Raw genomic sequence first — 71,712 nt, forward strand, 5'->3', positions numbered from 1 at the left:
CTGAAGGTCTCTCACGAGGTTCTGGATCTGGTCCGGCAGGTCCAGGACTCTGTGGACCGGACCCCACTGGGACAGGACCTGGGACAGGACCTGGGACAGGACCTGAGCCCGGGCCCGGATCTGCAGCAGGACGTCCTGTCTCAGACCCTCAGCCTGAGACAACAGCGCCACCAGCAGGCTCTGGAGGGACTGCAGCAAGTCTCCAACCAGGCCAAGGACTCGGCCAAGACCAACCTGAAGAGAGGACAGAACCAGGTCTAAACCAGGTCTAAACCAGGACTAGACCAGGTCTAAACCAGGTCTAAACCAGGTCTAAACCAGGTCTAAACCAGGTTTAAACCAGGTCTAAACCAGGACTAAACCAGGTCTAAACCAGGACTAAACCAGGTCTAAACCAGGTTTAAACCAGGTCTAAACCAGGACTAAACCAGGTCTAAACCAGGACTAAACCAGGTCTAAACCAGGTCTAAACCAGGTCTAAACCAGGTCTAAACCAGGTTTAAACCAGGTCTAAACCAGGACTAAACCAGGTCTAAACCAGGACTAAACCAGGTCTAAACCAGGTCTAAACCAGGTTTAAACCAGGTCTAAACCAGGACTAAACCAGGTCTAAACCAGGACTAAACCAGGTCTAAACCAGGTCTAAACCAGGTTTAAACCAGGTCTAAACCAGGACTAAACCAGGTCTAAACCAGGTCTAAACCAGGTCTAAACCAGGTCTAAACCAGGTCTAAACCAGGTCTAAACCAGGACTAAACCAGGTCTAAACCAGGTCTAAACCAGGACTAAACCAGGTCTAAACCAGGTTTAAACCAGGTCTAAACCAGGACTAAACCAGGTCTAAACCAGGTCTAAACCAGGTTTAAACCAGGTCTAAACCAGGACTAAACCAGGTCTAAACCAGGTCTAAACCAGGTCTAAACCAGGTCTAAACCAGGTCTAAACCAGGACTAGATCAGGTCTAAACCAGGTCTAAACCAGGTCTAAACCAGGTCTAAACCAGGTTTAAACCAGGTCTAAACCAGGACTAAACCAGGTTTAAACCAGGTCTAAACCAGGACTAAACCAGGTCTAAACCAGGTCTAGACCAGGTCTAAACCAGGTCTAAACCAGGTCTAAACCAGGTCTAAACCTCTCTCCGGTCTCTCTCTGGTCTCACTCTGGTCTCTCTCTGGTCTCTCTCTTGTCTCTCTCTAGTTAGGCCCGAGCCCCAGCAGGGGGAGGGCCTATTGCTCCCGCAACGCTGCCGAAGGCAGCGTTGCAACTGTCTGACCAAACATGCGGGCGCAGCCCGCATGTTTGGTACCCCGTCGCCCCTGGCAAGTACAGTGAACTAGCCCATGCCGAAGGCATGGATCATGCATACTTACTCCTGCTATGACAGAAATAGTCAACAATTAGTGAATGGGCGTAGCCCATTCACTAATTGTTGACAACAGCAGCGCGAAGCGCTGCATTCCTCCAAAAACCCTCCTGGCATCGTCCCGTATGCGAGAATCCATGCCGCAGGCATGGGCCATGCTTGTATCTGCTCAAATCAATGGAAGTCTATGGGGAGTGGGCGGGGCATCCCGACGGAATAGGGAGTGACGAGCGCGTAAGCGCTCGTAATGATGATTCCACCCCATGGCGGCATCGGGAAGGCTTAGAGCTTTCAAACGATGTATCATTTGTTGTTATAGTAAAAACGGCTATATTGTTTTTGCTAAAAATATTATTATTATTTTTCTTGTTCTTCTTCAGCGCTTTGATCTCTAATTTGACCCCCTGAACATGCTCAAAAACTCACCAAACTTTGCCCAAAATTCAGAATCGGCGAAAAATTTTATTTTTTCTGGGCCATTTTTTTTTTCGTTAAAAAATGGCGCGACAGCGCCACCGACAAAAGTCAAAATACATTGCGCCTATGGGAGACGCCCCGAGGTCAACTTTGGCGTAAAGCTACGAAATTCGGGACACGCATTCCTCTCGTGAGGATAAACAAAAAAAATCATTGTGGCCACGCCCCCAAACTTACCCTATGGCCGCCATCTTCCTTTGAAAATGAAAACAAGCTGAGTTAGCCATTTTGTTTACGTCAAACTTTGACGAACTCCTCCTAGGGCGTTTTGCCCACCGACTTCAAAATCTGCGTACGTCCTCTGGACAAGTGGGGCATCTAAAGTTATTCAATTTTTTGATATACCTTTTACGGTCTGTGTGCGGCGCAGCCGCAAAGTTGGACAACTTATTTTGGAATATTGCAGGTCTAAAAATTGCTCCCATTTGATCAAAACCAGTCCGATTAGGACCAAATTTGAATCAGTTGTTAAACTTTCTAGTTTGGACCAGTTTAAGATGACAAAATTGAAATGGCAGTGATAGCGCCCCCTACAGAGTGACCTTTAAATTAACATTGAAGGTCAAAAATTAGTTTTACCAAAATTGTCTAAACTTTACCCAAAATTCTATTTTGCCGTCCCGATCACAAAAGCCAATCACAAAAATGCCTAATTTTTTACGCCGTAGTCGTAGCGATGACAGAAACCTCCCATGTTATCCCTATGGGAAAACCACAAAATCTCTCAAATTACCACATTTTTATGTTTTACACTTTAACGAACTCCTCCTAGTGCGTTTTGCCCACCAACCTCAAAATCGGTGTACGTCCTCTAGACAAGTGGTGCATCTAAAGTTATCCAAATTTTAAGGATAACTTTTACGGTCTTTGTGCGACGGAGCCGCAAACGTTTCCCAGAATTCTGACTATTTGGCCTTCAGAGTGGCCTATAAACAATAGAGTTTTTCCAAATGACATGATATTTTGAACAAAATTCTAATTTGCCATCCTGATCATAAAAGTATGAGAGCCAAAGTCATATTTTGTACGGCGTAACCGTAGCGTTGACAAAAACATCCCATGTTATCCTTATGGGAAAATCGTAGAATCGCTCAAATCACCACATTTTTACGCTTCACACTTTAACAAACTCCTCCTAGGGCGATTGTCCGATCAAGCTCATATTTGGGGAAATCATCTACACAAATGGGGCATCAAAAGTTATCCATATTTTGATTTTAAGTGGTACGGTCTCTGTGCCGTGGAGCTGCAAATATATTGTCACAAATGGGAAAAACACCAAATCCTTGAAATGTTCACATTTACGCTTCACACTTTAATGAAGTCCTCTGTGGGCAATAGCTCGATCAAGCTCATATTTGGGGAAATCATCTACACAAATGGGGCATCAAAAGTTATCCATATTTTGATTTTAAGTGCTACGGTCTCTGTGTGGCGGACCCGCAAATATATGTCACAAATGGGAAAAACGCCAAATCCTTGAAATGTTCACATTTATGCTTCACACTTTAATGAAGTCCTCTGTGGGCAATAGCTCGATCAAGCTCATATTTGGGGAAAATAATCTACACAAGCGGAGCATCAAAAGTTATCCATATTTTTATTCCAAGTGTCACGGTCTCTGTGCGCTGGAGCTGCACATTTGACCGACATTTGTGTTCATTTGCACTGGTTAAGCACAGCATTGAACATGTCCAATGTGTCGCTGTCTTAGTTCTTAGACAATTGCGTTAGCGCCATCTCTGTAAAATGCAGAGAGCAGAGTCGGAAGGCCGGCGGCCCGCGAGGGCCGTTGGATGCCGCTTGCGGCTTTAATCTCTCTCTGGTCTCTCTCTGGTCTCTCTCTGGTCTCTCTCTTGTCTCTCTCTGGTCTCTCTCTGGTCTCTCTCCGGTCTCTCTCTGGTCTCTCTCTTGTCTCTCTCTTGTCTCTCTCTTGTCTCTCTCTTGTCTCTCTCTGGTCTCTCTCTTGTCTCTCTCTAGTCTCTCTCTGGTCTCTCTCTGGTCTCTCTCTTGTCTCTCTCTGGTCTCTCTCTTGTCTCTCTCTTGTCTCTCTCTTGTCTCTCTCTGGTCTCTCTCTTGTCTCTCTCTAGTCTCTCTCTGGTCTCTCTCTGGTCTCTCTCTTGTCTCTCTCTAGTCTCTCTCTGGTCTCTCTCTTGTCTCTCTCTGGTCTCTCTCTGGTCTCTCTCTGGTCTCTCTCTTGTCTCTCTCTGGTCTCTCTCTCTGATCTCTCTCTGGTCTCTCTCTCTTGTCTCTCTCTGGTCTCTCTCTAGTCTTTCTCTGGTCTCTCTCTCTTGTCTCTCTCTTATATCTCTCTGGTCTCTCTCTGGTCTCTCTCTGGTCTCTCTCTGGTCTCTCTCTTGTCTCTCTCTGGTCTTTTTCTTGTCTCTCTCTGGTCTCTCTCTCTGGTCTCTCTCTGGTCTCTCTCTTGTCTCTCTCTGGTCTTTTTCTTGTCTCTCTCTGGTCTCTCTCTCTGGTCTCTCTCTGGTCTCTCTCTTGTCTCTCTCTGGTCTCTCTCTTGTCTCTCTCTTGTCTCTCTCTCTGGTCTCTCTCTCTGGTCTCTCTGGTCTCTCTCTAGTCTCTCTCTGGTCTCTCTCTGGTCTCTCTCTGGTCTCTCTCTTGGCTCTCTCTGGTCTCTCTCTTGTCTCTCTCTTGTCTCTCTCTCTGGTCTCTCTCTCTGGTCTCTCTCTGGTCTCTCTCTCTGGTCTCTCTCTAGTGTCTCTCTCTTGTCTCTCTCTGGTCTCTCTCTCTTGTCTCTCTCTTGTCTCTCTCTCTGGTCTCTCTCTCTGGTCTCTCTCTGGTCTCTCTCTCTGGTCTCTCTCTGGTCTCTCTCTCTGGTCTCTCTCTCTGGTCTCTCTCTTGTCTCTCTCTGGTCTCTCTCTGGTCTCTCTCTCTGGTCTCTCTCTCTGGTCTCTCTCTTGTCTCTCTCTGGTCTCTCTCTGGTCTCTCTCTGGTCTCTCTCTTGTCTCTCTCTGGTCTCTCTCTCTGGTCTCTCTCTGGTCTCTCTCTCTGGTCTCTCTCTGGTCTCTCTCTGGTCTCTCTCTTGTCTCTCTCTGTTCTCTCTCTTGTTTCTCTCTGGTCTCTCTCTGGTCTCTCTCTAGTCTCTCTCTGGTCTCTCTCTGGTCTCTCTCTGGTCTCTCTCTGGTCTCTCTCTCTGGTCTCTCTCTGGTCTCTCTCTCTGGTCTCTCTCTGGTCTCTCTCTTGTCTCTCTCTGGTCTCTCTCTGGTCTCTCTCTGGTATCTCTCTGGTCTCTCTCTTGTCTCTCTCTTGTCTCTCTCTGGTCTTTTTCTTGTCTCTCTCTTGTCTCTCTCTCTGGTCTCTCTCTCTGGTCTCTCTAGTTTCTCTCTAGTCTCTCTCTTGTCTCTCTCTGGTCTCTCTCTTGTCTCTCTCTGGTCTCTCTCTGGTCTCTCTCTTGTCTCTCTCTGGTCTCTCTCTGGTCTCTCTCTGGTCTCTCTCTGGTCTCTCTGGTCTCTCTGGTCTCTCTCTAGTCTCTCTCTGGTCTCTCTCTGGTCTCTCTCTGGTCTCTCTCTTGTCTCTCTCTGATCTCTCTCTTGTCTCTCTCTTGTCTCTCTCTCTGGTCTCTCTCTCTGGTCTCTCTCTAGTGTCTCTCTCTGGTCTCTCTCTCTGGTCTCTCTCTCTGGTCTCTCTCTTGTCTCTCTCTCTGGTCTCTCTCTCTGGTCTCTCTCTGGTCTCTCTCTTGTCTCTCTCTGGTCTCTCTCTTGTCTCTCTCTGGTCCCTCTCTTGTCTCTCTCTGGTCTCTCTCTTGTCTCTCTCTGGTCTCTCTCTGGTCTCTCTCTGGTCACTCTCTTGTCTCTCTCTGGTCTCTCTCTTGTCTTTCTCTGGTCTCTCTCTGGTCTCTCTCTCTCTAGTCTCTCTCTCTGGTCTCTCTCTTGTCTCTCTCTTGTCTCTCTCTCTGGTCTCTCTGGTCTCTCTCTAGTCTCTCTCTGGTCTCTCTCTGGTCCCTCTCTGGTCTCTCTCTTGGCTCTCTCTGGTCTCTCTCTTGTCTCTCTCTTGTCTCTCTCTCTGGTCTCTCTCTCTGGTCTCTCTCTGGTCTCTCTCTCTGGTCTCTCTCTAGTGTCTCTCTCTGGTCTCTCTCTGGTCTCTCTCTCTCGTCTCTCTCTTGTCTCTCTCTCTGGTCTCTCTCTCTGGTCTCTCTCTGGTCTCTCTCTTGTCTCTCTCTGTTCTCTCTCTTGTTTCTCTCTGGTCTCTCTCTGGTCTCTCTCTAGTCTCTCTCTGGTCTCTCTCTGGTCTCTCTCTGGTCTCTCTCTGGTCTCTCTCTCTGGTCTCTCTCTGGTCTCTCTCTCTGGTCTCTCTCTGGTCTCTCTCTTGTCTCTCTCTGGTCTCTCTCTGGTCTCTCTCTGGTATCTCTCTGGTCTCTCTCTTGTCTCTCTCTTGTCTCTCTCTGGTCTTTTTCTTGTCTCTCTCTTGTCTCTCTCTCTGGTCTCTCTCTCTGGTCTCTCTAGTTTCTCTCTAGTCTCTCTCTTGTCTCTCTCTGGTCTCTCTCTTGTCTCTCTCTGGTCTCTCTCTGGTCTCTCTCTTGTCTCTCTCTGGTCTCTCTCTGGTCTCTCTCTGGTCTCTCTCTGGTCTCTCTGGTCTCTCTGGTCTCTCTCTAGTCTCTCTCTGGTCTCTCTCTGGTCTCTCTCTGGTCTCTCTCTTGTCTCTCTCTGATCTCTCTCTTGTCTCTCTCTTGTCTCTCTCTCTGGTCTCTCTCTCTGGTCTCTCTCTAGTGTCTCTCTCTGGTCTCTCTCTCTGGTCTCTCTCTCTGGTCTCTCTCTTGTCTCTCTCTCTGGTCTCTCTCTCTGGTCTCTCTCTGGTCTCTCTCTTGTCTCTCTCTGGTCTCTCTCTTGTCTCTCTCTGGTCCCTCTCTTGTCTCTCTCTGGTCTCTCTCTTGTCTCTCTCTGGTCTCTCTCTGGTCTCTCTCTGGTCACTCTCTTGTCTCTCTCTGGTCTCTCTCTTGTCTTTCTCTGGTCTCTCTCTGGTCTCTCTCTCTCTAGTCTCTCTCTCTGGTCTCTCTCTTGTCTCTCTCTTGTCTCTCTCTCTGGTCTCTCTGGTCTCTCTCTAGTCTCTCTCTGGTCTCTCTCTGGTCCCTCTCTGGTCTCTCTCTTGGCTCTCTCTGGTCTCTCTCTTGTCTCTCTCTTGTCTCTCTCTCTGGTCTCTCTCTCTGGTCTCTCTCTGGTCTCTCTCTCTGGTCTCTCTCTAGTGTCTCTCTCTGGTCTCTCTCTGGTCTCTCTCTCTCGTCTCTCTCTTGTCTCTCTCTCTGGTCTCTCTCTCTGGTCTCTCTCTGGTCTCTCTCTCTGGTCTCTCTCTGGTCTCTCTCTGGTCCCTCTCTGGTCTCTCTCTTGTCTCTCTCTGGTCTCTCGCTCTGGTCTCTCTCTGGTCTCTCTCTGGTCTCTCTCTTGTCTCTCTCTGTTCTCTCTCTTGTTTCTCTCTAGTCTCTCTCTGGTCTCTCTCTGGTCTCTCTCTGGTCTCTCTCTGGTCTCTCTCTCTGGTCTCTCTCTGGTCTCTCTCTCTGGTCTCTCTCTGGTCTCTCTCTTGTCTCTCTCTGGTCTCTCTCTGGTCTCTCTCTGGTATCTCTCTGGTCTCTCTCTTGTCTCTCTCTTGTCTCTCTCTGGTCTTTTTCTTGTCTCTCTCTTGTCTCTCTCTCTGGTCTCTCTCTCTGGTCTCTCTGGTTTCTCTCTAGTCTCTCTGGTTTCTCTCTAGTCTCTCTCTTGTCTCTCTCTTGTCTCTCTCTGGTCTCTCTCTGGTCTCTCTCTGGTCTCTCTCTGGTCTCTCTCTTCTTTCTCTCTTGTCTCTCTCTCTGGTCTCTCTCTCTGGTCTCTCTGGTCTCTCTGGTCTCTCTCTAGTCTCTCTCTGGTCTCTCTCTGGTCTCTCTCTGGTCTCTCTCTTGTCTCTCTCTGATCTCTCTCTTGTCTCTCTCTTGTCTCTCTCTCTGGTCTCTCTCTCTGGTCTCTCTCTAGTGTCTCTCTCTGGTCTCTCTCTGGTCTCTCTCTCTGGTCTCTCTCTTGTCTCTCTCTCTGGTCTCTCTCTCTGGTCTCTTTCTGGTCTCTCTCTTGTCTCTCTCTGGTCTCTCTCTTGTCTCTCTCTGGTCCCTCTCTTGTCTCTCTCTGGTTTCTCTCTTGTCTCTCTCTGGCCTCTCTCTGGTCCCTCTCTGGTCTCTCTCTTGTCTCTCTCTGGTCTTTTTCTTGTCTCTCTCTTGTCTCTCTCTCTGGTCTCTCTCTCTGGTCTCTCTGGTTTCTCTCTAGTCTCTCTCTTGTCTCTCTCTTGTCTCTCTCTGGTCTCTCTCTTGTCTCTCTCTGGTCTCTCTCTGGTCTCTCTCTTCTTTCTCTCTTGTCTCTCTCTCTGGTCTCTCTCTCTGGTCTCTCTGGTCTCTCTGGTCTCTCTCTAGTCTCTCTCTGGTCTCTCTCTGGTCTCTCTCTGGTCTCTCTCTTGTCTCTCTCTGATCTCTCTCTTGTCTCTCTCTTGTCTTTCTCTCTGGTCTCTCTCTCTGGTCTCTCTCTAGTGTCTCTCTCTGGTCTCTCTCTGGTCTCTCTCTCTGGTCTCTCTCTTGTCTCTCTCTCTGGTCTCTCTCTCTGGTCTCTCTCTGGTCCCTCTCTGGTCTCTCTCTGGTCTCTCTCTGGTCTCTCTCTCTGGTCTCTCTCTCTTGTCTCTCTCTGGTCTCTCTCTGGTCTCTCTCTGGTCTCTCTCTTGTCTCTCTCTGGTCTCTCTCTGCTCTCTCTCTTGTCTCTCTCTGGTCTCTCTCTCTGGTCTCTCTCTGGTCACTCTCTTGTCTCTCTCTGGTCTCTCTCTTGTCTCTCTCTGGTCTCTCTCTGGTCTCTCTCTCTCTGGTCTCTCACTCTGGTCTTTCTCTGGTCTCTCTCTGGTCTCTCTCTCTCTGGTCTCTCTCTCTGGTCTCTCTCTTGTCTCTCTCTGGTCTCTCTCTGGTCTCTCTCTGGTCTCTCTCTGGTCTCCCTCTGGTCTCTCTCTTGTCTCTCTCTGGTCTCTCTCTGGTCTCTCTCTGGTCTCTCTCTTGTCTCTCTCTTGTCTCTCTCTGGTCTCTCTCTCTTGTTTCTCTCTCTGGTCTCTCTCTGGTCTCTCTCTTGTCTCTCTCTGGTCTCTCTCTGGTCTCTCTCTTGTCTCTCTCTTGTCTCTCTCTCTGGTCTCTCTCTCTGGTCTCTCTGGTTTCTCTCTAGTCTCTCTCTTGTCTCTCTCTTGTCTCTCTCTGGTTTCTCTCTTGTCTCTCTCTGGTCTCTCTCTCTGGTCTCTCTCTGGTCTCTCTCTGGTCTCTCTCTGGTCTCTCTCTTGTCTCTCTGGTTTCTCTCTAGTCTCTCTCTTGTCTCTCTCGTGTCTCTCTCTGGTCTCTCTCTTGTCTCTCTCTGGTCTCTCTCTGGTCTCTCTCTTGTCTCTCTCTGGTCTCTCTCTTGTCTCTCTCTTGTCTCTCTCTCTGGTCTCTCTCTAGTCTCTCTCTGGTCTCTCTCTGGTCTCTCTCTGGTCTCTCTCTGGTCTCTCTCTCTGGTCTCTCTCTGGTCTCTCTCTCTGGTCTCTCTCTGGTCTCTCTCTTGTCTCTCTCTGGTCTCTCTCTGGTCTCTCTCTTGTCTCTCTTGTCTCTCTCTCTGGTCTCTCTCTCTGGTCTCTCTGGTTTCTCTCTAGTCTCTCTCTTGTCTCTCTCTTGTCTCTCTCTGGTCTCTCTCTTGTCTCTCTCTGGTCTCTCTCTGGTCTCTCTCTTGTCTCTCTCTGGTCTCTCTCTTGTCTCTCTCTTGTCTCTCTCTCTGGTCTCTCTGGTCTCTCTCTTGTCTCTCTCTGGTCTCTCTCTGGTCTCTCTCTCTGGTCTCTCTCTGGTCTCTCTCTGGTCTCTCTCTTGTCTCTCTCTAGTCTCTCTCTGGTCTCTTTCTGGTCTCTCTCTTGTCTCTCTCTGGTCTCTCTCTTGTCTCTCTCTTGTCTGTCTCTCTGGTCTCTCTCTCTGGTCTCTCTGGTCTCTCTCTTGTCTCTCTCTGGTCTCTCTCTGGTCTCTCTCTCTGGTCTCTCTCTGGTCTCTCTCTGGTCTCTCTCTGGTCTCTCTCTTGTCTCTCTCTGGTCTCTCTCTGGTCTCTCTCTTGTCTCTCTCTGGTCTCTCTCTTGTCTCTCTCTGGTCTCTCTCTGGTCTCTCTCTCTGGTCTCTCTCTGGTCTCTCTGGTCTCTCTCTTGTCTCTCTCTGGTCTCTCTCTGGTCTCTCTCTCTGGTCTCTCTCTGGTCTCTCTCTGGTCTCTCTCTGGTCTCTCTCTTGTCTCTCTCTGGTCTCTCTCTGGTCTCTCTCTTGTCTCTCTCTGGTCTCTCTCTTGTCTCTCTCTGGTCTCTCTCTGGTCTCTCTCTCTGGTCTCTCTCTGGTCTCTCTCTGGTCTCTCTCTGGTCTCTCTCTTGTCTCTCTCTGGTCTCTCTCTGGTCTCTCTCTTGTCTCTCTCTGGTCTCTCTCTTGTCTCTCTCTGGTCTCTCTCTTGTCTCTCTCTTGTCTCTCTCTCTGGTCTCTCTCTCTGGTCTCTCTCTGGTCTCTCTCTCTTGTCTCTCTCTGGTCTCTCTCTAGTCTTTCTCTGGTCTCTCTCTCTGGTCTCTCTCTTATATCTCTCTGGTCTCTCTCTCTGGTCTCTCTCTGGTCTCTCTCTGGTCTCTCTCTCTGGTCTCTCTCTGGTCTCTATCTCTGGTCTCTCTGTGGTCTCTCTCTCTGGTCTCTCTCTGGTCTCTCTCTTGTCTCTCTCTGGTCTTTTTCTTGTCTCTCTATGGTCTCTCTCTCTGGTCTCTCTCTGGTCTCTCTCTTGTCTCTCTCTGGTCTCTCTCTGGTCTCTCTCTGGTCTCTCTCTTGTCTCTCTCTGGTCTCTCTCTTGTCTCTCTCTTGTCTCTCTCTCTGGTCTCTCTCTCTGGTCTCTCTGGTCTCTCTCTAGTCTCTCTCTGGTCTCTCTCTGGTCTCTCTCTGGTCTCTCTCTTGGCTCTCTCTGGTCTCTCTCTTGTCTCTCTCTTGTCTCTCTCTCTGGTCACTCTCTCTGGTCTCTCTCTGGTCTCTCTCTGGTCTCTCTCTCTTGTCTCTCTCTTGTCTCTCTCTCTGGTCTCTCTCTCTGGTCTCTCTCTGGTCTCTCTCTCTGGTCTCTCTCTGGTCTCTCTCTCTGGTCTCTCTCTCTGGTCTCTCTCTTGTCTCTCTCTGGTCTCTCTCTGGTCTCTCTCTCTGGTCTCTCTCTCTGGTCTCTCTCTAGTCTCTCTCTGGTCCCTCTCTTGTCCCTCTCTGGTCTCTCTCTGGTCTCTCTCTGGTCTCTCTCTTGTCTCTCTCTGGTCTCTCTCTCTGGTCTCTCTCTGGTCTCTCTCTGGTCTCTCTCTTGTCTCTCTCTGTTCTCTCTCTTGTTTCTCTCTGGTCTCTCTCTGGTCTCTCTCTGGTCTCTCTCTGGTCTCTCTCTCTGGTCTCTCTCTGGTCTCTCTCTCTGGTCTCTCTCTGGTCTCTCTCTTGTCTCTCTCTGGTCTCTCTCTTGTCTCTCTCTTGTCTCTCTCTGGTCTTTTTCTTGTCTCTCTCTTGTCTCTCTCTCTGGTCTCTCTCTCTGGTCTCTCTAGTTTCTCTCTAGTCTCTCTCTTGTCTCTCTCTGGTCTCTCTCTTGTCTCTCTCTGGTCTCTCTCTGGTCTCTCTCTTGTCTCTCTCTGGTCTCTCTCTGGTCTCTCTCTGGTCTCTCTCTGGTCTCTCTCTTCTTTCTCTCTTGTCTCTCTCTCTGGTCTCTCTCTGGTCTCTCTGGTCTCTCTCTAGTCTCTCTCTGGTCTCTCTCTGGTCTCTCTTTGGTCTCTCTCTTGTCTCTCTCTGATCTCTCTCTTGTCTCTCTCTTGTCTCTCTCTCTGGTCTCTCTCTCTGGTCTCTCTCTAGTGTCTCTCTCTGGTCTCTCTCTGGTCTCTCTCTCTGGTCTCTCTCTTGTCTCTCTCTCTGGTCTATCTCTCTGGTCTCTCTCTGGTCTCTCTCTTGTCTCTCTCTGGTCTCTCTCTTGTCTCTCTCTGGTCCCTCTCTTGTCTCTCTCTGGTTTCTCTCTTGTCTCTCTCTGGCCTCTCTCTGGTCCCTCTCTGGTCTCTCTCTGGTCTCTCTCTGGTCTCTCTCTCTGGTCTCTCTCTCTTGTCTCTCTCTGGTCTCTCTCTGGTCTCTCTCTGGTCACTCTCTTGTCTCTCTCTGGTCTCTCTCTTGTCTATCTCTGGTCTCTCTCTGGTCTCTCTCTCTCTGGTCTCTCACTCTGGTCTTTCTCTGGTCTCTCTCTGGTCTCTCTCTCTCTGGTCTCTCTCTCTGGTCTCTCTCTTTTCTCTCTCTCTGGTCTCTCTCTGGTCTCTCTCTGGTCTCCCTCTCGTCTCTCTCTTGTCTCTCTCTTGTCTCTCTCTGGTCTCTCTCTGGTCTCTCTCTTGTCTCTCTCTTGTCTATCTATGGTCTCTCTCTCTTGTTTCTCTCTCTGGTCTCTCTCTTGTCTCTCTCCGGTCTCTCTCTGGTCTCTCTCTGGTCTCTCTCTGGTCTCTCTCTGGTCTCTCTCTGGTCTCTCTCTTGTCTCTCTCTCTGGTCTCTCTCTCTGGTCTCTCTGGTTTCTCTCTAGTCTCTCTCTTGTCTCTCTCTGGTCTCTCTCTGGTCTCTCTCTCTGGTCTCTCTCTGGTCTCTCTCTGGTCTCTCTCTTGTCTCTCTCTTGTCTCTCTCTCTGGTCTCTCTCTCTGGTCTCTCTGGTCTCTCTCTAGTCTCTCTCTGGTCTCTCTCTTGTCTCTCTCTTGTCTCTCTCTCTGGTCTCTCTCTCTGGTCTCTCTCTTGTCTCTCTCTGGTCTCTCTCTCTGGTCTCTCTCTGGTCACTCTCTTGTCTCTCTCTGGTCTCTCTCACTTGTCTCTCTCTTGTCTCTCTCTGGTCTCTCTCTGGTCTCTCTCTTGTCTCTCTCTGGTCTCTCTCTTGTCTCTCTCTGGTCTCTCTCTGGTCCCTCTCTTGTCTCTCTCTGGTCTCTCTCTGGTCCCTCTCTTGTCTCTCTCTGGTCTCTCTCTGGTCTCTCTCTGGTCTCTCTCTTGTCTCTCTCTGGTCTCTCTCTGGTCTCTCTGTTGTCTCTCTCTGGTCTCTCTCTTGTCTCTCTCCTGTCTCTCTCTCTGGTCTCTCTCTCTGGTCTCTCTCTTGTCTCTCTCCTGTCTCTCTCTCTTGTCTCTCTCCTGTCTCTCTCTCTGGTCTCTCTCTCTGGTCTCTTTGGTCTCTCTGGTCTCTCTCTAGTCTCTCTCTGGTCTCTCTCTTGTCTCTCTCTGGTCTCTCTCTGGTCTCTCTCTTGTCTCTCTCTGGTCTCTCTCTTGTCTCTCTCTTGTCTCTCTCTCTGGTCTCTCTCTCTGGTCTCTCTTTCTGGTCTCTCTCTCTTGACTCTCTCTGGTCTCTTTCTGGTCACTCTGTGTTCTCTCTCTCTGGTCTCTCTCTTGTCTCTCTGTGGTCTCTCTCTCTGGTCTCTCTCTTGTCTCTCTCTTGTCTCTCTCTCTGGTCTCTCTCTCTGGTCTCTCTCTGGTCTCTCTCTTGTCTCTCTCTGGTCTCTCTCTCTGGTCTGTCTCATGTCTCTCTCTCTGGTCTCTCTGTGGTCTCTCTCTCTGGTCTCTCTCTTGTCTCTCTCTTGTCTCTCTCTCTGGTCTCTCTCTCTGGTCTCTCTCTGGTCTCTCTCTGGTCTCTCTCTGGTCTCTCTCTCTGGTCTCTCTCTCTTGTCTCTCTCTGGTCTCTCTCTGGTCTCTCTCTTGTCTCTCTCTGGTCTCTCTCTGGTCTCTCTCCGGTCTCTCTCTAGTGTCTCTCTGTGGTCTCTCTCTGGTCTCTCTCTCTTGTCTCTCTCTTGTCTCTCTCTCTGGTCTCTCTCTCTGGTCTCTCTCTGGTCTCTCTCTCTTGTCTCTCTCTGGTCTCTCTCTGGTCTCTCTCTTGTCTCTCTCTGGTCTCTCTCTGGTCTCTCTCCGGTCTCTCTCTAATCTCTCTCTGGTCTCTCTCTGGTCTCTCTCTGGTCTCTCTCCGGTCTCTCTCTAGTGTCTCTCTGTGGTCTCTCTCTGGTCTCTTTCTCTTGTCTCTCTCTTGTCTCTCTCTCTGGTCTCTCTCTCTGGTCTCTCTCTGGTCTCTCTCTCTTGTCTCTCTCTGGTCTCTCTCTGGTCTCTCTCTTGTCTCTCTCTGGTCTCTCTCTGGTCTCTCTCCGGTCTCTCTCTAATCTCTCTCTTGTCTCTCTCTGGTCTCTCTCTTGTCTCTCTCTGGTCTCTCTCTGGTCTCTCTCTGGTCTCTCTCTTGTCTCTCTCTGGTATCTCTCTGGTCTCTCTCTTGTCTCTCTCTGGTCTCTCTCTTGTCTCTCTCTTGTCTCTCTCTCTGGTCTCTCTCTCTGGTCTCTCTGGTTTCTCTCTAGTCTCTCTCTTGTCTCTCTCTGGTCTCTCTCTTGTCTCTCTCTGGTCTCTCTCTGGTCTCTCTCTTGTCTCTCTCTGGTCTCTCTCTTGTCTCTCTCTTGTCTCTCTCTCTGGTCTCTCTCTCTGGTCACTCTGGTCTCTCTCTTGTCTCTCTCTGGTCTCTCTCTGGTCTCTCTCTCTGGTCTCTCTCTCGTCTCTCTCTGGTCTCTCTCTTGTCTCTCTCTTGTCTCTCTCTCTGGTCTCTCTCTCTGGTCTCTCTGGTCTCTCTCTAGTCTCTCTCTGGTCTCTCTCTTGTCTCTCTCTTGTCTCTCTCTCTGGTCTCTCTCTCTCTGGTCTCTCTCTTGTCTCTCTCTGGTCTCTCTCTCTGGTCTCTCTCTGGTCACTCTCTTGTCTCTCTCTGGTCTCTCTCTGGTCTCTCTCTTGTCTCTCTCTTGTCTCTCTCTGGTCTCTCTCTGGTCTCTCTCTTGTCTCTCTCTGGTCTCTCTCTTGTCTCTCTCTGGTCTCTCTCTTGTCTCTCTCTGGTCTCTGGTCTCTCTCTGGTCCCTCTCTTGTCTCTCTCTGGTCTCTCTCTGGTCTCTCTCTTGTCTCTCTCTGGTCTCTCTCTGGTCTCTCTCTGGTCTCTCTCTTGTCTCTCTCTGGTCTCTCTCTGGTCTCTCTGTTGTCTCTCTCTGGTCTCTCTCTTGTCTCTCCCCTGTCTCTCTCTCTGGTCTCTCTCTCTGGTCTCTCTCTTGTCTCTCTCCTGTCTCTCTCTCTTGTCTCTCTCCTGTCTCTCTCTCTGGTATCTCTCTCTGGTCTCTCTGGTCTCTCTCTAGTCTCTCTCTTGTCTCTCTCTGGTCTCTCTCTTGTCTCTCTCTGGTCTCTCTCTGGTCTCTCTCTTGTCTCTCTCTGGTCTCTCTCTTGTCTCTCTCTTGTCTCTCTCTCTGGTCTCTCTCTCTGGTCTCTCTCTGGTCTCTCTCTGGTCTCTCTCTCTGGTCTCTCTCTGGTCTCTCTCTCTGGTCTCTCTCTGGTCTCTCTCTGGTCTCTCTCTCTTGTCTCTCTCTGGTCTCTCTCTGGTCTCTCTCTGGTCTCTCTCTTGTCTCTCTCTGGTCTCTCTCTGGTCTCTCTCTTGTCTCTCTCTCTGGTCTCTCTCTCTTGTCTCTCTCTGGTCTCTCTCTCTGGTCTCTCTCTCTGGTCTCTCTCTGTGGTCTCTCTCTCTGGTCTCTCTCTCTGGTCTCTCTCTGGTCTCTCTCTCTGGTCTCTCTGTGGTCTCTCTCTCTGGTCTCTCTCTCTGGTCTCTCTCTGGTCTCTCTCTCTTGTCTCTCTCTGGTCTCTTTCTCTTGTCTCTCTCTGGTCTCTCTCTGGTCTCTCTCTGGTCTCTCTCTTGTCTCTCTCTTGTCTCTCTCTCTGGTCTCTCTCTCTGGTGTCTCTGGTCTCTCTGGTCTCTCTCTAGTCTCTCTCTGGTCTCTCTCTGGTCTCTCTCTCTGGTCTCTCTCTCTTGTCTCTCCCTGGTCTCTCTCTGGTCTCTCTCTAGTCTCTCTCTGGTCTCTCTCTGGTCTCTCTCTCTGGTCTCTCTCTCTTGTCTCTCTCTTGTCTCTCTCTGGTCTCTCTCTGGTCTCTCTCTTGTCTCTCTCTGGTCTCTCTCTGGTCTCTCTCTTGTCTCTCCCTGGTCTCTCTCTGGTCTCATGTCTCTCTGGTCTCATGTCTCTCAGGTCTCTCTCTGGTCTCTCTCTTGTCTCTCTCTGGTCTCTCTCTCTTGTCTCTCCCTGGTCTCTCTCTGGTCTCTCTCTAGTCTCTCTCTGGTCTCTCTCTGGTCTCTCTCTCTGGTCTCTCTCTCTTGTCTCTCTCTTGTCTCTCTCTGGTCTCTCTCTCTTGTCTCTCTCTTGTCTCTCTCTGGTCTCTCTCTGGTCTCTCTCTTGTCTCTCCCTGGTCTCTCTCTGGTCTCATGTCTCTCTGGTCTCATGTCTCTCAGGTCTCTCTCTGGTCTCTCTCTTGTCTCTCTCTGGTCTCTCTCTGGTCTCTCTCTCTCTGGTCTCTAACTCTGGTCTCTCTCTTGTCTCTCTCTGGTCTCTCTCTGGTCTCTCTCTCTGGTCTCTCACTCTGGTCTCTCTCTGGTCTCTCTCTGGTCTCTCTCTGGTCTCTCTCTCTGGTCTCTCTCTGGTCTCTCTCTCTGGTCTCTCTCTTGTCTCTCTCTGGTCTCTCTCTCTGGTCTCTCTCTGGTCTCTCTCTGGTCCCTCTCTTGTCTCTCTCTGGTCTCTCTCTCTGGTCTCTCTCTTGTCTCTATCTGGTCTCTCTCTGGTCTCTCTCTCTTGTCTCTCTCTGGTCTCTCTCTGGTCTCTCTCTGGTCTCTCTCTGGTCTCTCTCTGGTCTCTCTCTGGTCTCTCTCTTGTCTCTCTCTGGTCTCTCTCTTGTCTCTCTCTGGTCCCTCTCTTGTCTCTCTCTGGTCTCTCTCTTGTCTCTCTCTGGTCTCTCTCTGGTCTCTCTCTTGTCTCTCTCTGGTCTCTCTCTTGTCTCTCTCTGGTCCCTCTCTTGTCTCTCTCTGGTCTCTATCTTGTCTCTCTCTGGTCTCTCTCTAGTCTCTCTCTTGTCTCTCTCTGGTCTCTCTCTGGTCTCTCTCTGGTCTCTCTCTGGTCTCTCTCTTGTCTCTCTCTGGTCTCTCTCTTGTCTCTCTCTGGTCTCTCTCTGGTCTCTCTCTGGTCTCTCTCTGGTCTCTCTCTGGTCTCTCTCTGGTCTCTCTCTTGTCTCTCTCTTGTCTCTCTCTGGTCTCTCTCTGGTCTCTCTCTGGTCTCTCTCTTGTCTCTCTCTGGTCTCTCTCAGGACTCACGGCGTGGGCGATGGTCTTGACTCCGCCCACACTTCTCTGCAGCTGGTCCCTGGTCTTCATGAGTCTGTGGTAGATCTGCAGGACCAGGATCAGAACCAGACTTCGGACTCGAGTCCAAACGCTCGGCTCATCCTCGTCCTCGTCCTCGAACTGCTGCATCCTCTGCTCCCACTGCAGGCCTGAGGTCAAGAGGTCAAGTGGTCAAGAGGTCAATGGTTCAAAAGGTCAAGAGGTCAAGAGTAGGAATCTGACACACAGGGCATCTGGCTTACGCAGCGTGGGCGGCAGGGGCAGGTAAAAGGCCGTGACCTCTTCCAGTCGGGTCAGGAGGTCGTCGAGTCCCGAGAAGGCGACTTGTCCGACCTTTGACCCCTGAAACGACCTCAGCAGCGTGCGACTTCTTTCCGTCACAAGCTCCGCCCCTCTCTCCACGCCCTCCAGCGCAAGGTCCACGCCCTCCACCAACCACAGCTGCAGGTCATCCAGGGTCACTGCCAGAGCATCACGCAGGTGAGACGCCACCTACAGGAAACACAGAGAACTGCAGGTGAGAGGAGGAGGAGCTACAGGTGAGAGGAGGAGCTGCAGGTGAGAGGAGGAGGAGCTACAGGTGAGAGAAGGAGATGCAGGTGAGAGGAGGAGGAGCTACAGGTGAGAGGAGGAGGAGCTACAGGTGAGGAGCTACAGGTGAGAGGAGGAGGAGCTACAGGTGAGAGGAGGAGGAGCTACAGGTGAGAGGAGGAGCTGCAGGTGAGAGGAGGAGGAGCTACAGGTGAGAGGAGGAGCTGCAGGTGAGAGGAGGAGCTACAGGTGAGAGGAGGAGATGCAGGTGAGAGGAGGAGGAGCTACAGGTGAGAGGAGGAGGAGCTACAGGTGAGAGGAGGAGGAGCTACAGGTGAGAGGAGGAGGAGCTACAGGTGAGAGGAGGAGCTGCAGGTGAGAGGAGGAGGAGCTACAGGTGAGAGGAGGAGCTGCAGGTGAGAGGAGGAGGAGCTACAGGTGAGAGAAGGAGCTGCAGGTGAGAGGAGGAGATGCAGGTGAGAGGAGGAGGAGCTACAGGTGAGAGGAGGAGGAGCTACAGGTGAGAGGAGGAGCTGCAGGTGAGAGGAGGAGGAGCTACAGGTGAGAGGAGGAGCTGCAGGTGAGAGGAGGAGCTACAGGTGAGAGAAGGAGCTGCAGGTGAGAGGAGGAGATGCAGGTGAGAGGAGGAGGAGCTACAGGTGAGAGGAGGAGGAGCTACAGGTGAGAGGAGGAGCTGCAGGTGAGAGGAGGAGGAGCTACAGGTGAGAGGAGGAGCTGCAGGTGAGAGGAGGAGCTACAGGTGAGAGAAGGAGCTGCAGGTGAGAGGAGGAGATGCAGGTGAGAGGAGGAGGAGCTACAGGTGAGAGGAGGAGGAGCTACAGGTGAGAGGAGGAGCTGCAGGTGAGAGGAGGAGGAGCTACAGGTGAGAGGAGGAGCTGCAGGTGAGAGGAGGAGCTACAGGTGAGAGGAGGTTTATTCTCATTGACGATGAGAATAAACCAGGACCAGGACCAGGACCAAGACCAGGACCAGGACCAGGACCTGGACCAGGACCAGGAATCACCTCGTCTGTGGACTGCTGGAGGATGGGGAAGTTCTGCTCCAGTTGGTCCAAACCCTGAAGAGCCAGAGAGTTTGCTTTTCCGACTGAAACACAGAGAACATGAAGCTTCAGCTCAGATTTTAGCCTGTAGCTCAGATGTTAGCCTGTAGCTCAGATGTTAGCCTGTAGCTCAGATGTTAGCCTGTAGCTCAGATGATAGCCTTTAGCTCAGATGTTAGCCTGTAGCTCAGATGTTAGCCTGTAGCTCAGATGATAGCCTTTAGCTCAGATATTAGCCTTTAGCTCAGATGTTAGGCTTTAGCTCAAATGTTAGCATTTAGCTCAGATATTAGCCGTTAGCTCGGATGTTAGCCTTTAGCTCAGATGTTAGCCTTTAGCTCAGATGTTAGCCTTTAGCTCAGATATTAGCCTTTAGCTCAGATGTTAGCTTTTAGCTCAGATGTTAGCCTTTAGCTCAGATATTAGCCTTTAGCTCAGATGCTAGCCTTTAGCTCAGATGTTAGCCTTTAGCTCAAATGTTAGCCTTTAGCTCAGATGTTAGCTTTTAGCTCAGATAGTAGCCTTTAGCTCAGATATTAGCCTTTAGCTCAGATGCTAGCCTTTAGCTCAGATGTTAGCCTTTAGCTCAGATGTTAGCCTTTAGCTCAAATGTTAGCTTTTAGCTCAGATGTTAGCCTTTAGCTCAGATGTTAGCCTTTGGCTCACATGTTAGCCTTTAGCTCAAATGTTAGCCTTTAGCTCAGATGTTAGCCTGTAGCTCACATGTTAGCCTTTGGCTCACATGTTAGCCTTTAGCTCAGATGTTAGCCTTTAGCTCAGATGTTAGCCTGTAGCTCAGATGTTAGCCTGTAGCTCAGATGTTAGCCTTTAGCTCAGATGTTAGCCTTTAGCTCACATGTTAGCCTGTAGCTCAGATGTTAGCCTGTAGCTCAGATGTTAGCCTTTAGCTCAGATGTTAGCCTTTAGCTCACATGTTAGCCTTTGGCTCACATGTTAGCCTTTAGCTCAGATGTTAGCCTTTAGCTCAGATGTTAGCCTGTAGCTCACATGTTAGCCTTTGGCTCACATGTTAGCCTTTAGCTCAGATGTTAGCCTGTAGCTCACATGTTAGCCTTTGGCTCACATGTTAGCCTTTAGCTCAGATGTTAGCCTTTAGCTCAGATGTTAGCCTGTAGCTCAGATGTTAGCCTGTAGCTCAGATGTTAGCCTTTAGCTCACATGTTAGCCTGTAGCTCAGATGTTAGCCTGTAGCTCAGATGTTAGCCTTTAGCTCAGATGTTAGCCTTTAGCTCACATGTTAGCCTTTGGCTCACATGTTAGCCTTTAGCTCAGATGTTAGCCTTTAGCTCAGATGTTAGCCTGTAGCTCACATGTTAGCCTTTGGCTCACATGTTAGCCTTTAGCTCAGATGTTAGCCTGTAGCTCACATGTTAGCCTTTGGCTCACATGTTAGCCTTTAGCTCAGATGTTAGCCTTTAGCTCAGATGTTAGCCTGTAGCTCAGATGTTAGCCTGTAGCTCAGATGTTAGCCTTTAGCTCACATGTTAGCCTTTAGCTCAGATGTTAGCCTTTAGCTCAGATGTTAGCCTGTAGCTCAGATGTTAGCCTGTAGCTCAGATGTTAGCCTTTAGCTCACATGTTAGCCTTTAGCTCAGATGTCACTTAAACGCTAATAATCATCTGAAATAAAAGACCGACATTTTACAAACTCAACAATGACGATTCACATGTTTTTCAGACGGAAAATGCCAAATGTGTTACAGCCCACACCCTCTAGAATATTCAAGCTAACAGCTAACGCTAATGCTAACAGCTAAAGCTAAGAGCTAATGCTAACAGCTAATGCTAACGACAATAGTAAATACAGAGCACTCTTCATCTGCCTGAGGAACGCTCTCTGCTCTAGATGAACTCTCTCTTCTCTAGATGAACTCTCTCTGCTCTAGATGAACTCTCTCTGCTCTAGATGAATTATCTCTGCTCTAGATGAATTATCTCTGCTCTAGATGAACACTCTCTGCTCTAGAGGAACACTCTCTGCTCTAGATGAACTCTCTCTGCTCTAGATGAATTATCTCTGCTCTAGATGAATTATCTCTGCTCTAGATTAACTCTCTCTGCTCTAGATGAATTATCTCTGCTCTAGATGAATTATCTCTGCTCTAGATGAACACTCTCTGCTCTAGAGGAACACTCTCTGCTCTAGATGAACTCTCTCTGCTCTAGATGAATTATCTCTGCTCTAGATGAATTATCTCTGCTCTAGATTAACTCTCTCTGCTCTAGATGAATTATCTCTGCTCTAGATGAATTATCTCTGCTCTAGAGGAACACTCTCTGCTCTAGATGAACTCTCTCTGCTCTAGATGAATTATCTCTGCTCTAGATGAATTATCTCTGCTCTAGATTAACTCTCTCTGCTCTAGATGAATTATCTCTGCTCTAGATGAATTATCTCTGCTCTAGATGAACTCTCTCTGCTCTAGATGAACACTCTCAGCTCTAGATGAACGCTCTCTGCTCTAGATGAATTATCTCTGCTCTAGATGAACTCTCTCTGCTCTAGATGAATTATCTCTGCTCTAGATGAACTCTCTCTGCTCTAGATGAACACTCTCTGCTCTAGATGAACACTCTCTGCTCTAGATGAACTCTCTCTGCTCTAGATGAACACTCTCTGCTCTAGATGAACACTCTCTGCTCTAGATGAACTCTCTCTGCTCTAGATGAACTCTCTCTGCTCTAGATGAACTCTCTCTGCTCTAGATGAACTCTCTCTGCTCTAGATGAACACTCTCTGCTCTAGATGAACTCTCTCTGCTCTAGATGAACACTCTCTGCTCTAGATGAACTCTCTCTGCTCTAGATGAACACTCTCTGCTCTAGATGAACACTCTGCTCTAGATGAACTCTCTCTGCTCTAGATGAACACTCTCAGCTCTAGATGAACACTCTCTGCTCTAGATGAACTCTCTCTGCTCTAGATGAACACTCTCTGCTCTAGATGAACTCTCTCCGCTCTAGATGAACTCTCTCTGCTCTAGATGAACACTCTCTGCTCTAGATGAACTCTCTCTGCTCTAGATGAACACTCTCCGCTCTAGATGAAAACTCTCTGCTCTAGATGAACTCTCTCTGCTCTAGATGAACTCTCTCTGCTCTAGATGAACACTCTCTGCTCTAGATGAACACTCTCTGCTCTAGATGAACTCTCTCTGCTCTAGATGAACACTCTGCGCTCTAGATGAACACTCTCTGCTCTAGATGAACACTCTCTGCTCTAGATGAACTCTCTCTGCTCTAGATGAACTCTCTCTGCTCTAGATGAACACTCTCTGCTCTAGATGAACTCTCTCCGCTCTAGATGAACTCTCTCTGCTCTAGATGAACTCTCTCTGCTCTAGATGAACTCTCTCTGCTCTAGATGAACACTCTCTGCTCTAGATGAACACTCTCTGCTCTAGATGAACTCTCTCTGCTCTAGATGAACTCTCTCTGTCTAGATGAATTATCTCTGCTCTAGATGAACTCTCTCTGCTCTAGATGAACTCTCTCTGCTCTAGATGAACACTCTCTGCTCTAGATGAATTATCTCTGCTCTAGATGAACTCTCTCTGCTCTAGATGAACTCTCTCTGCTCTAGATCAACACTCTCTGCTCTAGATGAATTATCTCTGCTCTAGATGAACTCTCTCTGCTCTAGATGAACTCTCTCTGCTCTAGATGAACTCTCTCTGCTCTAGATCAACACTCTCTGCTCTAGATGAACTCTCTCTGCTCTAGATGAACTCTCTCTGCTCTAGATGAACTCTCTCTGCTCTAGATCAACACTCTCTGCTCTAGATGAATTATCTCTGCTCTAGATTAACTCTCTCTGCTCTAGATGAACTCTCTCTGCTCTAGATCAACACTCTCTGCTCTAGCCACATCTATCGCCCAGCCACAAGGTGGAGGAAACTCATTTTGACCGCTTGTATCCGCGATCTTGTTCTTTCGGTCACTATACTTCTTCATAATACTTCATATTACTTTATAGTACTACATCATACTTCTTTACAATACTTCATTTTACCTCATGATACTACAGATTACTACATAATACTTTTTCATTATACTTCATATTACTTCATAATACTACGACATAATACTACATAATACTTCTTCATAATACTTCTTCATAATACGTCATAGTACTTCATAATACTTCATATTACTACATCATACTTCTTCACAATACTTCATATTACTTCATAATACTTCAGATTACTACATAATACTTCTTCATAATACTTCATAATACTTCCTAATACTACATAATACTTCTTCATATTACTTCATAATACTACATAATACTTCTTCATAATACTTCATAATACTTCATATTACTTCGTAATACTTCATAATACTTCTTCATATAACTTCATAATTCTACGTAATACTTCTTCATAATACTTCATAATACTACGTAATACTACATAATACTTCTTCATAATACAACGTAATACTATGTAAAACTACTTCATAATACTTCATAATACTACGTAATACTTCATAACACTTGATAATAATATATAATACGTCTTCATAATACTGCATAATATTTCTTCATATTACTTCATAATACTTCATAATACTTCATATTACTTCATAATATTACCCAATACTTCTTCATAATACTTCATATTTCTTCATAATACTTCTTCATAATACTTCATAATACTACATAATACTTCTTCATAATACTTCATAATACTACATAATACTTCTTCATATTACTTCATAATACTCCATAATACGTCTTTATTATACTTCATAATACTTCATAATACTACATAATACTTCTTTAATATACTTCATAATACTTCATAATACTACATAATACTTCTTCTTAATACAACATAATACTTCATATTACTTCATATTACTTCATAATACTTCATAATACTTCTTCATAATACTTCATAGTACTTCATAATACTTCATAATACTTCATATTACTTCATAATACTTCAGATTACCAAATCCTTCTTCTTCATAATACTTCATAATACTACATATTACTACTTCATAATACTTCATATTACTTTATATTACTTCTTAATACTTTATAATACTTCATAATGCTTCTTCATATTACTTCATAATACTACATAATACTTCTTCATATTACTTCATAATACTACATAATACCTCATTATTATACTTCATAATACTTCATAATACTACATAATACTTCTTTATTATACTTCATAATACTTCATAATACTACATAATACTTCTTCATAATACAACATAATACTTCATAATACAACATAATACTTCTTCATTATACTTCATAGTACTTCATAATACTTCATAATACTTCATATTACTTCATAATACTTCAGATTACTTCATAACACTTCATTTACTTCATTTACTTCATTTACTTCATTTACTTCATTTTCTTCATAATACTTCATAAAACTTGATATCACTTCATAATACTTCATATTACTTTATATTACTTCATAATACTTCATAATACTACATAATCCTTCTTCATATTACTTCATAATACTACATAATACTTCTTCATATTACTTCATAATACTACATAATACTTCTTTATTATACTTCATAATACTACATAATACTTCTTCATAATACTACATAATACTTCTTCATATTACTTCATAATACTTCATAATGCTACATAATACTTCTTAATAATACTTCATATTCATTATACTACATAATACTTCCTCATATTACTTCATAATACCACATAATACTTCTTTATAATACTTCATAATACTACATAATACTTCTTCATAATACTACATAATCCTTCTTCATATTACTTCATAATACTACATAATACTTCTTCATATTACTTCATAATACTACATAATACTTCTTTATTATACTTCATAATACTACATAATACTTCTTCATAATACTACATAATACTTCTTCATATTACTTCATAATACTACATAATACTTCTTCATATTACTTCATAATACTACATAATACCTCATTATTATACTTCATAATACTTCATAATACTACATAATACCTCATTATTATACTTCATAATACTTCATAATACTACATAATACTTCTTCATAATACTACATAATACTTCTTCATATTACTTCATAATACTACATAATACTTCTTCATATTACTTCATAATACTACATAATACTTCTTCATATTACTTCATAATACTTCATAATGCTACATAATACTTCTTAATAATACTTCATATTCATTATACTACATAATACTTCCTCATATTACTTCATAATACTTCTTTATAATACTTCATAATACTACATAATACTTCTTCATACTACTTCTTAATACTACATAATACTTCTTCATATTACTTCTTAATACTACATAATACTTCTTCATAAAACTACTTCATACTTCATAATACTATGTAATGCTTCATAATACTTCATAATACTACGTAATACTTCTTCATAATACTTCATAATACTATGTAATGCTTCATAATACTTCATATTACTTCAAAATACTTCTTCATAATACTTCATATTATTTCATAATATTTCAGATTACTACATAATACTTCTTCATAATACTTCATAATACTATGTAATGCTTCATAATACTTCATATTACTTCAAAATACTTCTTCATAATACTTCATATTACCACGTAATTCTTCTTCATAATACTACATATTACTACTTTATAATACTTCTTTTACTTTATATTACTTCATAATACTTCAGATTACTACATAATACTTTATATTACTACATCATACTTTTTCACAATACTTCATAATACTTCATAATACCTCATAATACTTCATAATACTTCAGATTACTACATAATTCTACATATTACTACTTCATACTACTTAATTTTACTTCATAATACTTATTATTACTTCAGAATACTTCATAATACTTCATATTACTACATCATACTTCGTCACAATGCTTTATAATACTTCATATTACTTCATAATACTTCATATTACTACATAATACTACTTCATAATACTTCTTATTACTTCATAATACTTCATAGTACTTCATAATACTTCTTCATAATACTACATCATACTTCTTCACAATACTTCATAATACTTCATAATACCTCATAATTCTTCGTAATACTTCATACTACTTCATACTACTTCATAATACTTAATAATACTTGATATTACTAAATAATACTTCTTTTAATACTTCATATTACTTCATAATACCTCATATTACTACGTAATACTTTTTCATAATACTACATAATACTTCTTCACATTACTTCATATTACTTCATAAAACTTCATAATACTTCATAATACTTCATAATACTCACTCTGAGGCTCGAAGCTGGTGAAGAGGGGCGTGGCCTGTTTCATCGCGGCCTGTGACACGCTGACCACGCCCAGCTCAGCCACGCCCCCCACAATCTGCAGCAACGGGTGACGCCCCTTCACCTGAGGGCGACCGGTTCAGAGTCAGTCACAGCGTTACCACAGCAACAGGAGAAAGGGCGGACCTTACCTGAGAGTAGGCGGAGCTCAGGGACTGTAGCACCGATTGGACGAGAGGCATCTGGACCACACGCAGGACCACACTGGACTAGAGAACCAGGACAGGTCTTAAACTGGACTTAACCAGGTCTTAAACTGGGTCTAAACCAGGTCTAAATCAGGACTAAACCAGGTCTAAACCAGGTCTAAACCAGGTCTAAACCAGGTCTAAACCATGTCTAAACCAGGTCTAAACCAGGACAAAACCAGGACTAAACCAGGACTAAACCAGGAATAAACCAGGACTAAACCAGGTCTAAACCAGGTCTAAACCAGATCTAAACCAGGACTAAACCAGGACTAAACCAGGTCTAAACCAGGACAAAACCAGGACTAAACCAGGACTAAACCAGGAATAAACCAGGTCTAAACCAGGTCTAAACCAGGACTAAACCAGGACTAAACCAGGTCTAAACCAGGTCTAAACCAGGACTAAACCAGGACTAAACCAGGACTAAACCAGGACTAAACCAGGTCTAGACCAGGTCTAAACCAGGTCTAAACCAGGACTAAACCAGGTCTAAACCAGGTCTAAACCAGGTCTAAACCAGGTCCAAACCAGGACTAAACCAGGTCTAAACCAGGTCTAAACCAGGTCTAAACCAGGAATAAACCAGGACTAAACCAGGTCTAAACCAGGACTAAACCAGGACTAAACCAGGACTAAACCAGGTCTAAACCAGGTCTAAACCAGGACTAAATCAGGACTAAACCAGGACTAAATCAGGACTAAACCAGGTCTAAACCAGGACTAAATCAGGACTAAACCAGGACTAAACCAGGAATAAACCAGGACTAAACCAGGTCTAAACCAGGTCTAAATCAGGACTAAACCAGGACTAAACCAGGACTAAACCAGGACTTAACCTGGGTCTTAAACTGGGTCTAAACCAGGTCTAAACCAGGTCTAAACCAGGACTAAACCAGGACTAAACCAGGTCTAAACCAGGACTAAACCAGGACTAAACCAGGTCTAAAACAGGTCTAAACCAGGACTAAACCAGGTCTAAACCAGGACTAAACCAGGTCTAAACCAGGTCTAAACCAGGTCTAAACCAGGACTAAACCAGGTCTAAACCAGGACTAAACCTGGTCTAAACCAGGTCTAAACCAGGACTAAACCAGGACTAAACCAGGTCTAAACCAGGACTAAACCTGGACTAAACCAGGTCTAAACCAGGTCTAAACCAGGACTAAACCAGGTCTAAACCAGGACTAAACCAGGTCTAAACCAGGTCTAAACCAGGTCTAAACCAGGACTTAACCAGGTCTAAACCAGGTCTAAACCAGGTCTAAACCAGGTCTAAACCAGGACTAAACCAGGACTAAACCAGGACTAAACCAGGTCTAAACCAGGACTAAACCAGGTCTAAACCAGGTCTAAACCAGGTCTAAACCAGGACTAAACCAGGACTAAACCAGGTCTAAACCAGGTCTAAACCAGGTCTAAACCAGGACTAAACCAGGACTAAACCAGGTCTAAACCAGGACTAAACCAGGACTAAACCAGGTCTAAACCAGGACTAAACCAGGTCTAAACCAGGTCTAAACCAGGTCTAAACCAGGTCTAAACCAGGTCTAAACCAGGACTAAACCAGGTCTAAACCAGGTCTAAACCAGGTCTAAACCAGGTCTAAACCAGGTCTAAACCAGGTCTAAACCAGGACTAAACCAGGTCTAAACCAGGTCTAAACCAGGACTAAACCAGGTCTAAACCAGGTCTAAACCAGGACTAAACCAGGACTAAACCAGGTCTAAACCAGGACTAAACCAGGTCTAAACCAGGTCTAAACCAGGTCTAAACCAGGTCTAAACCAGGTCTAAACCAGGTCTAAACCAGGACTAAACCAGGTCTAAACCAGGTCTAAACCAGGTCTAAACCAGGTCTAAACCAGGTCTACTGTTCATAGGACTAATAACTAAAACTTCACTTTTGTCCTGTTCGAACTGGAGAAGTTAAAAAGCTTTAAAACAGTTTGTCTTCAGCAGAATGTGGACATGGACGTGTCCTGATGTCTCCACCAGAGGGAGCAGGGACATGTTCAAAAACACAGGACCTAAAATCCACCCCTGGGGAACCCCACATGGAGGAGCGTCTAAACTACCATCAAAGTCCTGAGAGGTAAGACCATCAGGGTGCGGTACCAGAGACGCCCACCAGGTGATTCAGTTCACAACCAATCACAATCAAGCTCATCATTTAGTCTAAAATATTTGTTTTTGAACCGGATTTAGTTTAAAGCAAAAAGATCAAACTCACCTCAAGCATCTTCTGCTCCACTTCAGATCCACTGAACCTGCAGCAGAGAAAGCAGGACTAAACCAGGACTAAACCAGGTCTAAACCAGGACTAAACCAGGTCTAAACCAGGACTAAACCAGGTCTAAACCAGGTCTAAACCAGGACTAAACCAGGTCTAAACCAGGACTAAACCAGGTCTAAACCAGGTCTAAACCAGGACTAAACCAGGTCTAAACCAGGACTAAACCAGGTCTAAACCAGGACTAAACCAGGTCTAAACCAGGACTAAACCAGGTCTAAACCAGGTCTAAACCAGGACTAAACCAGGACTAAACCAGGACTAAACCAGGTCTAAACCAGGTCTAAACCAGGACTAAACCAGGACTAAACCAGGTCTAAACCAGGACTAAACCAGGTCTAAACCAGGACTAAACCAGGTCTAAACCAGGTCTAAACCAGGACTAAACCAGGACTAAACCAGGACTAAACCAGGTCTAAACCAGGTCTAAACCAGGACTAAACCAGGACTAAACCAGGTCTAAACCAGGTCTAAACCAGGACTAAACCAGGACTAAACCAGGTCTAAACCAGGTCTAAACCAGGACTAAACCAGGTCTAAACCAGGTCTAAACCAGGACTAAACCAGGACTAAACCAGGACTAAACCAGGTCTAAACCAGGTCTAAACCAGGACTAAACCAGGACTAAACCAGGTCTAAACCAGGTCTAAACCAGGACTAAACCAGGTCTAAACCAGGACTAAACCAGGTCTAAACCAGGTCTAAACCAGGACTAAACCAGGTCTAAACCAGGACTAAACCAGGTCTAAACCAGGACTAAACCAGGTCTAAACCAGGTCTAAACCAGGACTAAACCAGGACTAAACCAGGACTAAACCAGGTCTAAACCAGGTCTAAACCAGGACTAAACCAGGACTAAACCAGGTCTAAACCAGGACTAAACCAGGTCTAAACCAGGACTAAACCAGGTCTAAACCAGGTCTAAACCAGGACTAAACCAGGACTAAACCAGGACTAAACCAGGTCTAAACCAGGTCTAAACCAGGACTAAACCAGGACTAAACCAGGTCTAAACCAGGTCTAAACCAGGACTAAACCAGGTCTAAACCAGGTCTAAACCAGGACTAAACCAGGACTAAACCAGGACTAAACCAGGTCTAAACCAGGTCTAAACCAGGACTAAACCAGGACTAAACCAGGTCTAAACCAGGTCTAAACCAGGACTAAACCAGGTCTAAACCAGTACTAAACCAGGTCTAAACCAGGTCTAAACCAGGACTAAACCAGGTCTAAACCAGGACTAAACCAGGTCTAAACCAGGTCTAAACCAGACTAAACCAGGACTAAACCAGGACTAAACCAGGACTAAACCAGGACTAAAGCAGGACTAAACCAGGTCTAAACCAGGTCTAAACCAGGTCTAAACCAGGACTAAACCAGGTCTAAACCAGGTCTAAACCAGGACTAAACCAGGACTAAACCAGGACTAAACCAGGTCTAAACCAGGTCTAAACCAGGACTAAACCAGGACTAAACCAGGTCTAAACCAGGTCTAAACCAGGACTAAACCAGGTCTAAACCAGGACTAAACCAGGTCTAAACCAGGTCTAAACCAGGACTAAACCATGACTAAACCAGGACTAAACCAGGTCTAAACCAGGTCTAAACCAGGACTAAACCAGGACTAAACCAGGTCTAAACCAGGTCTAAACCAGGACTAAACCAGGTCTAAACCAGTACTAAACCAGGTCTAAACCAGGTCTAAACCAGGACTAAACCAGGACTAAACCAGACTAAACCAGGACTAAACCAGGTCTAAACCAGGTCTAAACCAGGACTAAACCAGGACTAAACCAGACTAAACCAGGTCTAAACCAGGTCTAAACCAGACTAAACCAGGACTAAACCAGGACTAAACCAGGTCTAAACCAGACTAAACCAGGACTAAACCAGGTCTAAACCAGGTCTAAACCAGGACTAAACCAGGACTAAACCAGGACTAAACCAGGTCTAAACCAGGTCTAAACCAGGACTAAACCAGGACTAAACCAGGTCTAAACCAGGTCTAAACCAGGACTAAACTAGGTCTAAACCAGTACTAAACCAGGTCTAAACCAGGTCTAAACCAGGACTAAACCAGGTCTAAACCAGGACTAAACCAGGACTAAACCAGGTCTAAACCAGGACTAAACCAGGACTAAACCAGGTCTAAACCAGGACTAAACCAGGACTAAACCAGGTCTAAACCAGGACTAAACCAGGTCCAAACCAGGACTAAACCAGGACTAAACCAGGTCTAAACCAGGACTAAACCAGGACTAAACCAGGACTAAACCAGGACTAAACCAGGTCTAAACCAGGACTAAACCAGGTCCAAACCAGGACTAAACCAGGACTAAACCAGGTCTAAACCAGGACTAAACCAGGTCTAAACCAGGTCTAAACCAGGACTAAACCAGGACTAAACCAGGTCTAAACCAGGTCCAAACCAGGACTAAACCAGGACTAAACCAGGACTAAACCAGGTCTAAACCAGGTCTAAACCAGGTCTAAACCAGGTCTAAACCAGGACTAAACCAGGTCCAAACCAGGACTAAACCAGGACTAAACCAGGACTAAACCAGGTCTAAACCAGGTCTAAACCAGGTCTAAACCAGGTCTAAACCAGGTCTAAACCAGGACTAAACCAGGTCTAAACCAGGTCTAAACCAGGTCTAAACCAGGACTAAACCAGGTCCAAACCAGGACTAAACCAGGTCTAAACCAGGACTAAACCAGGTCTAAACCAGGACTAAACCAGGTCCAAACCAGGACTAAACCAGGTCTAAACCAGGACTAAACCAGGACTAAACCAGGTCTAAACCAGGTCTAAACCAGGACTAAACCAGGACTAAACCAGGACTAAACCAGGTCTAAACCAGGTCTAAACCAGGACTAAACCAGGTCCAAACCAGGACTAAACCAGACTAAACCAGGTCTAAACCAGGTCTAAACCAGGACTAAACCAGGACTAAACCAGGTCTAAACCAGGTCTAAACCAGGTCTAAACCAGGTCTAAACCATTTCTAAACCAGGACTAAACCAGGTCTAAACCAGGACTAAACCAGGTCTAAACCAGGACTAAACCAGGTCTAAACCAGGTCTAAACCAGGTCTAAACCAGGTCTAAACCAGGACTAAACCAGGTCTAAACCAGGACTAAACCAGGACTAAACCAGGTCTAAACCAGGTCTAAACCAGGACTAAACCAGGTCTAAACCAGGTCTAAACCAGGTCTAAACCAGGTATAAACCAGGACTAAACCAGGACTAAACCAGGACTAAACTAAACCTGGTCTAAACCAGGACTAAACCTGGTCTAAACCAGGACTAAACCAGGTCTAAACCAGGACTAAACCAGGACTAAACCAGGACTAAACTAAACCTGGTCTAAACCAGGACTAAACCAGGACTAAACCAGGTCTAAACCAGGTCTAAACCAGGTCCAAACCAGGTCTAAACCAGGACTAAACCAGGACTAAACCAGGTCTAAACCAGGACTAAACCAGGTCTAAACCAGGTCTAAACCAGTTCTAAACCAGGTCTAAACCAGGACTAAACCAGGACTAAACCAGGTCTAAACCAGGACTAAACCAGGTCTAAACCAGGTCTAAACCAGGACTAAACCAGGACTAAACCAGGTCTAAACCAGGACTAAACCAGGTCTAAACCAGGTCTAAACCAGGACTAAACCAGGTCTAAACCAGGACTAAACCAGGTCTAAACCAGGTCCAAACCAGGACTAAACCAGGTCTAAACCAGGTCTAAACCAGGTCTAAACCAGGACTAAACCAGGACTAAACCAGGTCTAAACCAGGTCTAAACCAGGACTAAACCAGGTCTAAACCAGGTCTAAACCAGGACTAAACCAGGTCTAAACCAGGACTAAACCAGGTCTAAACCAGGTCCAAACCAGGACTAAACCAGGTCTAAACCAGGTCTAAACCAGGTCTAAACCAGGACTAAACCAGGACTAAACCAGGACTAAACCAGGTCTAAACCAGGTCTAAACCAGGTCTAAACCAGGACTAAACCAGGTCTAAACCAGGTCTAAACCAGGACTAAACCAGGACTAAACCAGGTCTAAACCAGGACTAAACCAGGTCTAAACCAGGACTAAACCAGGTCTAAACCAGGACTAAACCAGGACTAAACCAGGTCTAAACCAGGTCTAAACCAGGACTAAACCAGGTCTAAACCAGGTCTAAACCAGGACTAAACCAGGACTAAACCAGGTCTAAACCAGGACTAAACCAGGTCTAAACCAGGTCTAAACCAGGACTAAACCAGGTCTAAACCAGGACTAAACCAGGTCTAAACCAGGTCCAAACCAGGACTAAACCAGGTCTAAACCAGGACTAAACCAGGACTAAACCAGGACTAAACCAGGTCTAAACCAGGTCTAAACCAGGACTAAACCAGGACTAAACCAGGTCTAAACCAGGTCTAAACCAGGACTAAACCAGGTCTAAACCAGGACTAAACCAGGACTAAACCAGGAATAAACCAGGACTAAACCAGGTCTAAACCAGGTCTAAACCAGGTCTAAACCAGGACTAAACCTGGTCTAAACCAGGACTAAACCAGGACTAAACCAGGTCTAAACCAGGTCTAAACCAGGACTAAACCAGGACTAAACCAGGTCTAAACCAGGTCTAAACCAGGACTAAACCAGGTCTAAACCAGGACTAAACCAGGACTAAACCAGGAATAAACCAGGACTAAACCAGGTCTAAACCAGGTCTAAACCAGGTCTAAACCAGGTCTAAACCAGGACTAAACCAGGACTAAACCAGGTCTAAACCAGGTCTAAACCAGGACTAAACCAGGACTAAACCAGGTCTAAACCAGGTCTAAACCAGGACTAAACCAGGTCTAAACCAGGTCTAAACCAGGTCTAAACCAGGTCTAAACCAGGACTAAACCTGGTCTAAACCAGGACTAAACCAGGTCTAAACCAGGTCTAAACCAGGACTAAACCAGGACTAAACCAGGTCTAAACCAGGACTAAACCAGGTCTAAACCAGGTCCAAACCTGGTCTAAACCAGGACTAAACCTGGTCTAAACCAGGACTAAACCAGGTCTAAACCAGGTCTAAACCAGGACTAAACCAGGACTAAACCAGGTCTAAACCAGGTCTAAACCAGGACTAAACCAGGTCTAAACCAGGTCTAAACCAGGTCTAAACCAGGTCTAAACCAGGTCTAAACCAGGTACAAACCAGGTCTAAACCAGGTCTAAACCAGGTCTAAACCAGTACTAAACCAGGACTAAACCAGGTCTAAACCAGGTCTAAACCAGGTCTAAACCAGGTCTAAACCAGGTCTAAACCAGGTCTAAACCTGGACTAAACCAGGTCTAAACCAGGTCTAAACCAGGACTAAACCAGGTCTAAACCAGGTCCAAACCAGGTCTAAACCTGGACTAAACCAGAACTAAACCAGGACTAAACCAGGTCTAAACCAGGTCTAAACCAGGACTAAACCAGGTCTAAACCAGGTCTAAACCAGGTCCAAACCAGGTCTAAACCAGGACTAAACCAGGTCTAAACCAGGTCTAAACCAGGTCTAAACCAGGTACAAACCAGGTCTAAACCAGGACTAAACCAGGACTAAACCAGGTCTAAACCAGGTCTAAACCAGGTCTAAACCAGGTCTAAACCAGGTCTAAACCTGGACTAAACCAGGTCTAAACCAGGTCTAAACCAGGACTAAACCAGGTCTAAACCAGGTCCAAACCAGGTCTAAACCTGGACTAAACCAAAACTAAACCAGGACTAAACCAGGTCTAAACCAGGTCTAAACCAGGTCTAAACCAGGTCTAAACCAGGTCTAAACCAGGAATAAACCAGGTCTAAACCAGGTCTAAACCAGGACTAAACCAGGACTAAACCAGGTCTAAACCAGGTCTAAACCTGGACTAAACCAGGTCTAAACCAGGACTAAACCAGGACTAAACCAGGTCTAAACCAGGTCTAAACCAGGACTAAACCAGGACTAAACCAGGTCTAAACCAGGACTAAACCAGGTCTAAACCAGGACTAAACCAGGACTAAACCAGGTCTAAACCAGGTCTAAACCAGGACTAAACCAGGTCTAAACCAGGTCTAAACCAGGACTAAACCAGGACTAAACCAGGTCTAAACCAGGACTAAACCAGGACTAAACCAGGTCTAAACCAGGTCCAAACCAGGACTAAACCAGGTCTAAACCAGGTCTAAACCAGGTCTAAACCAGGACTAAACCAGGACTAAACCAGGACTAAACCAGGTCTAAACCAGGACTAAACCAGGACTAAACCAGGAATAAACCAGGTCTAAACCAGGTCTAAACCAGGACTAAACCTGGTCTAAACCAGGACTAAACCAGGTCTAAACCAGGTCTAAACCAGGACTAAACCAGGACTAAACCAGGTCTAAACCAGGTCTAAACCAGGACTAAACCAGGTCTAAACCAGGTCCAAACCTGGTCTAAACCAGGACTAAACCAGGACTAAACCAGGTCTAAACCAGGTCTAAACCAGGACTAAACCAGGTCTAAACCAGGTCTAAACCAGGTCTAAACCAGGTCTAAACCAGGTCTAAACCAGGTACAAACCAGGTCTAAACCAGGTCTAAACCAGGTCTAAACCAGTACTAAACCAGGACTAAACCAGGTCTAAACCAGGTCTAAACCAGGTCTAAACCAGGTCTAAACCAGGTCTAAACCTGGACTAAACCAGGTCTAAACCAGGTCTAAACCAGGACTAAACCAGGTCTAAACCAGGTCCAAACCAGGTCTAAACCTGGACTAAACCAGAACTAAACCAGGACTAAACCAGGTCTAAACCAGGTCTACACCAGGACTAAACCAGGTCCAAACCAGGTCTAAACCAGGTCCAAACCAGGTCTAAACCAGGACTAAACCAGGACTAAACCAGGACTAAACCAGGTCTAAACCAGGTCTAAACCAGGTCTAAACCAGGTCTAAACCAGGTCTAAACCAGGTCTAAACCAGGTCCAAACCAGGTCTAAACCTGGACTAAACAAGAACTAAACCAGGACTAAACCAGGTCTAAACCAGGAATAAACCAGGTCTAAACCAGGTCTAAACCAGGACTAAACCAGGACTAAACCAGGTCTAAACCAGGTCTAAACCTGGACTAAACCAGAACTAAACCAGGACTAAACCAGGACTAAACCAGGTCTAAACCAGGTCTAAACCAGGTAGAAACCAGGTAGAAACCAGGTCTAAACCAGGTCTAAACCAGGTCTAAACCAGGACTAAACCAGGTCTAAACCAGGAATAAACCAGGTCTAAACCAGGTCTAAACCAGGTCTAAACCAGGTCTAAACCAGGACTAAACCAGGTCTAAACCAGGTCTAAACCAGGACTTAACCAGGACTTAACCAGGTCTAAACCAGGTCTAAACCTGGTCTAAACCAGGACTAAACCAGGACTAAACCAGGTCTAAACCAGGTCTAAACCAGGACTAAACCAGGTCTAAACCAGGACTAAACCAGGTCTAAACCAGGTCTAAACCAGGTCTAAACCAGGTCTAAACCAGGACTAAACCAGGTCTAAACCAGGTCTAAACCAGGACTAAACCAGGTCTAAACCAGGTCTAAACCAGGTCTAAACCAGGTCTAAACCAGGACTAAACCAGGTCTAAACCAGGTCTAAACCAGGTCTAAACCAGGACTAAACCAGGTCTAAACCAGGACTAAACCTGGTCTAAACCAGGACTAAACCAGGTCTAAACCAGGACTAAACCAGGTCTAAACCAGGACTAAACCAGGTCTAAACCAGGACTAAACCAGGACTAAACCAGGTCTAAACCAGGTCTAAACCAGGACTAAACCAGGTCTAAACCAGGACTAAACCAGGTCTAAACCAGGTCTAAACCAGGACTAAACCAGGTCTAAACCAGGACTTAACCAGGTCTAAACCAGGACTAAACCAGAACTAAACCAGGTCTAAACCAGGTCTAAACCAGGACTTAACCAGGACTAAACCAAGACTAAACCAGGTCTAAACCAGGTCTAAACCAGGTCTAAACCAGGACTAAACCAGTTCTAAACCAGGTCTAAACCAGGACTAAACCAGGACTAAACCAGGTCTAAACCAGGACTAAACCAAGTCTAAACCAGGTCTAAACCAGGTCTAAACCAGGTCTAAACCAGGTCCAAACCAGGTCCAAACCAGGTCTAAACCAGTTCTAAACCAGGTCTAAACCAGGTCCAAACCAGGACTAAACCAGGTCTAAACAAGGTCTAAACCAGGTCAAAACCAGGTCTAAACCAGGACTAAACCAGGTCTAAACCAGGTCTAAACCAGGTCTAAACCAGGTCTAAACCAGGACTAAACCAGAACTAAACCAGGTCTAAACCAGGACTTAACCAGGACTAAACCAAGACTAAACCAGGTCCAAACCAGGTCCAAACCAGGTCTAAACCAGGACTAAACCAGGTCTAAACCAGGACTAAACCAGGACTAAACCAGGTCTAAACCAGGTCTAAACCAGGACTAAACCAGGTCTAAACCAGGTCTAAACCAGGACTAAACCAGGTCTAAACCAGGTCTAAACCAGGTTTGAACCAGGTCTAAACCAGGTCTAAACCAGGACTAAACCAGGACTAAACCAGGTCTAAACCAGGTCTAAACCAGGTCTAAACCAGGACTAAACCAGGTCTAAACCAGGACTAAACCAGGTCTAAACCAGGTCCAAACCAGGTACAAACCAGGTCTAAACCAGGTCTAAACCAAGACTAAACCAGGTCTAAACCAGGTCTAAACCAGGTCTAAACCAGGACTAAACCAGGACTAAACCTGGTCTAAACCAGGACTAAACCAGTTCTAAACCAGGTCTAAACCAGGACTAAACCAGGACTAAACCAGGTCTAAACCAGGTCTAAACCAGGTCCAAACCAGGTCCAAACCAGGTCTAAACCAGGACTAAACCAGGTCTAAACCAGGACTAAACCAGGACTAAACCAGGTCTAAACCAGGTCTAAACCAGGACTAAACCAGGTCTAAACCAGGACTAAACCAGGTCTAAACCAGGACTAAACCTGGTCTAAACCAGGACTAAACCAGGTCTAAACCAGGACTAAACCAGGACTAAACCAGGACGAAACCAGGACTAAACCAGGACTAAACCAGGTCTAAACCAGGACTAAACCAGGTCTAAACCAGGTCTAAACCAGGACTAAACCAGGAATAAACCAGGACTAAACCAGGTCTAAACCAGGACTAAACCAGGACTAAACCAGGTCTAAACCAGGACTAAACCAGATCCAAACCAGGTCTAAACCAGGTCTAAACCAGGACTAAACCAGGACTAAACCAGGAATAAACCAGGTCTAAACCAGGTCTAAACCAGTTCTAAATCAGGTCTAAACCAGGACTAAACCAGGTCTAAACCAGGACTAAACCAGGACTAAAGCAGGTCCAAACCAGGACTAAACCAGGTCTAAACCAGGACTAAACCAGGACTAAAGCAGGTCCAAACCAGGCCTAAACCAGGTCTAAACCAGGACTAAACCAGGACTTAACCAGGTCTAAACCAGGTCTAAACCAGGACTAAACCAGGACTAAACCAGGACTAAACCAGGTCTAAACCAGGTCTAAACCAGGACTAAACCAGGACTAAACCAGGACTAAACCAGGTCTAAACCAGGTCCAAACCAGGTCTAAACCAGGTCTAAACCAGGTCTAAACCAGGTCCAAACCAGGACTAAACCAGGACTAAACCAGGACTAAACCAGGACTAAACCAGGTCTAAACCAGGTCCAAACCAGGTCTAAACCAGGTCTAAACCAGGTCTAAACCAGGTCCAAACCAGGACTAAACCAGGTCTAAACCAGGTCTAAACCAGGTCCAAACCAGGACTAAACCAGGACTAAACCAGGACTAAACAAGGACTAAACCAGGACTAAACCAGGACTAAACCAGGTCTAAACCAGGTCCAAACCAGGTCTAAACCAGGACTAAACCAGGACTAAACCAGGACTAAACCAGGACTAAACCAGGAATAAACCAGGAATAAACCAGGACTAAACCAGGACTAAACCAGGACTAAACCAGGTCCAAACCAGGTCTAAACCAGGTCTAAACCAGGTCTAAACCAAGACTAAACCAGGACTAAACCAGGACTAAACCAGGACTAAACCAGGACTAAACCAGGACTAAACCAGTTCTAAACCAGGTGTAAACCAGGACTAAACCAGGTCTAAACCAGGACTAAACCAGGACTAAACCAGTTCTAAACCAGGTCTAAACCAGGACTAAACCAGGACTAAACCAGGACTAAACCAGATCCAAACCAGGTCTAAACCAGGACTAAACCAGGAATAAACCAGATCTAAACCAGGTCTAAACCAGGACTAAACCAGTTCTAAACCAGGTCAAAACCAGTTCAAAATCAGGTCTAAACCAGGTCTAAACCAGGTCTAAACCAGGTCTAAACCAGGACTAAACCAGGACTAAACCAGGTCTAAACCAGGACTAAACCAGGACTAAAGCAGGTCCAAACCAGGACTAAACCAGGTCTAAACCAGGACTAAACCAGGACTAAACCAGGTCTAAACCAGGACTAAACCAGGTCCAAACCAGGTCTAAACCAGGTCTAAACCAGGAATAAACAATGACTAAACCAGGTCCAAACCAGGTCTAAACCAGGTCTAAACCAGGACAAAACCATGTCTAAACCAGGACTAAACCAGGTCTAAACCAGGACTAAACCAGGACTAAACCAGGTCTAAACCAGGTCTAAATCAGGTCTAAACCAGGACTAAACCATGTCTAAACCAGGACTAAACCAGGTCTAAATCAGGTCTAAACCAGGTCTAAACCAGGTCTAAACCAGGACTAAACCAGGTCTAAACCAGGTCTAAACCAGGTCTAAATCAGGTCTAAACCAGGTCTAAACCAGGTCTAAATCAGGTCTAAACCAGGACTAAACCAGGCCTAAATCAGGTCTAAACCAGGTCTAAATCAGGTCTAAACCAGGTCTTAACCAGGACTAAACCAGGTCTAAACCAGGACTAAACCAGGACTAAACCAGGACTAAACCAGGAATAAACCAGGTCTAAACCAGGTCTAAACCAGGACTAAACCAGTTCTAAACCAGGTCTAAACCAGGACTAAACCAGGTCTAAACCAGGTCTAAACCAGGTCTAAACCAGGAATAAACCAGGTCTAAACCAGGACTAAACCAGGTCTAAACCAGGACTAAACCAGGTCTAAACCAGGTCTAAACCAGGTCTAAACAAGGACTAAACCAGGAATAAACCAGGACTAAACCAGGACTAAACCAGGACTAAACCAGGTCTAAACCAGGTCTAAACCAGGTCTAAACCAGGTCTAAACCAGGACTAAACCAGGACTAAACCAGGTCTAAACCAGGTCTAAACCAGGTCTAAACAAGGACTAAACCAGGAATAAACCAGGACTAAACCAGGTCTAAACAAGGACTAAACCAGGAATAAACCAGGACTAAACCAGGTTCAAACCAGGTCTAAACCAGGTCTAAACCAGGTCTAAACCAGGTCTAAATCAGGTCTAAACCAGGACTAAACCAGGACTAAACCAGGTCTAAACCAGGTCTAAACAAGGACTAAACCAGGACTAAACCAGGAATAAACCAGGACTAAACCAGGTCCAAACCAGGACTAAATCAGGTCTAAACCAGGACTAAACCAGGACTAAACCAGGAATAAACCAGGTCTAAACCAGGTCTAAACCAGGACTAAACCAGTTCTAAACCAGGTCTAAACCAGGACTAAACCAGGTCTAAACCAGGTCTAAACCAGGTCTAAACCAGGAATAAACCAGGTCTAAACCAGGACTAAACCAGGTCTAAACCAGGACTAAACCAGGTCTAAACCAGGTCTAAACCAGGTCTAAACAAGGACTAAACCAGGAATAAACCAGGACTAAACCAGGACTAAACCAGGACTAAACCAGGTCTAAACCAGGTCTAAACCAGGTCTAAACCAGGTCTAAACCAGGACTAAACCAGGACTAAACCAGGTCTAAACCAGGTCTAAACCAGGTCTAAACAAGGACTAAACCAGGAATAAACCAGGACTAAACCAGGTCTAAACAAGGACTAAACCAGGAATAAACCAGGACTAAACCAGGTTCAAACCAGGTCTAAACCAGGTCTAAACCAGGTCTAAACCAGGTCTAAATCAGGTCTAAACCAGGACTAAACCAGGACTAAACCAGGTCTAAACCAGGTCTAAACAAGGACTAAACCAGGACTAAACCAGGAATAAACCAGGACTAAACCAGGTCCAAACCAGGACTAAACCAGGACTAAACCAGGTCTAAACCAGGTCTAAACCAGGTCTAAACCAGGTCTAAACCAGGTCTAAATCAGGTCTAAACCAGGACTAAACCAGGCCTAAATCAGGTCTAAACCAGGTCTAAATCAGGTCTAAACCAGGTCTTAACCAGGACTAAACCAGGTCTAAACCAGGACTAAACCAGGACTAAACCAGGACTAAACCAGGACTAAACCAGGTCTAAACCAGGTCTAAACCAGGAATAAACCAGGTCTAAACCAGGTCTAAACCAGGACTAAACCAGGAATAAACCAGGTCTAAACCAGGACTAAACCAGGTCTAAACCAGGTCTAAACCAGGTCTAAACCAGGAATAAACCAGGACTAAACCAGGTCTAAACCAGGTCTAAACCAGGTCTAAACCAGGAATAAACCAGGTCTAAACCAGGACTAAACCAGGAATAAACCAGGTCTAAACCAGGTCTAAACCAGGTCTAAACCAGGTCTAAACCAGGACTAAACCAGGACTAAACCAGTTCTAAACCAGGTCTAAACCAGGACTAAACCAGGTCTAAACCAGGTCTAAACCAGGTCTAAACCAGGAATAAACCAGGTCTAAACCAGGACTAAACCAGGTCTAAACCAGGACTAAACCAGGTCTAAACCAGGTCTAAACCAGGTCTAAACAAGGACTAAACCAGGAATAAACCAGGACTAAACCAGGACTAAACCAGGACTAAACCAGGTCTAAACCAGGTCTAAACCAGGTCTAAACCAGGTCTAAACCAGGACTAAACCAGGACTAAACCAGGTCTAAACCAGGTCTAAACCAGGTCTAAACAAGGACTAAACCAGGAATAAACCAGGACTAAACCAGGTCTAAACAAGGACTAAACCAGGAATAAACCAGGACTAAACCAGGTTCAAACCAGGTCTAAACCAGGTCTAAACCAGGTCTAAACCAGGTCTAAACAAGGACTAAACCAGGAATAAACCAGGTCTAAACCAGGTCTAAACCAGGAATAAACCAGGTCTAAACCAGGACTAAACCAGGTCTCTGGTTTAGTCCTGGTTTTGGACATGAGCATCAGCTGCTCATGAGTCACAGTCTGAGTTTTGTTCACTCAAACCACAGTGAAATCATGAGGAGCAGGAGGAGGTCAGACTTACCCCATGATCAATGTGAGAAAAGTCCAGTCTCAGACTCAAACCCGACTTTTAAAGCTCAGAGAAGAGCAGCTGCTGCTGGCTCCTGATTGGTCGAGCTGTGTGACAGATGGATTTCATGCTGTTTTCTCTGAAAGTCTCAAATGAAACAGTAAAATAATCATAATTATAGTTTATTTCATTTATTGAATATGTTTTTCCTCTGAACGAGAAGCACCAGCAGGAGGCCCTCTGGCACCAGCAGGAGGCCCTCTGGCACCAGCGGGAGGCCCTGGCACCAGCAGGAGGCCCTCTGGCAGCGGGAGGCCCTCTGGCACCAGCGGGAGGCCCTCTGGCACCAGCGGGAGGCCCTCTGGGTCCAGATTTACCTGCGACGGTGAAACATAGATCTGACTCGTCTGCATCATTGTGATTGGTCACATGTTCACTGCGTGTCATGTGACCGAACGGTAGAACAGGAACAATAAATCAATAAATCCCCAGAAGCGATGGGTTCACCTCAGAGTGTATAAAGCTCTAAAGACACACCTCAGAGTGTATAAAGCTCTAAAGACACACCTCAGAGTGTATAAAGCTCTAAAGACACACCTCAGAGTGTATAAAGCTCTAAAGACACACCTCAGAGTGTATAAAGCTCTAAAGACACACCTCAGAGTGTTTAAAGCTCTAAAGACACACCTCAGAGTGTATAAAGCTCTAAACGCAAACACCTAAGAGTGTTATAAAGCTCTAAAGAGACACCTCAGAGTGTTATAAAGCTCTAAAGACACACCTCAGAGTGTAAAAAGCTCTAAAGACACACCTCAGAGTGTATAAAGCTCTAAAGACACACCTCAGAGTGTATAAAGCTCTAAAGACACACCTCACAGTGTATAAAGCTCTAAAGACACACCTCAGAGTGTATAAAGCTCTAAAGACACACCTCAGAGTGTATAAAGCTCTAAAGACACACCTCAGAGTGTATAAAGCTCTAAAGACACACCTCAGAGTGTATAAAGCTCTAAAGACACCTCAGAGTGTTTAAAGCTCTAAAGACACACCTCAGAGTGTATAAAGCTCTAAAGACACACCTCAGAGTGTTATAAAGCTCTAAAGACACACCTCACAGTGTTATAAAGCTCTAAAGACACACCTCAGAGTGTACAAAGCTCTAAAGACACACCTCAGAGTGTATAAAGCTCTAAAGACACACCTCAGAGTGTACAAAGCTCTAAAGACACACCTCAGAGTGTATAAAGCTCTAAAGACACACCTCAGAGTGTATAAAGCTCTAAAGACACACCTCAGAGTGTTTAAAGCTCTAAAGACACACCTCAGAGTGTATAAAGCTCTAAACGCAAACACCTAAGAGTGTTATAAAGCTCTAAAGAGACACCTCAGAGTGTTATAAAGCTCTAAACGCACACACCTCAGAGTTTACAAAGCTCTAAAGAAACACCTAAGAGTGTTATAAAGCTCTAAAGAGACACCTCAGAGTGTTATAAAGCTCTAAAGACACACCTCAGGGTGTTATAAAGCTCTAAAGACACACCTCAGAGGGTTATGAAGCTCTAAAGACACACCTCAGAGTTTATAAAGCTCTAAAGACACACCTCAGAGTGTTATAAAGCTCTAAAGACACCTCAGAGTGTATAAAGCTCTAAAGACACACCTCAGAGTGTAAAAAACTCTAAAGACACACCTCAGAGTGTTATAGAGCTCTAAAGACACACCTCAGAGTGTTGTAAAGCTCTAAAGACACACCTCAGAGTGTTATAAAGCTCTAAAGACACACCTCAGAGTGTTATAAAGCTCTAAAGACACACCTAAGATTCTTGTAAAGCTCTAAAGACACACCTCAGAGTATATAAAGCTCTAAAGACACACTTCAGAGTATTTTAAAGCTCTAAAGACACACCTCAGAGTGTTATAAAGCTCTAAACGCACACACCTCAGAGTTTACAAAGCTCTAAAGAAACACCTAAGAGTGTTATAAAGCTCTAAAGAGACACCTCAGAGTGTTATAAAGCTCTAAAGACACACCTGAGAGTGGTTTAAAGCTCTAAAGACACACCTCAGAGTGTTATAAAGCTCTAAAGATACACCTCAGGGTGTTATAAAGCTCTAAAGACACACCTCAGAGGGTTATGAAGCTCTAAAGACACACCTCAGAGTGTTCTAAAGCTCTAAAGACACACCTCAGAGTTTATAAAGCTCTAAAGACACACCTCAGAGTGTTATAAAGCTCTAAAGACACACCTCAGAGTGTTTAAAGCTCTAAAGACACACCTCAGAGTGTAAAAAACTCTAAAGACACACCTCAGAGTGTTATAGAGCTCTAAAGACATACCTCAGAGTGTTATAGAGCTCTAAAGACACACCTCAGAGTGTTATAAAGCTCTAAAGACACACCTCAGAGTGTTGTAAAGCTCTAAAGACACACCTCAGAGTGTTATAAAGCTCTAAAGACACACCTCAGAGTGTTATAAAGCTCTAAAGACACACCTAAGAGTCTTGTAAAGCTCTAAAGACACACCTCAGAGTGTATAAAGCTCTAAAGACACACTTCAGAGTATTTTAAAGCTCTAAAGACACACCTGAGAGTGGTATAAAGCTCTAAAGACACACCTCAGAGTGTTCTAAAGCTCTAAACACACACCTCAGAGTGTTTTGAAGCTCTAAAGACACACCTCAGAGTTTATAAAGCTCTAAAGACACACCTCAGAGTGTTATAAAGCTCTAAAGACACACCTCAGAGTGTTTAAAGCTCTAAAGACACACCTCAGAGTGTAAAAAACTCTAAAGACACACCTCAGAGTGTTATAGAGCTCTAAAGACACACCTCAGAGTGTTGTAAAGCTCTAAAGACACACCTCAGAGTCTTATAAAGCTCTTAAGACACACCTCAGAGTTTTATAAAGCTCTAAACACACCCCTCAGAGTGTTATAAAGCTCTAAAGATACACCTCAGAGTGGTAAAAAGCTCTAAACGCACACACCTCAGAGTTTACAAAGCTCTAAAGAAACACCTAAGAGTGTTATAAAGCTCTAAAGAGACACCTCAGAGTGTTATAAAGCTCTAAAGACACACCTGAGAGTGGTTTAAAGCTCTAAAGACACACTTCAGAGTGTTATAAAGCTCTAAAGACACACCTCAGAGTCTTATAGAGCTCTAAAGACACACCTCAGAGGGTTATGAAGCTCTAAAGACACACCTCAGAGTGTATAAAGCTCTAAAGACTCACCTCAGAGTGTTATAAAGCTCTAAAGACACACCTCAGAGTGTTATAAAGCTCTAAAGACACACCTTAGAGTTGCCAAAGCTCTAAAGACACACTTCAGAGTGTTAAAATGCTCTAAAAACACACCTCAGAGTATTTTAAAGCTCTAAAGACACACCTCAGAGTGGTAAAAAGCTCTAAACACACACATCAGAGTTTACAAAGCTCTAAAGAAACACCTATGAGTGTTATAAAGCTCTAAATAGACACCTCAGAGTGTTATAAAGCTCTAAAGACACACCTGAGAGTGGTTTAAAGCTCTAAAGACACACTTCAGAGTGTTATAAAGCTCTAAAGACTCATCTCAGAGTGTATAAAGCTCTAAAGACACACCTCAGAGTGTTATAAAGCTCTAAAGACACACCTCAGAGTGTTATAAAGCTCTAAAGACACATTTCAGAGTGTTATAAAGCTCTAAAGACACACCTCAGAGTGTATAAAGCTCTAAAGACACACCTCAGAGTGTATAAGGCTCTAAAGACACACCTCAGAGTGTTATAAAGCTCTTAAGACACACCTTAGAATGTATAAAGCTCTAAAGACACACCTTAGAGTGTATAAAGCTCTAAAGACACACCTCAGAGTGTTATAAAGCTCTAAAGACACACCTCAGAGCGTTATAGAGCTCTAAAGACACACCTCAGAGCGTTATAAAGCTCTTAAGACACACCTCAGAGTATATAAAGCTCTAAAACACACCTGAGAGTGGTATAAAGCTCCAAAGACACACTTCAGAGTGTTAAAAAGCTCTAAAAACACACATCGGAGTATTTTAAAGCTCTAAAGACACACCTGAGAGTGGTATAAAGCTCTAAAGACACACCTTAGAGTGTTCTAAAGCTCTAAAGACACACCTCAGAGTGTTATGAAGCTCTAAAGACACACTTCAGAGTGCATAAAGCTCTAAAGACTCACCTCAGAGTGTATAAAGCTCTAAAGACACACCTTAGAGTGTATAAAGCTCTAAAGACACACCTCAGAGTCTTATAAAGCTATAAAGACACACCTCAGAGTGTATAAAGCTCTAAAGACACACCTTAGAGTGTATAAAGCTCTAAAGACACACCTCAGAGTGTTATAAAGCTCTTAAGACACACCTCAGAGTGTATAAAGCTCTAAAGACACACCTTAGAGTGTATAAAGCTCTAAAGACACACCCCAGAGTATATAAAGCTCTAAAACACACCTCAGAGTGTATAAAGCTCTAAAGACACACTTTAGAGTGTACAAAGCTCTAAAGACACACCTCAGACTGTTATAAAGCTCTAAAGACACACCTCAGAGTTTCCAAAGCTCTATAGACACACTTCAGAGTGTTAAAAAGCTCTAAAAACACATCGGAGTATTTTAAAGCTCTAAAGACACACCTGAGAGTGGTATAAAGCTCTAAAGACACACCTCAGAGTGTATAAAGCTCTAAAGACACACCCAGAGTATATAAAGCTCTAAAACACACCTCAGATTGGTATAAAGCTCTAAAGACTCACCTCAGAGTGTATAAAGCTCTAAAGACACACCTCATAGTGTTATAAAGCTCTAAAGACACACCTCAGAGTGTTATAAAGCTCTTAAGACACACCTCAGAGTATATAAAGCTCTAAAACACACCTGAGAGTGGTATAAAGCTCTAAAGACACACCTCAGAGTGTTACGAAGCTCTAAAGACACATCTCAGGGTGCATAAAGCTCTAAAGACACACCTCAGAGTGGTAAAAAGCTCTAAACGCACACACCTCAGAGTTTACAAAGCTCTAAAGAAACACCTAAGAGTGTTATAAAGCTCTAAAGACACACCTCAGGGTGCATAAAGCTCTAAAGACACACCTCAGAGTGTATAAAGCTCTAAAGACACACCTCAGAGTGGTAAAAAGCTCTAAACACACACACACACCTCAGAGTTTACAAAGCTCTAAAGACACACCTGAGAGTGGTTTAAAGCTCTAAAGACTCACCTCAGAGTGTATAAAGCTCTAAAGACACACCTCAGAGTGTTATAAAGCTCTAAAGATACACCTCAGAGTGTTATAAAGCTATAAAGACACACCTCAGAGTTTAGAAAGCTCTAGAGACACACTTTAGAGTGTATAAAGCTCTAAAGACACACATCAGAGTGTACAAAGCTCTAAAGACACACCTCAGACTGTTATAAAGCTCTAAAGACACACCTCAGAGTGTTATAAAGCTCTAAAGACACACCTCAGAGTTTCCAAAGCTCTATAGACACACTTCAGAGTGTTAAAAAGCTCTAAAAACACACATCGGAGTATTTTAAAGCTCTAAAGACAAACCCGAGAGTGGTATAAAGCTCTAAAGACACACCTCAGAGTGTTTTAAAGCTCTAAAGACACACCTCAGAGTGTTATGAAGCTCTAAAGACACACTTCAGAGTGCATAAAGCTCTAAAGACTCACCTCAGAGTGTATAAAGCTCAAAAGACACACCTCAGAGTCTTATAAAGCTCTAAAAACACATCTCAGAGTGTTATAAAGCTCTAAAGACACACCTCAGAGTGTATAAACCTCTAAAGACACACCTCAGAGTCTTATAAAGCTATAAAGACACACCTCAGAGTGTTATAAAGCTCTTAAGACACACCTCAGAGTGTATAAAGCTCTAAAGACACACCTTAGAGTGTATAAAGCTCTAAAGACACACCCCAGAGTGTTATAAAGCTCTAAAGACACACCTCAGAGTGTATAAAGCTCTAAAGACACACTATAGAGTGTATAGAGCTCTAAAGACACACCTCAGAGTAAATAAAGCTCTAAAGACACACCTCAGAGTGTTACGAAGCTCTAAAGACACACCTCAGAGTGGTAAAAAGCTCTAAAGACACACCTCAGAGCGTTATAAAGCTCTAAAGACACACCTCAGAGTGTTATAAAGCTCTAAAGACACACCTCAGAGTGTACAAAGCTCTAAAGACACACCTCAGAGCGTTATAAAGCTCTAAAGACACACCTCAGAGTGGTATAAAGCTCCAAAGACACACCTCAGAGTGTTATAAAGCTCTATAGACACACTTCAGAGTGTTAAAAAGCTCTAAAAACACACATCGGAGTATTTTAAAGCTCTAAAGACACACCTGAGAGTGGTATAAAGCTCAAAAGACACACCTCAGAGTCTTATAAAGCTCTAAAAACACATCTCAGAGTGTTATAAAGCTCTAAAGACACACCTCAGAGTGTATAAAGCTCTAAAGACTCACCTCAGACTGTACAAAGCTCTAAAGACACACCTCAGAGTCTTATAAAGCTCTAAAACACACCTCAGATTGGTATAAAGCTCTAAAGACTCACCTCAGAGTGTATAAAGCTCTAAAGACACACCTCATAGTGTTATAAAGCTCTAAAGACACACCTCAGAGTGTATAAAGCTCTAAAGACACACTATAGAGTGTATAAAGCTCTAAAGACACACCTCAGAGTATATAAAGCTCTAAAACACACCTGAGAGTGGTATAAAGCTCTAAAGACACACCTCAGAGTGTTACGAAGCTCTAAAGACACACCTCAGGGTGCATAAAGCTCTAAAGACACACCTCAGAGTGGTAAAAAGCTCTAAATGCACACACCTCAGAGTTTACAAAGCTCTAAAGAAACACCTAAGAGTGTTATAAAGCTCTAAAGACACACCTCAGAGTGTATAAAGCTCTAAAGACACACCTCAGAGTGTATAAAGCTCTAAAGACACACCTGAGAGTGGTTTAAAGCTCTAAAGACACACCTCAGAGTGTTATAAAGCTATAAAGACACACCTCAGAGTTTAGAAAGCTCTAAAGACACACTTTAGAGTGTATAAAGCTCTAAAGACACACATCAGAGTGTACAAAGCTCTAAAGACACACCTCAGACTGTTATAAAGCTCTAAAGACACACCTCAGAGTGTTATAAAGCTCTATAGACACACTTCAGAGTGTTAAAAAGCTCTAAAAAAACAAATTGGAGTATTTTAAAGCTCTAAAGACACACCTGAGAGTGGTATAAAGCTCTAAAGACACACCTCAGAGTGTTCAAAAGCTCTAAAGACACACCTCAGAGTGTTATAGAGCTCTAAAGACACACCTCAGAGTGTTATAGAGCTCTAAAGACACACCTCAGAGTGTTGTAAAGCTCTAAAGACACACCTCAGAGTGTTATAAAGCTCTAAAGACACACCTCAGAGTGTTATAAAGCTCTAAAGACACACCTAAGAGTCTTGTAAAGCTCTAAAGACACACCTCAGAGTATATAAAGCTCTAAAGACACACTTCAGAGTATTTTAAAGCTCTAAAGACACACCTCAGAGTGTTATAAAGCTCTAAACGCACACACCTCAGAGTTTACAAAGCTCTAAAGAAACACCTAAGAGTGTTATAAAGCTCTAAAGAGACACCTCAGAGTGTTATAAAGCTCTAAAGACACACCTGAGAGTGGTTTAAAGCTCTAAAGACACACCTGAGAGTGTTATATAGCTCTAAAGATACACCTCAGGGTGTTATAAAGCTCTAAAGACACACCTCAGGGTGTTATAAAGCTCTAAAGACACACCTCAGAGGGTTATGAAGCTCTAAAGACACACCTCAGAGTGTTCTAAAGCTCTAAAGACACACCTCAGAGTTTATAAAGCTCTAAAGACACACCTCAGAGTGTTATAAAGCTCTAAAGACACACCTCAGAGTGTTTAAAGCTCTAAAGACACACCTCAGAGTGTAAAAAACTCTAAAGACACACCTCAGAGTGTTATAGAGCTCTAAAGACACACCTCAGAGTGTTATAGAGCTCTAAAGACACACCTCAGAGTGTTATAAAGCTCTAAAGACACACCTCAGAGTGTTGTAAAGCTCTAAAGACACACCTCAGAGTGTTATAAAGCTCTAAAGACACACCTCAGAGTGTTATAAAGCTCTAAAGACACACCTAAGAGTCTTGTAAAGCTCTAAAGACACACCTCAGAGTGTATAAAGCTCTAAAGACACACTTCAGAGTATTTTAAAGCTCTAAAGACACACCTGAGAGTGGTATAAAGCTCTAAAGACACACCTCAGAGTGTTCTAAAGCTCTAAACACACACCTCAGAGTGTTTTGAAGCTCTAAAGACACACCTCAGAGTTTATAAAGCTCTAAAGACACACCTCAGAGTGTTATAAAGCTCTAAAGACACACCTCAGAGTGTTTAAAGCTCTAAAGACACACCTCAGAGTGTAGAAAACTCTAAAGACACACCTCAGAGTGTTATAGAGCTCTAAAGACACACCTCAGAGTGTTGTAAAGCTCTATAGACACACCTCAGAGTCTTATAAAGCTCTTAAGACACACCTCAGAGTTTTATAAAGCTCTAAACACACCCCTCAGAGTGTTATAAAGCTCTAAAGATACACCTCAGAGTGGTAAAAAGCTCTAAACGCACACACCTCAGAGTTTACAAAGCTCTAAAGAAACACCTAAGAGTGTTATAAAGCTCTAAAGAGACACCTCAGAGTGTTATAAAGCTCTAAAGACACACCTGAGAGTGGTTTAAAGCTCTAAAGACACACTTCAGAGTGTTATAAAGCTCTAAAGACACACCTCAGAGTCTTATAGAGCTCTAAAGACACACCTCAGAGGGTTATGAAGCTCTAAAGACACACCTCAGAGTGTATAAAGCTCTAAAGACTCACCTCAGAGTGTTATAAAGCTCTAAAGACACACCTCAGAGTGTTATAAAGCTCTAAAGACACACCTTAGAGTTGCCAAAGCTCTAAAGACACACTTCAGAGTGTTAAAATGCTCTAAAAACACACCTCAGAGTATTTTAAAGCTCTAAAGACACACCTCAGAGTGGTAAAAAGCTCTAAACACACACATCAGAGTTTACAAAGCTCTAAAGAAACACCTCAGAGTGTTATAAAGCTCTAAAGACACACCTGAGAGTGGTTTAAAGCTCTAAAGACACACTTCAGAGTGTTATAAAGCTCTAAAGACTCATCTCAGAGTGTATAAAGCTCTAAAGACACACCTCAGAGTGTTATAAAGCTCTAAAGACACACCTCAGAATCTTATAAAGCTCTAAAAACACATTTCAGAGTGTTATAAAGCTCTAAAGACACACCTCAGAGTGTATAAAGCTCTAAAGACACACCTCAGATTTTTTTAAAGCTCTAAAGACACACCTCAGAGTGTATAAAGCTCTAAAGACACACCTCAGAGTGTATAAGGCTCTAAAGACACACCTCAGAGTGTTATAAAGCTCTAAAGACACACCTCAGAGTGTTATAAAGCTCTTAAGACACACCTTAGAATGTATAAAGCTCTAAAGACACACCTCAGAGTGTATAAAGCTCTAAAGACACACCTCAGAGTGTTATAAAGCTCTAAAGACACACCTCAGAGCGTTATAGAGCTCTAAAGACACACCTCAGAGTGTTATAAAGCTATAAAGACACACCTCAGAGTGTACAAAGCTCTAAAGACACACCTCAGAGTGTTGTAAAGCTCTAAAGACACACCTCAGAGTGTTATAAAGCTCTTAAGACACACCTCAGAGTATAAAAAGCTCTAAAAACACACATCGGAGTATTTTAAAGCTCTAAAGACACACCTGAGAGTGGTATAAAGCTCTAAAGACACACCTTAGAGTGTTCTAAAGCTCTAAAGACACACCTCAGAGTGTTATGAAGCTCTAAAGACACACATCAGAGTGCATAAAGCTCTAAAGACTCACCTCAGAGTGTATAAAGCTCTAAAGACACACCTTAGAGTGTATAAAGCTCTAAAGACACACCTCAGAGTGTTATAAAGCTCTTAAGACACACCTCAGAGTGTATAAAGCTCTAAAGACACACCTTAGAGTGTATAAAGCTCTAAAGACACACCCCAGAGTATATAAAGCTCTAAAACACACCTCAGAGTGGTATAAAGCTCTAAAGACACACCTCAGAGTGTTATAAAGCTCTAAAGACACACCTCAGAGTGTATAAAGCTCTAAAGACACACTTTAGAGTGTATAAAGCTCTAAAGACACACCTCAGAGTATATAAAGCTCTAAAACACACCTGAGAGTGGTATAAAGCTCTAAAGACACACCTCAGAGTGTTACGAAGCTCTAAAGACACACCTCAGGGTGCATAAAGCTCTAAAGACACACCTCAGAGTGGTAAAAAGCTCTAAACGCACACACCTCAGAGTTTACAAAGCTCTAAAGAAACACCTAAGAGTGTTATAAAGCTCTAAAGACACACCTGAGAGTGGTTTAAAGCTCTAAAGACTCACCTCAGAGTGTATAAAGCTCTAAAGACACACCTCAGAGTGTTATAAAGCTATAAAGACAAACCTCAGAGTTTAGAAAGCTCTAAAGACACACTTTAGAGTGTATAAAGCTCTAAAGACACACATCAGAGTGTACAAAGCTCTAAAGACACACCTCAGACTGTTATAAAGCTCTAAAGACACACCTCAGAGTGTTATAAAGCTCTAAAGACACACCTCAGAGTTTCCAAAGCTCTATAGACACACTTCAGAGTGTTAAAAAGCTCTAAAAACACATCGGAGTATTTTAAAGCTCTAAAGACACACCTGAGAGTGGTATAAAGCTCTAAAGACACACCTCAGAGTGTATAAAGCTCTAAAGACACACCCAGAGTATATAAAGCTCTAAAACACACCTCAGATTGGTATAAAGCTCTAAAGACTCACCTCAGAGTGTATAAAGCTCTAAAGACACACCTCATAGTGTTATAAAGCTCTAAAGACACACCTCAGAGTGTTATAAAGCTCTTAAGACACACCTCAGAGTATATAAAGCTCTAAAACACACCTGAGAGTGGTATAAAGCTCTAAAGACACACCTCAGAGTGTTACGAAGCTCTAAAGACACATCTCAGGGTGCATAAAGCTCTAAAGACACACCTCAGAGTGGTAAAAAGCTCTAAACGCACACACCTCAGAGTTTACAAAGCTCTAAAGAAACACCTAAGAGTGTTATAAAGCTCTAAAGACACACCTCAGAGTTTACAAAGCTCTAAAGACACACCTGAGAGTGGTTTAAAGCTCTAAAGACTCACCTCAGAGTGTATAAAGCTCTAAAGACACACCTCAGAGTGTTATAAAGCTCTAAAGATACACCTCAGAGTGTTATAAAGCTATAAAGACACACCTCAGAGTTTAGAAAGCTCTAAAGACACACTTTAGAGTGTATAAAGCTCTAAAGACACACATCAGAGTGTACAAAGCTCTAAAGACACACCTCAGACTGTTATAAAGCTCTAAAGACACACCTCAGAGTGTTATAAAGCTCTAAAGACACACCTCAGAGTTTCCAAAGCTCTATAGACACACTTCAGAGTGTTAAAAAGCTCTAAAAACACACATCGGAGTATTTTAAAGCTCTAAAGACAAACCTGAGAGTGGTATAAAGCTCTAAAGACACACCTCAGAGTGTTTTAAAGCTCTAAAGACACACCTCAGAGTGTATAAAGCTCTAAAGACACACTTCAGAGTGCATAAAGCTCTAAAGACTCACCTCAGAGTGTATAAAGCTCAAAAGACACACCTCAGAGTCTTATAAAGCTCTAAAAACACATCTCAGAGTGTTATAAAGCTCTAAAGACACACCTCAGAGTGTTATAAAGCTCTTAAGACACACCTCAGAGTGTATAAAGCTCTAAAGACACACCTTAGAGTGTATAAAGCTCTAAAGACACACCCCAGAGTGTTATAAAGCTCTAAAGACACACCTCAGAGTGTATAAAGCTCTAAAGACACACTATAGAGTGTATAGAGCTCTAAAGACACACCTCAGAGTAAATAAAGCTCTAAAACACACCTGAGAGTTGTATAAAGCTCTAAAGACACACCTCAGAGTGTTACGAAGCTCTAAAGACACACCTCAGAGTGGTAAAAAGCTCTAAAGACACACCTCAGAGCGTTATAAAGCTCTAAAGACACACCTCAGAGTGTTATAAAGCTCTAAAGACACACCTCAGAGTGTTGTAAAGCTCTAAAGACACACCTGAGAGTGGTATAAAGCTCCAAAGACACAACTCAGAGTGTTATAAAGCTCTATAGACACACTTCAGAGTGTTAAAAAGCTCTAAAAACACACATCGGAGTATTTTAAAGCTCTAAAGACACACCTGAGAGTGGTATAAAGCTCAAAAGACACACCTCAGAGTCTTATAAAGCTCTAAAAACACATCTCAGAGTGTTATAAAGCTCTAAAGACACACCTCAGAGTGTATAAAGCTCTAAAGACTCACCTCAGAGTGTACAAAGCTCTAAAGACACACCTCAGAGTCTTATAAAGCTATAAAGACACACCTCAGAGTGTATAAAGCTCTAAAGACACACCTTAGAGTGTATAAAGCTCTAAAGACACACCCCAGAGTATATAAAGCTCTAAAACACACCTCAGATTGGGATAAAGCTCTAAAGACTCACCTCAGAGTGTATAAAGCTCTAAAGACACACCTCATAGTGTTATAAAGCTCTAAAGACACACCTCAGAGTGTATAAAGCTCTAAAGACACACTATAGAGTGTATAAAGCTCTAAAGACACACCTCAGAGTATATAAAGCTCTAAAACACACCTGAGAGTGGTATAAAGCTCTAAAGACACACCTCAGAGTGTTACGAAGCTCTAAAGACACACCTCAGGGTGCATAAAGCTCTAAAGACACACCTCAGAGTGTATAAAGCTCTAAAGACACACCTCAGAGTGTTATAAAGCTATAAAGACACACCTCAGAGTTTAGAAAGCTCTAAAGACACACTTTAGAGTGTATAAACCTCTAAAGACACACATCAGAGTGTACAAAGCTCTAAAGACACACTTTAGAGTGTAAAAAGCTCTAAATGCACACACCTCAGAGTTTACAAAGCTCTAAAGAAACACCTAAGAGTGTTATAAAGCTCTAAAGACACACCTCAGAGTGTATAAAGCTCTAAAGACACACCTCAGAGTGTATAAAGCTCTAAAGACACACCTGAGAGTGGTTTAAAGCTCTAAAGACACACCTCAGAGTGTTATAAAGCTATAAAGACACACCTCAGAGTTTAGAAAGCTCTAAAGACACACTTTAGAGTGTATAAAGCTCTAAAGACACACATCAGAGTGTACAAAGCTCTAAAGACACACCTCAGACTGTTATAAAGCTCTAAAGACACACCTCAGAGTGTTATAAAGCTCTAAAGACACACCTCAGAGTTTCCAAAGCTCTATAGACACACTTCAGAGTGTTAAAAAGCTCTAAAAACACACATTGGAGTATTTTAAAGCTCTAAAGACACACCTGAGAGTGGTATAAAGCTCTAAAGACACACCTCAGAGTGTTCAAAAGCTCTAAAGACACACCTCAGAGTGTATAAAGCTCAAAAGACACACCTCAGAGTCTTATAAAGCTCTTAAGACACATCTCAGAGTGTATAAAGCTCTAAAGACACACCCAGAGTATATAAAGCTCTAAAACACACCTCAGATTGGTATAAAGCTCTAAAGACTCACCTCAGAGTGTTATAAAGCTCTAAAGACACACCTCAGAGTGTTATAAAGCTCTTAAGACACACCTCAGAGTATATAAAGCTCTAAAACACACCTGAGAGTGGTATAAAGCTCTAAAGACACACCTCAGAGTGGTAAAAAGCTCTAAACGCACACACCTCAGAGTTTACAAAGCTCTAAAGAAACACCTAAGAGTGTTATAAAGCTCTAAAGACACACCTCAGGGTGCATAAAGCTCTAAAGACACACCTCAGAGTGTATAAAGCTCTAAAGACACACCTCAGAGTGGTAAAAAGCTCTAAACGCACACACCTCAGAGTTTACAAAGCTCTAAAGAAACACCTAAGAGTGTTATAAAGCTCTAAAGAGACACCTCAGAGTGTTATAAAGCTCTAAAGACACACCTGAGAGTGGTTTAAAGCTCTAAAGACTCACCTCAGAGTGTATAAAGCTCTAAAGACACACCTCAGAGTGTTATAAAGCTCTAAAGATACACCTCAGAGTGTTATAAAGCTATAAAGACACACCTCAGAGTTTAGAAAGCTCTAAAGACACACTTTAGAGTGTATAAAGCTCTAAAGACACACATCAGAGTGTACAAAGCTCTAAAGACACACCTCTGAGTGTTATAAAGCTCTAAAGACACACCTCAGAGTGTTATAAAGCTCTAAAGACACACCTCAGAGTTTCCAAAGCTCTATAGACACACTTCAGAGTGTTAAAAAGCTCTAAAAACACACATCGGAGTATTTTAAAGCTCTAAAACACACCTGAGAGTGGTATAAAGCTCTAAAGACACACCTCAGAGTGTTACGAAGCTCTAAAGACACACCTCAGGGTGCATAAAGCTCTAAAGACACACCTCAGAGTGGTAAAAAGCTCTAAACGCACACACCTCAGAGTTTACAAAGCTCTAAAGAAACACCTAAGAGTGTTATAAAGCTCTAAAGACACACCTCAGGGTGCATAAAGCTCTAAAGACACACCTCAGAGTGGTAAAAAGCTCTAAACAGACACACCTCAGAGTTTCCAAAGCTCTAAAGAAACACCTAAGAGTGTTATAAAGCTCTAAAGAGACACCTCAGAGTGTTATAAAGCTCTAAAGACACACCTGAGAGTGGTTTAAAGCTCTAAAGACTCACCTCAGAGTGTATAAAGCTCTAAAGACACACCTCAGAGTGTTATAAAGCTATAAAGACACACCTCAGAGTTTAGAAAGCTCTAAAAACACACTTTAGAGTGTATAAAGCTCTAAAGACACACATCAGAGTGTACAAAGCTCTAAAGACACACCTCAGAGTGTTATAAAGCTCTAAAGACACACCTCAGAGTTTCCAAAGCTCTATAGACACACTTCAGAGTGTTAAAAAGCTCTAAAAACACACATTGGAGTATTTTAAAAGCTCTAAAGACACACCTCAGAGTGTTATGAAGCTCTAAAGACACACTTCAGAGTGCATAAAGCTCTAAAGACTCACCTCAGAGTGTATAAAGCTCAAAAGACACACCTCAGAGTCTTATAAAGCTCTTAAGACACATCTCAGAGTGTATAAAGCTCTAAAGACACACCCAGAGTATATAAAGCTCTAAAACACACCTCAGATTGGTATAAAGCTCTAAAGACTCACCTCAGATTGGTATAAAGCTCTAAAGACACACCTCAGAGTGTTATAAAGCTCTTAAGACACACCTCAGAGTATATAAAGCTCTAAAACACACCTGAGAGTGGTAAAAAGCTCTAAACGCACACATCTCAGAGTTTACAAAGCTCTAAAGAAACACCTAAGAGTGTTATAAAGCTCTAAAGACACACCTCAGAGTTTACAAAGCTCTAAAGAAACACCTAAGAGTGTTATAAAGCTCTAAAGAGACACCTCAGAGTGTTATAAAGCTCTAAAGACACACCTGAGAGTGGTTTAAAGCTCTAAAGACTCACCTCAGAGTGTATAAAGCTCTAAAGACACACCTCAGAGTGTTATAAAGCTCTAAAGATACACCTCAGAGTGTTATAAAGTTATAAAGACACACCTCAGAGTTTAGAAAGCTCTAAAGACAAACTTTAGAGTGTATAAAGCTCTAAAGACACACATCAGAGTGTACAAAGCTCTAAAGACACACCTCAGACTGTTATAAAGCTCTAAAGACACACCTCAGAGTGTTATAAAGCTCTAAAGACACACCTCAGAGTTTCCAAAGCTCTATAGACATACTTCAGAGTGTTAAAAAGCTCTAAAAACACACATCGGAGTATTTTAAAGCTCTAAAGACAAACCTGAGAGTGGTATAAAGCTCTAAAGACACACCTCAGAGTGTTCTAAAGCTCTAAAGACACACCTCAGAGTGTTATGAAGCTCTAAAGACACACTTCAGAGTCTTATAAAGCTCTAAAAACACATCTCAGAGTGTTATACAGCTCTAAAGACACACCTCAGAGTGTATAAAGCTCTAAAGACTCACCTCAGAGTGTATAAAGCTCTAAAGACACACCTCAGAGTCTTATAAAGCTATAAAGACACACTTCAGAGTGTTATAAAGCTCTTAAGACACACCTCAGAGTGTATAAAGCTCTAAAGACACACCTCAGATTGGTATAAAGCTCTAAAGACTCACCTCAGAGTGTATAAAGCTCTAAAGACACACCTCATAGTGTTATAAAGCTCTAAAGACACACCTCAGAGTGTTATAAAGCTCTTAAGACACACCTCAGAGTGTATAAAGCTCTAAAGACACACTTTAGAGTGTATAAAGCTCTAAAGACACACCTCAGAGTGTTCAAAAGCTCTAAAGACACACCTCAGAGTGTATAAAGCTCAAAAGACACACCTCAGAGTCTTATAAAGCTCTTAAGACACATCTCAGAGTGTATAAAGCTCTAAAGACACACCCAGAGTATATAAAGCTCTAAAACACACCTCAGATTGGTATAAAGCTCTAAAGACTCACCTCAGAGTGTTATAAAGCTCTAAAGACACACCTCAGAGTGTTATAAAGCTCTTAAGACACACCTCAGAGTATATAAAGCTCTAAAACACACCTGAGAGTGGTATAAAGCTCTAAAGACACACCTCAGAGTGGTAAAAAGCTCTAAACGCACACACCTCAGAGTTTACAAAGCTCTAAAGAAACACCTAAGAGTGTTATAAAGCTCTAAAGACACACCTCAGAGTGTATAAAGCTCTAAAGACACACCTCAGAGTGGTAAAAAGCTCTAAACGCACACACCTCAGAGTTTACAAAGCTCTAAAGAAACACCTAAGAGTGTTATAAAGCTCTAAAGAGACACCTCAGAGTGTTATAAAGCTCTAAAGACACACCTGAGAGTGGTTTAAAGCTCTAAAGACTCACCTCAGAGTGTATAAAGCTCTAAAGATACACCTCAGAGTGTTATAAAGCTCTAAAGATACACCTCAGAGTGTTATAAAGCTATAAAGACACACCTCAGAGTTTAGAAAGCTCTAAAGACACACTTTAGAGTGTATAAAGCTCTAAAGACACACATCAGAGTGTACAAAGCTCTAAAGACACACCTCAGAGTGTTATAAAGCTCTAAAGACACACCTCAGAGTGTTATAAAGCTCTAAAGACACACCTCAGAGTTTCCAAAGCTCTATAGACACACATCAGAGTGTTAAAAAGCTCTAAAAACACACATCGGAGTATTTTAAAGCTCTAAAACACACCTGAGAGTGGTATAAAGCTCTAAAGACACACCTCAGAGTGTTACGAAGCTCTAAAGACACACCTCAGGGTGCATAAAGCTCTAAAGACACACCTCAGAGTGGTAAAAAGCTCTAAACGCACACACCTCAGAGTTTACAAAGCTCTAAAGAAACACCTAAGAGTGTTATAAAGCTCTAAAGAGACACCTCAGAGTGTTATAAAGCTCTAAAGACACACCTGAGAGTGGTATAAAGCTCTAAAGACTCACCTCAGAGTGTATAAAGCTCTAAAGACACACCTCAGAGTGTTATAAAGCTATAAAGACACACCTCAGAGTTTAGAAAGCTCTAAAGACACACTTTAGAGTGTATAAAGCTCTAAAGACACACATCAGAGTGTACAAAGCTCTAAAGACACACCTCAGACTGTTATAAAGCTCTAAAGACACACCTCAGAGTGTTATAAAGCTCTAAAGACACACCTCAGAGTTTCCAAAGCTCTATAGACACACTTCAGAGTGTTAAAAAGCTCTAAAAACACACATTGGAGTATTTTAAAAGCTCTAAAGACTCACCTCAGAGTGTATAAAGCTCTAAAGACACACCTCAGAGTGTTATAAAGCTCTAAAGATACACCTCAGAGTGTTATAAAGTTATAAAGACACACCTCAGAGTTTAGAAAGCTCTAAAGACAAACTTTAGAGTTTATAAAGCTCTAAAGACACACATCAGAGTGTACAAAGCTCTAAAGACACACCTCAGACTGTTATAAAGCTCTAAAGACACACCTCAGAGTGTTATAAAGCTCTAAAGACACACCTCAGAGTTTCCAAAGCTCTATAGACACACTTCAGAGTGTTAAAAAGCTCTAAAAACACACATCGGAGTATTTTAAAGCTCTAAAGACAAACCTGAGAGTGGTATAAAGCTCTAAAGACACACCTCAGAGTGTTCTAAAGCTCTAAAGACACACCTCAGAGTGTTATGAAGCTCTAAAGACACACTTCAGAGTCTTATAAAGCTCTAAAAACACATCTCAGAGTGTTATAAAGCTCTAAAGACACACCTCAGAGTGTATAAAGCTCTATAGACTCACCTCAGAGTGTATAAAGCTCTAAAGACACACCTCAGAGTCTTATAAAGCTATAAAGACACACTTCAGAGTGTTATAAAGCTCTTAAGACACACCTCAGAGTGTATAAAGCTCTAAAGACACACCTCAGATTGGTATAAAGCTCTAAAGACTCACCTCAGAGTGTATAAAGCTCTAAAGACACACCTCATAGTGTTATAAAGCTCTAAAGACACACCTCAGAGTGTTATAAAGCTCTTAAGACACACCTCAGAGTGTATAAAGCTCTAAAGACACACTTTAGAGTGTATAGAGCTCTAAAGACACACCTCAGAGTGTTCAAAAGCTCTAAAGACACACCTCAGAGTGTATAAAGCTCAAAAGACACACCTCAGAGTCTTATAAAGCTCTTAAGACACATCTCAGAGTGTATAAAGCTCTAAAGACACACCCAGAATATATAAAGCTCTAAAACACACCTCAGATTGGTATAAAGCTCTAAAGACTCACCTCAGAGTGTTATAAAGCTCTAAAGACACACCTCAGAGTGTTATAAAGCTCTTAAGACACACCTCAGAGTATATAAAGCTCTAAAACACACCTGAGAGTGGTATAAAGCTCTAAAGACACACCTCAGAGTGGTAAAAAGCTCTAAACGCACACACCTCAGAGTTTACAAAGCTCTAAAGAAACACCTAAGAGTGTTATAAAGCTCTAAAGACACACCTCAGGGTGCATAAAGCTCTAAAGACACACCTCAGAGTGTATAAAGCTCTAAAGACACACCTCAGAGTGGTAAAAAGCTCTAAACGCACACACCTCAGAGTTTACAAAGCTCTAAAGAAACACCTAAGAGTGTTATAAAGCTCTAAAGAGACACCTCAGAGTGTTATAAAGCTCTAAAGACACACCTGAGAGTGGTTTAAAGCTCTAAAGACTCACCTCAGAGTGTATAAAGCTCTAAAGACACACCTCAGAGTGTTATAAAGCTCTAAAGATACACCTCAGAGTGTTATAAAGCTATAAAGACACACCTCAGAGTTTAGAAAGCTCTAAAGACACACTTTAGAGTGTATAAAGCTCTAAAGACACACATCAGAGTGTACAAAGCTCTAAAGACACACCTCAGAGTGTTATAAAGCTCTAAAGACACACCTCAGAGTGTTATAAAGCTCTAAAGACACACCTCAGAGTTTCCAAAGCTCTATAGACACACTTCAGAGTGTTAAAAAGCTCTAAAAACACACATCGGAGTATTTTAAAGCTCTAAAACACACCTGAGAGTGGTATAAAGCTCTAAAGACACACCTCAGAGTGTTACGAAGCTCTAAAGACACACCTCAGGGTGCATAAAGCTCTAAAGACACACCTCAGAGTGGTAAAAAGCTCTAAACGCACACACCTCAGAGTTTACAAAGCTCTAAAGAAACACCTAAGAGTGTTATAAAGCTCTAAAGACACACCTCAGGGTGCATAAAGCTCTAAAGACACACCTCAGAGTGGTAAAAAGCTCTAAACAGACACACCTCAGAGTTTGCAAAGCTCTAAAGCAACACCTAAGAGTGTTATAAAGCTCTAAAGAGACACCTCAGAGTGTTATAAAGCTCTAAAGACACACCTGAGAGTGGTTTAAAGCTCTAAAGACTCACCTCAGAGTGTATAAAGCTCTAAAGACACACTTCAGAGTGTTAAAAAGCTCTAAAAACACACATTGGAGTATTTTAAAAGCTCTAAAGACACGCCTGAGAGTGGTATAAAGCTCTAAAGACACACCTCAGAGTGTTCAAAAGCTCTAAAACACACCTCAGATTGGTATAAAGCTCTAAAGACTCACCTCAGATTGGTATAAAGCTCTAAAGACTCACCTCAGAGTGTATAAAGCTCTAAAGACACACCTCAGAGTGTTATAAAGCTCTTAAGACACACCTCAGAGTATATAAAGCTCTAAAACACACCTGAGAGTGGTAAAAAGCTCTAAACGCACACATCTCAGAGTTTACAAAGCTCTAAAGAAACACCTAAGAGTGTTATAAAGCTCTAAAGACACACCTCAGGGTGCATAAAGCTCTAAAGACACACCTCAGAGTGTATAAAGCTCTAAAGACACACCTCAGAGTGGTAAAAAGCTCTAAACGCACACACCTCAGAGTTTACAAAGCTCTAAAGAAACACCTAAGAGTGTTATAAAGCTCTAAAGAGACACCTCAGAGTGTTATAAAGCTCTAAAGACACACCTGAGAATGGTTTAAAGCTCTAAAGACTCACCTCAGAGTGTATAAAGCTCTAAAGACACACCTCAGAGTGTTATAAAGCTCTAAAGATACACCTCAGAGTGTTATAAAGTTATAAAGACACACCTCAGAGTTTAGAAAGCTCTAAAGACAAACTTTAGAGTGTATAAAGCTCTAAAGACACACATCAGAGTTTCCAAAGCTCTATAGACACACTTCAGAGTGTTAAAAAGCTCTAAAAACACACATCGGAGTATTTTAAAGCTCTAAAGACAAACCTGAGAGTGGTATAAAGCTCTAAAGACACACCTCAGAGTGTTCTAAAGCTCTAAAGACACACCTCAGAGTGTTATGAAGCTCTAAAGACACACTTCAGAGTCTTATAAAGCTCTAAAAACACATCTCAGAGTGTTATAAAGCTCTAAAGACACACCTCAGAGTGTATAAAGCTCTAAAGACTCACCTCAGAGTGTATAAAGCTCTAAAGACACACCTCAGAGTCTTATAAAGCTATAAAGACACACTTCAGAGTGTTATAAAGCTCTTAAGACACACCTCAGAGTGTATAAAGCTCTAAAGACACACCTCAGATTGGTATAAAGCTCTAAAGACTCACCTCAGAGTGTATAAAGCTCTAAAGACACACCTCATAGTGTTATAAAGCTCTAAATACACACCTCAGAGTGTTATAAAGCTCTTAAGACACACTTTAGAGTGTATAGAGCTCTAAAGACACACCTCAGAGTATATAAAGCTCTAAAACACACCTGAGAGTTGTATAAAGCTCTAAAGACACACCTCAGAGTGTTACGAAGCTCTAAAGACACACCTCAGAGTGGTAAAAAGCTCTAAACGCACACACCTCAGAGTTTACAAAGCTCTAAAGAAACACCTAAGAGTGTTATAAAGCTCTAAAGAGACACCTCAGAGTGTTACGAAGCTCTAAAGACACACCTCAGAGTGTATAAAGCTCTAAAGACACACCTCAGAGTGTTATAAAGCTCTAAAGACACACTTCAGAGTGTATAAAGCTCTAAAGACACACCTCAGAGTGTTATACAGCTCAAAAGACACACCTCAGAGATTACAAAGCTCTAAAGAAACACCTAAGAGTGTTATAAAGTTCTAAAGACACACCTCAGAGGGTTATGAAGCTCTAAAGACACGCCTCAGAATCTTATAAAGCTCTAAAAACACATTTCAGAGTGTTATAAAACTCTAAAGACACACCTCAGAGTGTTATAAAGCTCTAAAGACACACCTCAGATTTTTTTAAAGCTCTAAAGACACACTTTAGAGTGTATGAAGCCCTAAAGACACACCTCAGAGTGTTTTAAAGCTCTAAACACACACATCAGAGTGTTATAAAGCTCTAAAGACACACTTCAGAGTGTTATAAAGCTCTAAAGACACACCTCAGAGTTTAGAAAGCTCTAAAGACACACTTTAGAGTGTATGAAGCCCTAAAGACACACCTCAGAGTGTTATAAAGCTCTAAAGACACACCTCAGAGTGTTATAAAGCTCTAAAGACACACCTCAGAGTGTTATAAAGCTCTAAAGACACACTTTAGAGTGTAAAAAGCTCTAAAGACACACCTCAGAGTGTTATAAAGCTCTAAAGACACACCTCAGAGTTTCCAAAGCTCTAAAGACACACTTCAGAGTGTTAAAAAGCTCTAAAAACACACCTCAGAGTATAGAAAGCTCTAAGGACACACTTTAGAGTGTATGAAGCCCTAAAGACACACCTCAGAGTGTATAAAGCTCTAAAGACACACCTCAGATTGTTATAAAGCTCTAAAGACACACCTCAGAGTGTATAAAGCTCTAAAGACATTCCTTAGACTTTATAAAGCTCTAAAGACACACTTTAGAGTGTATAAAGCTCTAAAGACACACCTCAGAGTGTTATAAAGCTCTAAAGACACACCTCAGAGTTTCCAAAGCTCTAAAGACACACCTCAGAGTGTATAAAGCTCTACAGACTCACCTCAGAGTGTAAAAAGCTCTAAAGACACACCTAAGAGTGTTATAAAGCTCTAAAGACACACCTCAGAGTGTTATAAAGCTCTAAACACACATCAGAGTGTGATAAAGCTCTAAAGACACACCTCAGATTGTTATAAAGCTCTAAAGACACACCTCAGACTTTATAAAGCTCTAAAGACACACTTTAGAGTGTATAAAGCTCTAAAGACTCACCTCAGAGTGTAAAAAGCTCTAAAGACACACTTTAGAGTGTATGAAGCCCTAAAGACACACCTTAGAGTGTTTTAAAGCTCTAAACACACATCAGAGTGTTATAAAGCTCTAAAGACACACCTCAGATTGTTATAAAGCTCTAAAGACACACCTCAGAGTGTATAAAGCTCTAAAGACACACCTTAGACTTTATAAAGCTATAAAGACACACTTTAGAGTGTATAAAGCTCTAAAGACACACCTCAGAGTGTTATAAAGCTCTAAAGACACACCTCAGAGTTTCCAAAGCTCTAAAGACACACTTCAGAGTATTTTAAAGCTCTAAAGACACACCTGAGAGTGGTGTAAAGCTCTAAAGACACACCTCAGAGTGTATAAAGCTCTAAAGACTCACCTCAGAGTGTAAAAAGCTCTAAAGACACACCTCAGAGTCTTATAAAGCTATAAAGACACACCTTAGAGTGTATAAAGCTCTAAAGACACACCCCAGAGTATATAAAGCTCTAAAACACACCTCAGATTGGTATAAAGCTCTAAAGACTCACCTCAGAGTGTATAAAGCTCTAAAGACACACCTCATAGTGTTATAAAGCTCTAAAGACACACCTCAGAGTGTATAAAGCTCTAAAGACACACTATAGAGTGTATAAAGCTCTAAAGACACACCTCAGAGTATATAAATCTCTAAAACACACCTGAGAGTGGTATAAAGCTCTAAAGACACACCTCAGAGTGTTACGAAGCTCTAAAGACACACCTCAGGGTGCATAAAGCTCTAAAGACACACCTCAGAGTGGTAAAAAGCTCTAAATGCACACACCTCAGAGTTTACAAAGCTCTAAAGAAACACCTAAGAGTGTTATAAAGCTCTAAAGACACACCTCAGAGTCTTATAAAGCTATAAAGACACACCTCAGAGTGTATAAAGCTCTAAAGACACACCTGAGAGTGGTTTAAAGCTCTAAAGACACACCTCAGAGTGTTATAAAGCTATAAAGACACACCTCAGAGTTTAGAAAGCTCTAAAGACACACTTTAGAGTGTATAAAGCTCTAAAGACACACATCAGAGTGTACAAAGCTCTAAAGACACACCTCAGACTGTTATAAAGCTCTAAAGACACACCTCAGAGTGTTATAAAGCTCTAAAGACACACTTCAGAGTTTCCAAAGCTCTATAGACACACTTCAGAGTGTTAAAAAGCTCTAAAAACACACATTGGAGTATTTTAAAGCTCTAAAGACACACCTGAGAGTGGTATAAAGCTCTAAAGACACACCTCAGAGTGTTCAAAAGCTCTAAAGACACACCTCAGAGTGTATAAAGCTCAAAAGACACACCTCAGAGTCTTATAAAGCTCTTAAGACACATCTCAGAGTGTATAAAGCTCTAAAGACACACCCAGAGTATATAAAGCTCTAAAACACACCTCAGATTGGTATAAAGCTCTAAAGACTCACCTCAGAGTGTTATAAAGCTCTAAAGACACACCTCAGAGTGTTATAAAGCTCTTAAGACACACCTCAGAGTATATAAAGCTCTAAAACACACCTGAGAGTGGTATAAAGCTCTAAAGACACACCTCAGAGTGGTAAAAAGCTCTAAACGCACACACCTCAGAGTTTACAAAGCTCTAAAGAAACACCTAAGAGTGTTATAAAGCTCTAAAGAGACACCTCAGAGTGTTATAAAGCTCTAAAGACACACCTGAGAGTGGTTTAAAGCTCTAAACACTCACCTCAGAGTGTATAAAGCTCTAAAGACACACCTCAGAGTGTTATAAAGCTCTAAAGATACACCTCAGAGTGTTATAAAGCTATAAAGACACACCTCAGAGTTTAGAAAGCTCTAAAGACACACTTTAGAGTGTATAAAGCTCTAAAGACACACATCAGAGTGTACAAAGCTCTAAAGACACACCTCAGAGTGTTATAAAGCTCTAAAGACACACCTCAGAGTGTTATAAAGCTCTAAAGACACACCTAAGAGTTTCCAAAGCTCTATAGACACACTTCAGAGTGTTAAAAAGCTCTAAAAACACACATCGGAGTATTTTAAAGCTCTAAAACACACCTGAGAGTGGTATAAAGCTCTAAAGACACACCTCAGAGTGTTACGAAGCTCTAAAGACACACCTCAGGGTGCATAAAGCTCTAAAGACACACCTCAGAGTGGTAAAAAGCTCTAAACGCACACACCTCAGAGTTTACAAAGCTCTAAAGAAACACCTAAGAGTGTTATAAAGCTCTAAAGACACACCTCAGGGTGCATAAAGCTCTAAAGACACACCTCAGAGTGGTAAAAAGCTCTAAACAGACACACCTCAGAGTTTACAAAGCTCTAAAGAAACACCTAAGAGTGTTATAAAGCTCTAAAGAGACACCTCAGAGTGTTATAAAGCTCTAAAGACACACCTGAGAGTGGTTTAAAGCTCTAAAGACTCACCTCAGAGTGTATAAAGCTCTAAAGACACACCTCAGAGTGTTATAAAGCTATAAAGACACACCTCAGAGTTTAGAAAGCTCTAAAGACACACTTTAGAGTGTATAAAGCTCTAAAGACACACATCAGAGTGTACAAAGCTCTAAAGACACACCTCAGACTGTTATAAAGCTCTAAAGACACACCTCAGAGTGTTATAAAGCTCTAAAGACACACCTCAGAGTTTCCAAAGCTCTATAGACACACTTCAGAGTGTTAAAAAGCTCTAAAAACACACATTGGAGTATTTTAAAGCTCTAAAGACACGCCTGAGAGTGGTATAAAGCTCTAAAGACACACCTCAGAGTGTTCAAAAGCTCTAAAGACACACCTCAGAGTGTTATGAAGCTCTAAAGACACACTTCAGAGTGCATAAAGCTCTAAAGACTCACCTCAGAGTGTATAAAGCTCAAAAGACACACCTCAGAGTCTTATAAAGCTCTTAAGACACATCTCAGAGTGTATAAAGCTCTAAAGACACACCCAGAGTATATAAAGCTCTAAAACACACCTCAGATTGGTATAAAGCTCTAAAGACTCACCTCAGATTGGTATAAAGCTCTAAAGACTCACCTCAGAGTGTATAAAGCTCTAAAGACACACCTCAGAGTGTTATAAAGCTCTTAAGACACACCTCAGAGTATATAAAGCTCTAAAACACACCTGAGAGTGGTATAAAGCTCTAAAGACACACCTCAGAGTGGTAAAAAGCTCTAAACGCACACACCTCAGAGTTTACAAAGCTCTAAAGAAACACCTCAGAGTGTATAAAGCTCTAAAGACATTCCTTAGACTTTATAAAGCTCTAAAGACACACTTTAGAGTGTATAAAGCTCTAAAGACACACCTCAGAGTGTTATAAAGCTCTAAAGACACACCTCAGAGTTTCCAAAGCTCTAAAGACACACCTCAGAGTGTATAAAGCTCTACAGACTCACCTCAGAGTGTAAAAAGCTCTAAAGACACACCTAAGAGTGTTATAAAGCTCTAAAGACACACCTCAGAGTGTTATAAAGCTCTAAACACACATCAGAGTGTGATAAAGCTCTAAAGACACACCTCAGATTGTTATAAAGCTCTAAAGACACACCTCAGACTTTATAAAGCTCTAAAGACACACTTTAGAGTGTATAAAGCTCTAAAGACTCACCTCAGAGTGTAAAAAGCTCTAAAGACACACTTTAGAGTGTATGAAGCCCTAAAGACACACCTTAGAGTGTTTTAAAGCTCTAAACACACATCAGAGTGTTATAAAGCTCTAAAGACACACCTCAGATTGTTATAAAGCTCTAAAGACACACCTCAGAGTGTATAAAGCTCTAAAGACACACCTTAGACTTTATAAAGCTATAAAGACACACTTTAGAGTGTATAAAGCTCTAAAGACACACCTCAGAGTGTTATAAAGCTCTAAAGACACACCTCAGAGTTTCCAAAGCTCTAAAGACACACTTCAGAGTATTTTAAAGCTCTAAAGACACACCTGAGAGTGGTGTAAAGCTCTAAAGACACACCTCAGAGTGTATAAAGCTCTAAAGACTCACCTCAGAGTGTAAAAAGCTCTAAAGACACACCTCAGAGTCTTATAAAGCTATAAAGACACACCTTAGAGTGTATAAAGCTCTAAAGACACACCCCAGAGTATATAAAGCTCTAAAACACACCTCAGATTGGTATAAAGCTCTAAAGACTCACCTCAGAGTGTATAAAGCTCTAAAGACACACCTCATAGTGTTATAAAGCTCTAAAGACACACCTCAGAGTGTATAAAGCTCTAAAGACACACTATAGAGTGTATAAAGCTCTAAAGACACACCTCAGAGTATATAAAGCTCTAAAACACACCTGAGAGTGGTATAAAGCTCTAAAGACACACCTCAGAGTGTTACGAAGCTCTAAAGACACACCTCAGGGTGCATAAAGCTCTAAAGACACACCTCAGAGTGGTAAAAAGCTCTAAATGCACACACCTCAGAGTTTACAAAGCTCTAAAGAAACACCTAAGAGTGTTATAAAGCTCTAAAGACACACCTCAGAGTCTTATAAAGCTATAAAGACACACCTCAGAGTGTATAAAGCTCTAAAGACACACCTGAGAGTGGTTTAAAGCTCTAAAGACACACCTCAGAGTGTTATAAAGCTATAAAGACACACCTCAGAGTTTAGAAAGCTCTAAAGACACACTTTAGAGTGTATAAAGCTCTAAAGACACACATCAGAGTGTACAAAGCTCTAAAGACACACCTCAGACTGTTATAAAGCTCTAAAGACACACCTCAGAGTGTTATAAAGCTCTAAAGACACACTTCAGAGTTTCCAAAGCTCTATAGACACACTTCAGAGTGTTAAAAAGCTCTAAAAACACACATTGGAGTATTTTAAAGCTCTAAAGACACACCTGAGAGTGGTATAAAGCTCTAAAGACACACCTCAGAGTGTTCAAAAGCTCTAAAGACACACCTCAGAGTGTATAAAGCTCAAAAGACACACCTCAGAGTCTTATAAAGCTCTTAAGACACATCTCAGAGTGTATAAAGCTCTAAAGACACACCCAGAGTATATAAAGCTCTAAAACACACCTCAGATTGGTATAAAGCTCTAAAGACTCACCTCAGAGTGTTATAAAGCTCTAAAGACACACCTCAGAGTGTTATAAAGCTCTTAAGACACACCTCAGAGTATATAAAGCTCTAAAACACACCTGAGAGTGGTATAAAGCTCTAAAGACACACCTCAGAGTGGTAAAAAGCTCTAAACGCACACACCTCAGAGTTTACAAAGCTCTAAAGAAACACCTAAGAGTGTTATAAAGCTCTAAAGAGACACCTCAGAGTGTTATAAAGCTCTAAAGACACACCTGAGAGTGGTTTAAAGCTCTAAAGACTCACCTCAGAGTGTATAAAGCTCTAAAGACACACCTCAGAGTGTTATAAAGCTCTAAAGATACACCTCAGAGTGTTATAAAGCTATAAAGACACACCTCAGAGTTTAGAAAGCTCTAAAGACACACTTTAGAGTGTATAAAGCTCTAAAGACACACATCAGAGTGTACAAAGCTCTAAAGACACACCTCAGAGTGTTATAAAGCTCTAAAGACACACCTCAGAGTGTTATAAAGCTCTAAAGACACACCTAAGAGTTTCCAAAGCTCTATAGACACACTTCAGAGTGTTAAAAAGCTCTAAAAACACACATCGGAGTATTTTAAAGCTCTAAAACACACCTGAGAGTGGTATAAAGCTCTAAAGACACACCTCAGAGTGTTACGAAGCTCTAAAGACACACCTCAGGGTGCATAAAGCTCTAAAGACACACCTCAGAGTGGTAAAAAGCTCTAAACGCACACACCTCAGAGTTTACAAAGCTCTAAAGAAACACCTAAGAGTGTTATAAAGCTCTAAAGACACACCTCAGGGTGCATAAAGCTCTAAAGACACACCTCAGAGTGGTAAAAAGCTCTAAACAGACACACCTCAGAGTTTACAAAGCTCTAAAGAAACACCTAAGAGTGTTATAAAGCTCTAAAGAGACACCTCAGAGTGTTATAAAGCTCTAAAGACACACCTGAGAGTGGTTTAAAGCTCTAAAGACTCACCTCAGAGTGTATAAAGCTCTAAAGACACACCTCAGAGTGTTATAAAGCTATAAAGACACACCTCAGAGTTTAGAAAGCTCTAAAGACACACTTTAGAGTGTATAAAGCTCTAAAGACACACATCAGAGTGTACAAAGCTCTAAAGACACACCTCAGACTGTTATAAAGCTCTAAAGACACACCTCAGAGTGTTATAAAGCTCTAAAGACACACCTCAGAGTTTCCAAAGCTCTATAGACACACTTCAGAGTGTTAAAAAGCTCTAAAAACACACATTGGAGTATTTTAAAGCTCTAAAGACACGCCTGAGAGTGGTATAAAGCTCTAAAGACACACCTCAGAGTGTTCAAAAGCTCTAAAGACACACCTCAGAGTGTTATGAAGCTCTAAAGACACACCTCAGAGTGTATAAAGCTCAAAAGACACACCTCAGAGTCTTATAAAGCTCTTAAGACACATCTCAGAGTGTATAAAGCTCTAAAGACACACCCAGAGTATATAAAGCTCTAAAACACACCTCAGATTGGTATAAAGCTCTAAAGACTCACCTCAGATTGGTATAAAGCTCTAAAGACTCACCTCAGAGTGTATAAAGCTCTAAAGACACACCTCAGAGTGTTATAAAGCTCTTAAGACACACCTCAGAGTATATAAAGCTCTAAAACACACCTGAGAGTGGTATAAAGCTCTAAAGACACACCTCAGAGTGGTAAAAAGCTCTAAACGCACACACCTCAGAGTTTACAAAGCTCTAAAGAAACACCTAAGAGTGTTATAAAGCTCTAAAGACACACCTCAGGGTGCATAAAGCTCTAAAGACACACCTCAGAGTGTATAAAGCTCTAAAGACACACCTCAGAGTGGTAAAAAGCTCTAAACGCACACACCTCAGAGTTTACAAAGCT

At 42.8% G+C, this 71,712-nt stretch overlaps 1 protein-coding gene across 1 annotated transcript; it reads right to left on the reverse strand.

Annotated features, from left to right (window-relative positions):
- Positions 1-16,072: 16,072 nt before the first annotated feature.
- On the reverse strand, positions 16,073-28,422 carry LOC140374664 (perilipin-2-like). The gene is made up of 7 exons (XM_072461629.1): positions 28,378-28,422; positions 26,089-26,166; positions 25,901-26,021; positions 18,554-18,636; positions 17,241-17,490; positions 16,969-17,147; positions 16,073-16,387 (listed from the first exon to the last, which is right to left on the reverse strand). The coding sequence occupies exons 1-7, from the start codon at positions 28,384-28,386 to the stop codon at positions 16,088-16,090; spliced, it is 1,020 nt and encodes a 339-aa protein (XP_072317730.1). The 5' UTR covers positions 28,387-28,422; the 3' UTR covers positions 16,073-16,087.
- Between the last annotated feature and the right edge of the window lie 43,290 nt (positions 28,423-71,712).

Source organism: Eucyclogobius newberryi, unplaced genomic scaffold (assembly GCF_026437365.1).
Source record: "Eucyclogobius newberryi isolate DKJ021-1_F unplaced genomic scaffold, fEucNew1.0.hap1 SCAF_3, whole genome shotgun sequence".
In the NCBI taxonomy this organism is placed as follows: domain Eukaryota; kingdom Metazoa; phylum Chordata; class Actinopteri; order Gobiiformes; family Gobiidae; genus Eucyclogobius; species Eucyclogobius newberryi.

What these genes read in the sequence shown, in the direction of transcription:
- LOC140374664 (XM_072461629.1), bottom strand. An exon ending in TCCAGCAGTCCACAGACGAG is followed by an intron (nt 17,491 to 18,553) that starts GTGATTCCTGGT and finishes TGTTTCCTGTAG; the next exon opens with GTGGCGTCTCACCTGCGTGA. An exon ending in GCCCCTGCCGCCCACGCTGC is followed by an intron (nt 17,148 to 17,240) that starts GTAAGCCAGATG and finishes TCTTGACCTCAG; the next exon opens with GCCTGCAGTGGGAGCAGAGG.